The 72,089-nt window shown below is 49.1% G+C and overlaps 2 protein-coding genes across 2 annotated transcripts; both read left to right on the top strand.

Moving 5' to 3' along the window:
- The first annotated feature begins 24,701 nt into the window (after window positions 1-24,701).
- LOC122945763 lies at window positions 24,702-27,605 on the top strand. The gene is made up of 4 exons (XM_044304939.1): window positions 24,702-25,019; window positions 25,589-25,712; window positions 26,026-26,099; window positions 26,639-27,605. The coding sequence occupies exons 1-4, from the start codon at window positions 24,710-24,712 to the stop codon at window positions 27,169-27,171; spliced, it is 1,041 nt and encodes a 346-aa protein (XP_044160874.1). The 5' UTR covers window positions 24,702-24,709; the 3' UTR covers window positions 27,172-27,605.
- Window positions 27,606-48,553: 20,948 nt separating this feature from the next.
- Window positions 48,554-69,949, top strand: LOC122945832. The gene is made up of 4 exons (XM_044305059.1): window positions 48,554-48,988; window positions 54,155-54,278; window positions 55,552-55,625; window positions 68,687-69,949. The coding sequence occupies exons 1-4, from the start codon at window positions 48,667-48,669 to the stop codon at window positions 69,184-69,186; spliced, it is 1,020 nt and encodes a 339-aa protein (XP_044160994.1). The 5' UTR covers window positions 48,554-48,666; the 3' UTR covers window positions 69,187-69,949.
- The last annotated feature ends 2,140 nt before the right edge of the window (window positions 69,950-72,089 follow it).

The raw sequence follows: 72,089 nt of genomic DNA, 5'->3' as shown, positions 1-72,089 counted from the left end.
TACATACCGATCCCAACTCCTCCTCCTCCATCTCCGGTGGCATCCTGCTGGAGTGAGACAGGATTTGCCTTCCTCTCCAATCACTCGGTAGGTTCATGCCCACAATCCTCTGACATCAGCACGCACACTCTGTGTGGCTAAACCTTCTGAGGTCTCTGGGCCACCAGTCCTCGCTATCTGCTGATCCTGCCTCTGGGATTCTCAATCTACAGGCTTTTGTCAGAGACATTCTCTATGAGCTTACTGGCTTTCTCTTGGCGAAGACCCAGAGGCCATGCTGTGCACACTTTACGGATCCATTCCTTCCACCAGCTCTAATTACTACCTGATCGGCTGCCATTAGATGCATGTACCACAGGTAGGGGGCGTGGCCAACTGCCGAACAGGGAGGAAGCGTCTACACAGAGCTCCTGCTCTTGAAACTTTATCTAGAGACATCCAGTGGGAATAACTGCTGGAAAGTGCTCGATATCTACTCCGCTGGACTACAAACCTCAGCCAGATCATTTTAAGCTCTCTCCCGGGCACGCAGGACCGCTAATAGCCGGAATCCATTTGCGGCCTAGCTACTGCGTCAGAGCCTCGGATCTACTCTACAGGGCTTACTACTGGGCTATCAACACAAAGGCTAACCCGATAACAGGGCCCACGCAAGAAGCACCCTACTCCATCGGAGATCGCCTACCGGTAAGAGGAGATTCCTTTAAGCCACACCGATATAGGTGCCATGCTAACTCTGGGCCCTGGGGACAGTATCCAGCCATATAGCTGTATTTGTAAGTTGGCAACACACTAAAGCTGATCGGAGCCAACAATCGAGTGCCATACCTGCTGCGAGCAGGATAAGAATTAGGCCCCCAAGTGAGTTCTGCCACGATACGGCAGTGCCGAGAGTGCCACGCTTCTATTCACATACCCTGAACGAGCCACCGCAAAGTAAAGGGACTGATAATCTCGCTACTCCTGGTCAACCCCAATTTTAACAAGACTAAAGATCATTCCTCTTTGCCCCCCCCCCCCCCCCCCCATCCACCTTTCATCGCTACTTAATTTCTGGCAATCAAAAGTGAATATAAGAAAACCTGCTACTGCTATATTTGAAAGGTACAGTGACCCCTTTAGTGGTGAAAAGCACTATCAAAGGTGTTTCCACATAGCCATCAGACAATATTAACCGGAATTTACCCTTAATAGCAAACAGCACCACCTACGTTCTATATAACATCCCATCATCTACAAGCTCAAGTTTATTAACACCTTCAAACTTGTGACCTTCCAAGCAATCTGTTTTAAAGAACTGATGATGTACTAATTGCCAAGCCTTTCAGACACAGGTACAGGCGATTGCTTTCACAAAGTGGTTCCATCCTAAGCACACATGGTAAAGGTGGGAAGATTCAGAGGCACCAGCCAAGATTCCCTTATTCCTGCAAAACCTCCACATCTATCCCAACCAGGTCTGGACAACTTCATAATGAAGAAAACGCAGACCTCCTCCGGGGCACAAGTCTCAACTCCTAAAGGTGCTATACAGAAATCTATAATACGCCCCACAGAAGGAGATAGTGAATATGAAGACATCACAGAACCTACTACCGAACTACCTCTATCCAGATCATTCATATCTAGAGCCTTATCAGATGCCTTAAATCCGGTGCTTGAAGAACTATCCGAAATAAAAAGAGAAATGAGGCAGATTGGTAATAGAGTTGAAACACTGGAAACCACGCAAACAGCTATTACTAATTTCACTAAACAAGCTTCGGAAGCCTTCTCTAAATAATCACACATTAATCATCTCCACGACTACATTGAAGATCAAGATAACAGAGGCAGGAGGAATAATATCCGCTTCAGAGGAATTCCTGAATCAGTTGCAAATGAAGCAATTCCCAAAGCAGTTGAGGAAATATGCAAATCTCTATTAGCAGAAGACCCTCCTAACCCAGTTGTCATAGAAAGAGCTCATAGGGCCTTATGTCCCAAACCAAAGCCGGGTGACCCCCCCAGAGACGTAATCTGTAAACTCTTGAACTTTGCTCAGAAAGAAGCAATAATGAAAAAAGCCAGAGAAATGGAAAGCATTGAATATGAAGAAGCCACAACTCAACTATTCCAAGACATCGCACCAGTAACACTGAACAAGAGACGTATGCTGAAACCACTAACAGATCACTTACGATACAAGAGAATTGCCTTCAGATGGCTGTTCCCTTTTGGGATGCTGATCACTTGCAGGGAAAAAAGATACACCATAAGAACACCGAAAGATCTACCAGATGTCTTAGCTGCATTGGAAATTACAGACAGACATTCCAGATTGGTCTATCACAACAGATGTCCTCATACCACCTGAAGTTCCACCCTCATCTTCGTGGGAAACCGTCCTCTCCAGCAAAGCTCTGAAGAATAAAAGAAGACAAGGGAAGATGACCCCCAGTCGTCTTATGACAGATGAAGATTGAAGCTATGATAGATAGATATCCTGTAATTTCACCTATATAGTGGTTGCTGACTGAGCTCATTTAACTTTCCCCACTGTTACTTCAAAAAGGGAGACTTACTCCCATACTGGTCCTGATGTGCAGCACGAGGTCCCCTCCACACCTCTCTCCTTGGTCCCGAGGTGCCTGTGCTTCCAACTCGGGACCAATACCCAGAGCCACTCAGCAAATTCTCTCCACCTGTCATGGTCTTACCTTCTCACTGTTCTCCTTCGTTTGACATGTGCTGGCGGCCATCTTGGTTTCTGGGTTTCTTGTAGCCTCCCACCCTGCGGCTTCTCCTTCCCACTGGGAGGAGCTGGATGCCTAGCTCATATATATAGGAGGTCTGTGGCTTCAGTTCCTTGCTTGGTCCTCCTGTGTTCACATGCTTCTAAGACTGCTGCTGCTTCTGGTTCCTGATCCTGGCCTCGTCTGACTACCCCGTTGGTTCCTGATCCTGGCTTCGTCTGACTACCCTGCTGGTTCCTGATCCAGGCTTCGTCTGACTACCCTTCCGTTCCTGACCTCTGTCTACGCAAGACCCTGCTTCGGTTTAGCCATCCGTTTGGACTTTTGCTTACAGCTTGATTTTCAATAAAGCCTTCTTATTTCCACTTCTCTTGTTGTACGTCTGGTTCATGGTTCCATGACACCACCTCTTAATATGCTCTTATATTACTGTATAAATGTTGATATTTTATTTAACAGTAATTAGTATTTACTACATATCGCTACCTGTGTCGTACATGATATGTTTGAGAAAGATTATTCTATACATGTTACATTACTTTTTTTTAGGTCCTCTAAAGACCTATTTTCTATTTGTTCCCACTTATTCTCCATCCCGAAATGTCATTTCGGGAAGGTTTCCTAAATGTATGTTTAAATGTAATCTTTTTTTTATTGTTTATGTTCTTAGAATGGCTTTATCCCCTTACCCTTCCCCATCCTTACCTACACCTGTACCCAAAGTACCAATGAGTGTCCTTGGAAGATATGAACACCCAGTAGAAGCAGAACGGAGCATCACACCAGTGAGTAAATTATATGCACAAAACCTCACACATACTTCTCCTCATGGCGGAACTTAAGGTTGCTACTTACAATGTTAGAGGCTTCAAGTCCGTGAAAAGAAGTCAAATCATTAACCAATTAAATAGGGAAAAGGTCAATATAATATTTTTACAGGAAACACACTATAAGCATAATAAAATACCGGACCTATCCAAGACTAAATACAATCTCTGGTTCCATAACACATCCCCAACCTCCAACAAATCCGGAACTAGCATAGGAATACACAGAAATACTGATTTCCTACACAAATCTACCAAATCAGATGATGAAGGGAGAGATATAATGATCAAAGGAGAAATTAACTCCCAATTATTCACTTTGGTTAATATATATGCCCCCAACACTGCTCAAAGGAAATGGCTAGATAAATTCTGGCCTGAATTTGAAGCTTTCCGAGAAGGGTTAGCCATAGTAGCCGGAGATTTTAATGTGACAATCAACCCTCACACTGACTCCTCAACAGGTAAATCAGCTCTTCCAAACAGATCTCTAAGACTCATAAAAAGATCCTTACACAAAAACTTCCTGATTGACGTCTCTCAACCCAAAAGAAAAAGACTTCACCCATTTTTCTGCACCGCACAATTCGTACCAAAGACTTGATTATATTTTCATCCCGACCAACATCCTGCAGTTCTGTACAGAAACCAAGATAGGTTCTATTTTACACTCAGACCACGCACCAGTTTTCCTCACTTTCAAAACACCTAACTCCATGCCAAAATATTTTAGCTGGCGCCTGAATGAAACCTTACTTAGTTCCACAGATATACATGACGCCATAAACAAAAAAATTAAAAGAACACCCCCACAATATATATGGGAAGCACATAAAGCAGTAATTAGAGGAGAGTTCATTTCTCTTGCCTCATACCTAAATAAAACTAGGCAGAAAAAGACAAATGAACTGTTCTCTAAAATATCCAAACTCGAATGTTGCCACAAACGCCTTATGAAAAATGACATCCTTGATAAACTTAACAAAGCCAGAGAAGAGCTGAAAACTCATCTTAACGCACAAACAGCAAAACTATATCTAGCCTTAAAACAGAAATTCTTTGCACATGGCAACAGATCCTCTAAATTTATGATAGCTATGCTACGCCAACAAAAACGCAAATCTAGGATTTCAGGTATCAAAACGTGCGGTCATTACACAAGGATGATCCCGCCATTGCCCAAGCCTTCTATGACTTCTATTCTGAACTATACAATATTAATACAGCAGATTCTGATATAACTAAACAGGACAAAAGCAAACTTGCTTCTGACTTCCTGGGTAAGCTTAACTTACCAAAAATCAGCTACGAGCACAAGCTAAGTTTATGTGCCCCGTTTTCTGAAGTAGGAGGTCATGGAAGTTCTGAAAACAATTGCTAAAGGGAAATCCCCAGGACCAGATGGACTACCAGCCCTATATTATGCAACATTCAAAGATACTTTAGTCCCCCATATGGTCCAGGTATACAACGCAGCTCTAAAAGGTTTACCCTTCACTCCCCAAACATTAAGTGCTCATATTACGTTAATCCGTAAACCTCAAAAAGATCATACACTCTGCTCTAGCTACAGACCCATCTCCTTATTAAATCTAGATCTGAAAATGTATGCTAGAATCCTAGCAGCCAGAATAAAACCCTTACTCCAGGATTTAATAAATCCTGATCAAACAGGCTTTGTTTTAGGCAGAGAGGGTAAAGATGGTATGTACAAAATTATCAATACTATTTCCTTAGCTAAAAAGAATACAATTCCTATTGTACTGCTCGGGACAGATGCTGAGAAAACCTTTGATAGAGTGGCCTGGCCCTTTATTAATAGCACTCTGGAGAGATTTGGATTCCCTATTACATTTATCAAAGCTATTTTCTCTATGTATGCATCCCCCTGTGCTTATATAAAAGTAAATGACACTCTGTCCCAGGCAGTACATATAAATAATGGAACTAGACAGGGATGCCCTTTATCCCCCCTATTATTTATTTTGTCAATGGAACCCTTGTCACAAGCCATAAGACAAAACCCTGATATTAAAGACTTAAGCTGTGGCGCCTTGGAGATAAAACAAGCTGCATATGCAGACGACCTACTATTAGTTATTTCAAATCCTAAACAAGCTTTCCCTCTTGTGGCGAAACCAACCTCGCCACGGTGTTTTGGAGGGGGCTGTTTGCCAGCCTCCTGCCCTGGGATTATGGTCCCTTAAGTTATTGGGTCTTAAGGCACTTGGGACGGAGCCCTCTGTCCCTGGATTGCATCCTCTGCCTTACTTGCTTGGATGAAGCACATGGTGAGACTAATAGATAGCGGCCATTGTAACTCACAGACACTGTTCTGACTTTCCACACGGCGCTATCTTGCCTGTATTTGGTGCACAGAGACATCATTCAGTAGTTTGAAACTACCAAACAGGGGACACATTTATTAGTGACTATTTTCTGTATAACTTGTATATTTTCAGTGTAACTGGCATAAAACTGTATCTTCCAAACTACTGAACGGATGTGGGTGAATTTTGGATATGTGGTTCACCCAGATCCCCCGGTTCCAAGGATATATTGGTTATGGGGTTATTGCATGTTTTGGGGTTTCTGTGATATGTTTTATAAAACTGTATTTCTCTGCCTTTGATAATTATATTCGCCCTTGTGTTCAATAATCATCACCGGCAGAGGGGAGGAGTTTGTGTGGGTGTGTTTCTATTGTCCCATTGTGTGTTTAAATGGTGATGTCTGTCCTGTTTGTCTCCACATGTGTATTGGCGATCTCCCTTTGTCCTGAGAGATAATTTAATTGCCCTCGGTTGTCTCCGGGACAGAGAGGAGGAAACCATGATATGCATTGTGGGGATGTGTTGTATCTGTCCTGTATTTTCAACAACTGTCATAAAAACCAGGCTGGGTGTGCCAGCATGTCAGACCACTGCTTGACCCTCAACACGGAGCCTTGTCTCGTTATTGGGGGGATTCCCTGTATGCTGTTGGAGACTGATTGCCAGGAGTGTAAGCTGATTGTATGCTTTTCCTGTTCGTCTGCTGGCAGCTATTTGCGAGGTTCCAGTTTGGAGTGCTATTTTGTATCCAGTTCGGGAGTTTGGTGTTCTGCAGTAGCTGTGCCTGTCTCTCAGAAAGGGGCATATCGCCTAAACGGATTTTAACCCCTTGTCTGCTGAAACGGTCCTTTACACCTCTTATAATTTATATTCTAGACAGATTTGGAGAAATATCCAACTTCAAAATTAATATCACCAAGTCACAAGCGATGGGCATACTATATTCCCACAACGCTCTCAAATCTCGAGAAAAAGACTTGCCCTTCCCCTGGACCAAAAACTCTCTGAAATTCCTAGGTGTTAACATTCCCCCTGATCTGAATAGGTTATTCACCTTAAACTTCACCCCACTTATTAAATCCATACCAAATATACTGAGTTCCTGGAAACCTACATTTATTTCCTGGCTAGGACGGAAAAATATGTTCAACACCATAGTTCTGCCTAAACTTATATATCTTATACAGGTTCTCCCAATCAAACTCCCAAAGCACTTCTTCAAGAAAATATGCTCCAATTACATATGGGGTAATATAACACCGAGGATTTCGCATGATATTCTAAAATTGCCCATAACCAAGGGAGGGATTGGCGCCCCTTCTCTAAACAAGTACATTTATGCTGTTCACTTAAGCAGAATTATAGATTGGATGAGACACCCTAAACATAAAACCTGGATTTCACTAGAAAAAGAACTAACAAAGTACCCTTTAAAAGGGCTAGTGCCCTCAGATCCCCACAAACCCCCCCCCTTATAAATAAGGACAATATACTGGTTCATGCCACTCTATCAGTCTGGAAAACAAAACATATAAGAGACATATGCTCAAAATTCCCCTCTCACTTAAGTAAGCTCAATGACTTTCTCATCACAACTGGTGAAGGTTATACAACTCTACCAGCACAAATACGCAACAGTAATATTGCACCTTCTGACCTCCTAGACTCAGAAGGAGCCATATTGAACCTTCAAGCTATGAGAGAACATTTTGACACTCCCAAACTGAGCTACCTTCAGCACAATATCATATTGAAGTCTCTAAGAATAGCCCTAACGCAAGAACATCAGACCAGAGAACCTTCTTGGTTTGAAAAATTAATTTCTCAAACACAGACTCCAAGAAAACTCATTCATACGATAAGCAAGAATTTACTTCTAAGCGATTTGCCAAAATCCCTCTACTTTCTGAAAGAATGGGAGAGAGACTTAAATACCACATTTACGAATGAAGACACCAAAGAAATATTACTCTCACCCAAACTTTCCTCAAGATGTACTAACATACAAGAAAGCACATACATATCCAGATGGTATCTCACACCTGTTAGATTAAGCCAAATGTATAGCACTACCTCTGATATGTGCTGGAGATGCCTCAAAGAGAGGCACCTTTCTGCATATATGGTGGTCTTGCCCATTTGCAAAATAATTTTGGAACCGGGTTTTCACTCATATTAATTGCATCTTGGACAAAAAAGATTCAAAGAAGATCACAAGTTGTCCCAAGACCGCTTTATTAAACATGATGCCAAATTCAATATCCTTATCTGTGAAAAGTATTTTAAGACCCCTTATTGCGGCAGCCAGACTTATAGCAACAAACTGGAAAGCACATGGTCCTCTGCCGGAGACTCTCTGGATTCACAAAGTAGCCTCAATCTCCAGACTAGAAGAATTGTCTCATTGGGAACTGAGGTCACACCACAAATACAAGAAAATCTGGTCCCCTTGGCACAACTGGAGATCCTCAATACCTTAATCCCTACTATACTGCTTGGGCCCACAAGTTCATAAACACTAATACTATATAAGCAGACATCTATCCTGAACGATACTAACTTAGTTCATTTCCTCCACTTTCATATCCGACATTCACATATCTTGCTCTCAATCAGGTACCTCCACCTTCCCTTTCCTCCACCCCTCCCATTCCCTCCTCCACTTGTTTGTTTGTTTTTGTTCAGATTAAAGGTCATCGGTTTTGATACCCTAATCATTAGATCTTAGCCACCAATGCATGAGAAGAAGGCGGTAACTTACCCCAGCTACCCCCACTGACATCCCCTCCTAACAGTTTAGTAACACCTTGAGTTATATTTACCTCTGGTAATTATAAGAAGGGGATGATTGTGGAGATACCAGGGCATGGCAATTTCTCTCCAACTTTTCTCTTGCTCTTATCTTCCTTGCTACATAATATAAGCCAATGGACTGAACTCCCCGGTTCACCTACTTTCGGTGGGCGTAAAAGTCCCATGTTTCCTTTGCTTAATAACCAGGGTTTGTTATTATCCCTGACTGTCCACCACTATGCCTCTGTTACTACTTTCATGTAATTTTGAATGTGGCTTTGTAAGCTTGATTTGCAGACTGTTTGTACCCCCCCCCCTTTCTATCTTGAAATCAATAAAAAGATATTGAAAAGAAAAGAAAGATGCATGTACCACAGATCCTGCCACAAAAAACCCCAACTGGTCTGATGAGATGTGTCAAGAGTCCGGAACTGAGTAACTTGGAAAACAATGCCTATACAGTATGTGTATCGCATGATCCTTACCAGCCAGTCAGCTGATCTGAAAAAGGTCATGTGATGTTGTAGTGGCTATTACACGTGATCCTTTTAAAGACTGCTGACAGGCTGAAATGGATCATGTGACACACCATGTGACTCTACATAAGCACTATCCTTTCAGTACCCCTGTTTGGCACTTTGAAAGTAGTTAGTTGGTTGCACTTTGCACCCTCCGTAGTAGAACGAGTATCCCATCACGGCACTGTTCTCTACAGAGGCGTCTCTTCGCAATCACGTGTCTCACTTTATATTAAACAGATTCCAGAATATTATTGACGAAAATAAAAATGAGTCAATATTTTTTTGAATAAGCAATACAGTCTGTGATACAAAGTAACACATGAGTGCAGTGAGTATTACACAGTGGATTCCAATTCCATAAGGATGACTTAAAATATCATGGTATAAGTGCGTACAGAGTAATACATGCGTGTAGAGAGTATTGTACAGAGGGTTCTAATACTTTAATGATGACATAAAATATCATGGTATAAGTGAATCATGGGTTTTCCCTGCTAAAATTCCTATATTGTTCCCAGGTTTTCCAAGTAGTTTTAAATTTAGGAAAGTTGCGACTCCAGGCAGCAAATTCCTCGAATCTATAAATAGTGTCAACCTTACCCATCCACTGCTCCATAGAGGGAAGCTCCTGTGTGAGCCAATGTCTAGGAATCAAAAGTCGTGCACTGGTTAGGAGTTTTTTTTAAATAGAAAGGTAGCTCCACCCCCAGAATAATGGTCAGCAAGGCCAGTTGAGGAGATTTTTGTACCACATATATCGTTACATTTAGTAAAAATCTCATTCCACCATTTCTGTAACGGTGGGCATGACCACCATATATGATAAAATTATTCTTTTTTGACCTGGCAGCAAATGTCATTACTTGCCTAATCATATCTACAGGTGATATCGGGCATTCTGTACCACCTGGTGAGAATCTTATCCGTTTTCCTGGATCCTAACACATCTTGAAGTAGTGTGGGGTATCAAGAATATATTAGAACATTCTTCTGGTGTGAAGGATATGCCCAAATCGCATTCCCAAGCACCCAAACAAGCCAATTTGGTTTTGAAGGGGGGGGGGGGGCATTAAGTACTTTGTAAAGGTTTAAAATCGGTTTTGTGAATGGGGATGGCCTAACCATTAGGCTTTCAAACAAGGTGATTGGTCTGAGGAGAGCTTGTTTTGGGATGTGTTTGGATATGAATGCTCTAAGAAATGAAATCAGGGGCAGATGTTTCTTTAATATTGGGAAGACGGATACAAGGGTTTCTCCATACAGCACTGAGCCTTTTTCATCGAGAGAGAAAGTAATGGTATTTCCAATTGTCGAATGTCAATTGGAAGAGTTTGTCTCAATTCTAATGGGGCAGCATTAATCACGTCTCTCCATTGTATTAGCGGGGAAGGTAAGGGGAAACCCCACTCAGAAGTCTGAAACCATTTCCAAGTATCCATGGTTGCTCTAACCACAGAATTGGTTTGAGAGGGAGGTATTATAAGGTTTGCTGCACCTATTAGATTCCTGTGGGGAATCGAGAGGTTGGCTCCTTCCATATCAACCCAGGATCTATGTGGTGGTTGTCTAAACCAGTCTAATATTCTGGACATAAATATAGCTCTGCCGTATAATAACGGATTAGGAAGGCCTATGGCCCCGGAGTGTTTGGGTTTCTGCAGGAGTGCTATAGACAATCTGGAACTTTTACCACTCCAAATGAAGGAGCGGATACTTTGGGTTAAGGATTTGTAGAATGATTTCGGTATCAGAATTGGGAGGACTTGTTGAAGATAGTTGGGAAATGTAGAGTGGAGAGCTGGTCCTGAATGTTTTTCAGCAGTGGGAGATAGTCAAGTTGGAATAGGTTACGTTGTTCGGGTCCTATCTTTACTCCTAGGTAAGTAAGATATGGGGCGTTCTAATTGAAAGGAGATTTCATCTCAAGGTTTTTCTTTATATTGGGTTTAAGGCCTAGACTCAAAAAGTGTGATTTTTTTTATGTTGATCTTATAATTTGATAAGGGGCTAAATGTCTCTAATATGTCGTAAATGACAGATAGGGATGTCTCTGGATTTGAGGTTATAACTAGGAGGTAGTCTTGTGCTCCTGAGAGCCTATTTTGAAACCCTTGATCTTCCTATCCTGTCTACTGGCCTGGAGAAGTGGCTCCATGTTTAGGACAAAGATCAGAGTGGAGAGGGGACAGCGCTGTCTAGTGCCATTTCTGATAGGAAAGGTAGGGGATAGGGTGTTGTTCACTATAATGGCTGCTGAGGCATTTCTGTACATTGAGAAGACGGCTTCTACAAAGGGATCAGGCAGGCCGAATTATTAAGAGTGGTCTTCATAAATGCCCAGTTAACTCTATCAAAGGCCTTCTCAGAATCAGTGCTTAAGAAGGCTGGTGGAAGAGAGAGTTTTGTTGGCGTGGAAAAGAATATTCAGTATTCTTGCCGTGTTGTCTCGGCCCTCCCTCCCCTTTACGAAGCCCGTCTGGTCCCTATGCATCAATGAAGGTAAATAAGCGGATAAACGTATTGCTAACATTTTAGCCAATAATTTTAAGTCTAAATTTAGAAGAGATATGGGGCGATAGTTTGCACAGTAGCCTGGGTCCTTTCCTTCTTTAGGTATTATTATTATATGGGCTCTGGTCATATCTGACGTAAGAGGGGATCCCTGCAATAAGTTGTTACATATGGCCAAAAGGTGTGGAAGTAAGGTTTTACTGAAGGAGCGAAAATAGAGGGCTGGGAGGCCATCAGGTCCTGGGGCTTTTCCTTTGGGAAGACTCTTTATAGCATTTAGGAGTTCCTCTTCTGTGAAAGGGGATTGTAAGGTTTCTCTTTGGTTGTCCGTTAATTTGGGAAGTTTTAGGGAGTCCAAAAAAAGATGTCACTGGGGCTTTGATTGGAGAATGGATCTCTCTCGGATTCTTTGAAAGGAATGTTATGATGATATCTGTGATATGTGACGAGAGGGATGGACTGCATGGAATGAGAACATGAAGATGAATTATTGCAGCGACAGTATCATGGGATATTTTCTTGATAATACATGTTTGGTTCTTATTATGTATTATTACAGGTTTTTATTCTGTATGTAAATTTTTGACTTTTCTGTTCTATTGTTATGGACCTGTTCACATATACACAGCTTTGTAGCACTGGGTATTGTGACAGCACTATGAGTCATAGGTTTTAATGGGTATTACACTTTGTCACTTTAAGCTGACGTCAGTATTAGTGTTGAGCGCGAATATTCGAATTGCAAATTTTTTTCTCGAATATCGCGATTTCGAGATTTCACGAATATTTAGAATATAGTGCTACATATTCGCGAAATCGAATATTCTTTTTTTTTTTTTTTATGCTCCAGTCAGTCAGTGCCCGTTGCTTCCGTGCTCATGGAGCGTCCCCATCACCATGGGAACGTCTCCATATACTAGAATGTACTGTCGGATTTGAGAATTACGTTGAAATCGCAATTCGATTAATTCAAGTTATAATAATCGAATTGCGATTTCAACTTAAGCACTGCTATATTCCATATTCGTTAATTCTAGCCTACTATGGAATATGGCAGTGCTAAGTAGAAATCGCCATGCGATTACTTCGAGTTATATGAATCGCATCGCGATTTCAACTTGGACCTGGTTTACTATGGTTGGCTTCAATGGCTTGGTAGAATTAGCGAATATACGAATGTATTCGTCATATTCCACAAAACGAAGATATTCTCCATCTTCGCTTTAGCTACCTATTCATCAACTTCGCGAATTCTAGCAATCATATAGGAAAGTTGACTATAGAGACAGCTAAGTTTAATTCGCTATGCGATTATATTACTTAGCTTTTTTTTAAAAACAAATAGAATAATTATAATACCTGATAATTATTATAATTATTCTATTTATAAAAAAAAAAAAAGCTAAGTAATATAATCGCATAGCGAATTAAACTTAGCTGTCTCTATAGTCAACTTTCCTATATGATTGCTAGAATTCGCGAAGTTGATGAATAGGTAGCTAAAGCGAAGATGGAGAATATCTTCGTTTTGTGGAATATGACGAATACATTCGTATATTTGCTAATTCTACCAAGCCATTGAAGCCAACCATAGTAAACCAGGTCCAAGTTGAAATCGCGATGCAATTATTATAACTCGAAGTAAATCGCATGGCGATTTCAACTTAGCACTGCCATATTCCATAGTAGGCTAGAATTAACGAATATGGAATATAGCAGCAACCATTGTAAACCAGGTCCTGGTTGAAATCGCAATTCGATTAATTCAAGTTATAATAATCAAATTGCGAATTCAACTTTTTACGTATATTCTTAATATTGCTCTAACTTCGTCTTTTAGAATATTCGTAATATTCTAAAAGACGAAGTTAGAACAATATTAAGAATATTCGTAAAATACACATATAGCCAAGCCATAGTCAATTAGTCATAGGAACGTTGCCAAAGAAAAAAAATAAATAAATCACAATACGCGATTAATTAAATCGCATATTAATCGCGATAATTGGAATAATTACGAATATTCGATTTCGACGAACATAACACGAATATTCAATTGAATATTTGCGAAATATCGCAAAATCGAATATGGCACCTCCCGCTCATCACTAATCAGCATTCCTTGTGATGTCCGCACTTCCTACACTACTATGACCAATAGTTTATGATGGTTAGTGCACTGTTATCGGTATCTCTGACACTGCTGTTCTGAACTATCACTTGTATGTGTCAGTATTTCAGACACTGGTATTATGAATTCTCACTCTTATGTATTTATTATTTTTATTAGATTATTAATTTTCCTTTTTTGATTATGTATTCTGCACTTTATATATGGATTATCTTTATTATTGATTAATTAATTGGTTGGTTATAGGATAATCCATTTTTTACACTATGGTCTAATCATGCAATTTATGTAATGCAGTATGGTATAACTACCTCATTTAGGTATATTCTTTAATGTCTGGTTACCATGCTTAGTAATCTATCCCATGCTATGTAGAGATCGCCTAAAAATGTCTATCCCTCTGTCTATATCTGCATCTATATTTGTATGTATTCCTATTTTAGTCTGTATGGCTCATATCTCCCATATGCCGGACTCCTTATTGTTGGGGCTGATGCGCTGAGCACATTTCTATTTACCTAGGTATCCTGGTTACCAGATCAGCTGAGGCAGCGCTCTGCCGTGGTGCGCTGTGCGCGGGGTCACGTGGGGACGTATCCTTGGGAGGTGGGCTGGAACGTATGGCGTGCGTTCCACACCTCCTCCTGACGAGTGCGGCGTCGCCATTGCTGGCTCGGCGTGCATCACCTGGTATGAAGCGCTCGGTATTAGGCATCAGCTGTTTTGACTTTTACCTACATCATATGCACCTGGTATTTATGGGAGATTTAAATAGGGGCTTATGGCCACATGTTACTTACCTCCCGACGAAGCTGAGGCGAAACGCGTGTCGAGGTTCCTATCCTGACCTGTGCTGCTGTCTTCACCCCCCATCATGTCCTGCGGTATACATTGATTTGATTATGACTTTCTGTTGGGCTCAGTTTACCCTTTACTATAGGGTCGCGCATTGTTACTCTCTGAGGGACTAATCCTCCCGCTTGTCTCTAGACTTAGCCTCTGCTGAATCCCGGTCTCTGACTATTGTCTCCATCATCTCCATTACTGAGATTTCACTCTAGAGCCGAGTCCCCTCTGACGGTTATGTATTTAGATGATGATTTAATGTCCTATACTGAGCCATAGTAGTAGTATTATTATTATTATTGTTTTTTCAGCGACTGGATTATTTATATATATACACAATCTGTATACCCGACATGCTTTACATCTTTTGGTGGGTGACAGCGGTATAGGCCAGTGGAACTTGATTCAGTAATTGGGGTGAGATAGCGGTCTAATACTGCTGCTATTGGGGTGTCCTCATTGTTTTATACACAAGTCATTCTATAACGCCTTGATTCTCTAATTGGGGTGAAATAACGCTCTATAGTTTCATGTTTTTGGTTTTACACCTTGTTTTTTTACACAAGTAATTCTATTAGTCCTTGATTCTGTAATTGAGATGAAATTGCGTTCTGCTACTATTGATTTTGGGGGGGTTCACGTTGTTTTATAAATAAGTAATTCCACTAATAAGGCAAAATAATCAGTCACGTCCACACAAATTTACTGCTGACCCCCTCTCCTCTCTGTCGGGGGCTCTACTTGTATAAGGGGTTAACAGGTTCTGTGGACATCTATGTGGAATGAGCTGATGACGGTGTAACAGGACTGCGCTTCTTCGTGGCGCTAACATCGACCTGTAAGGCTGAGGTCACACTGGAGTTATTTGGTCAGTTTTGGCCCCGTGACTGCCCCAATAAGTGCAGTGTGCAGTGATTGTAAGAGCGACGCCCGTCATCTGCATGTCATACGGACTCACAGTATTATCTCACTACCACAGCAGACTCCCTATGTGTGTTACTGCAAGGCACAGTGTTCTACACCGCTATACAGGCACAGTGTTCTACACCACTATACAGGCACAGTGTTCTACACCGCTATACAGGCACAGTGTTCTACACCACTATACAGGCACAGTGTTCTACACCACTATACAGGCACAGTGTTCTACACCGCTATACAGGCACAGTGTTCTACACCACTATACAGGCACAGTGTTCTACACCACTATACAGGCACAGTGTTCTACACCGCTATACAGGCACAGTGCTCTACACCGCTATACAGGCACAGTGCTCTACACCGCTATACAGGCACAGTGTTCTACACCGCTATACAGGCACAGTGTTCTACACCGCTATACAGGCACAGTGTTCTACACCGCTATACAGGCACAGTGTTCTACACCACTATACAGGCACAGTGTTCTACACCGCTATACAGGCACAGTGCTCTACACCGCTATACAGGCACAGTGCTCTACACCGCTATACAGGCACAGTGCTCTACACCGCTATACAGGCACAGTGTTCTACACCGCTATACAGGCACAGTGTTCTACACCGATATACAGGCACAGTGTTCTACACCGCTATACAGGCACAGTGTTCTACACCGCTATACAGGCACAGTGTTCTACACCGCTATACAGGCACAGTGTACTACACCGCTATACAGGCACAGTGTTCTACACCACTATACAGGCACAGTGTTCTACACCGCTATACAGGCACAGTGTTCTACACCGCTATACAGGCACAGTGTTCTACACCGCTATACAGGCACAGTGTTCTACACCGCTATACAGGCACAGTGTTCTACACCGCTATACAGGCACAGTGTTCTACACCGCTATACAGGCACAGTGTTCTACACCGCTATACAGGCACAGTGTTCTACACCGCTATACAGGCACAGTGTTCTACACCGATATACAGGTACAGTGTTCTACACTGCTATACAGGCACAGTGTTCTACACCACTCTACAGGCACAGTGTTCTACACCGATATACAGGCACAGTGTTCTACACCGCTCTACAGGCACAGTGTTCTACACCACTATACAGGCACAGTGTCCTACACCACTATACAGGCACAGCGTTCTACACCACTCTACAGGCACAGCGTTCTACACCACTCTACAGGCACAGCGTTCTACACCACTCTACAGGCACAGCGTTCTACACCACTCTACAGGCACAGCGTTCTACACCACTCTACAGGCACAGCGTTCTACACCACTCTACAGGCACAGCGTTCTACACCACTCTACAGGCACAGCGTTCTACACCACTCTACAGGCACAGCGTTCTACACCACTCTACAGGCACAGCGTTCTACACCACTCTACAGGCACAGCGTTCTGCACCACTCTACAGGCACAGCGTTCTACACCACTCTACAGGCACAGCGTTCTACACCACTCTACAGGCACAGCGTTCTACACCACTCTACAGGCACAGCGTTCTACACCACTCTACAGGCACAGCGTTCTGCACCACTCTACAGGCACAGCGTTCTACACCACTCTACAGGCACAGTGTTCTACACCGCTATACAGGCACAGTGTTCTACACCACTCTACAGGCACAGTGTTCTACACCCCTCTACATGCACAGTGCTCTACACCTCTATACAGGCACAGTGTTCTACACCCCTATACAGGCACAGTGTTCTACACCACTCTACAGGCACAGCGCTCTACACCACTATACAGGCAGAGTGTTCTACACCACTCTACAGGCACAGCGTTCTACACCACTCTACAGGCACAGCGTTCTGCACCACTCTACAGGCACAGCGTTCTACACCACTCTACAGGCACAGCGTTCTACACCACTCTACAGGCACAGCGTTCTACACCACTCTACAGGCACAGCGTTCTGCACCACTCTACAGGCACAGCGTTCTACACCACTCTACAGGCACAGTGTTCTACACCGCTATACAGGCACAGTGTTCTACACCACTCTACAGGCACAGTGTTCTACACCCCTCTACAGGCACAGTGCTCTACACCTCTATACAGGCACAGTGTTCTACACCCCTATACAGGCACAGTGTTCTACACCCCTCTACAGGCACAGCGCTCTACACCACTATACAGGCAGAGTGTTCTACACCACTATACAGGCTCTATGTAGCCAGGAAGAAGCTGGATTATAACACTATTCATCTCAAATATATTTGGATTGAACAATTTTTCTTCTTAAATCTAGGTAAAGCCTCTGAAACAAATTTCTGAAAACTTTGCTCTTTGCTACTTGCAATCCTCCTTGCACGCAGCGGGATTGAGTTCAGCTCTCACCATAGCTCCAGCACAGTCCAACATGGCCGTCTTCAGCAACTGCTACTACAGGATACCTCAGGGTCAGCAATGTGACTTTGAGGACCATCTTACAGCTCCAGCACAGACAACTGACGATGTCTGGTCAAGTGCCCAGGCATCAACTCAGCCTCCTGCTGCAGAGTCCTTCTGGTCCCCAGATCACAGGGCTCCATCACACACCCAAACACCCACGCTTACAGGCTGGGACACCTGGCCAACATAAAGTCTCCAGCAGCTTCACTCAGCGTGGGCGGTCCCTATGTCTAGGCACTTCCACACTGGCATGGCTAACCACCGTCTCCAGCTATAATGGTCTGCACTTCACAGTGCCATATTGCAAAAGGCATGCACAATAGAATCAATGAGCAGAACCATTATAGGCTTTGCAATTGTATGATATGAAGGGCAAATCACAAGGCTCCTAGTGTCTTGGGCACCTGCACAGGAGACTGTGACCTAAAGGTCCTGCTGCATGGACTACAATGTAATAACAGCCCACACAGACTGGTCACTGGGTGGCAGCATAAAAAAGGAAATATTCCTAAACTGTATAGAGAGCTCAGTCTATATAAAAGCGGATAGAAGCTGCAGCAACCAGGTCTGCAGGGACAACACGTGAGGTACAGTGGGCCGATGGAGGTAGTAGTTTTTACTCACAGTTAGCAGAGCCTCCCTGGGCTGACGTGCAGTGAAGGGGAAGACAGCACTAAATCCTCCGGGGCACTCTCTAGTACAGAGATCACCAGCCAGATGGTAGTCGAGGTGCCCTTGATGGTCTAGGTGTTTACGGTGCTTTGTGGCTGGGACCTCGGTTATTCGTGACGCCAGCCCCGTAGGTGCAAAGATTGGTGGTGGAAAAGACGAGGAGTCAGTTGTAGTAAAACAATTGAACCAATCACTTGTCTCCAGGTAGTCAGTACAGTTAATTTATGTGGCAGAGATGATAACCCAAATAATACCCACTGTAATCCTGGTAATAGGCTTGGCAAGTTGGCAATTGAAATTTGAGGAGTTTCCTTCTTTCTATATCTGGCTATTCTATGTCCACTCTCTAGCACTGAGGTACTGGATATAAAACTCTTACTGGTCAGTACAATCCACAGGGCGGTCTCAGGCATCAGTCTTCTGCTCCACTCTTTGGAAAAGGATGCTCAATGAAGAATTACGGTCCACTATGTCCATAGAGGCATGTGGTAAAGGACAACTCACGCGTATAGTCCTCTGGTTGTCTCCAGGCGCCTTTAGGCTTCTCCTGGTCACTGGTGCTTGTAGTCCCTTGGCTAATTTAGCTCTAACCTCCGCTAGACTTTCTCTATATTCAGACGTAGACTTCCTGGTCTGCGCTGCTGGAATACTGTTCTACATGCTCCCTTAGCTTGATCAGGGCCAAGAGGCTAAAGCAGCAGCTTTATGGTGGACTAGTCCTATTCTGCTCCTCCATTAAAGAGGACCTTTCATCTGGCAAAACATTGTGAACTAAGTGCCATGATCTGTACAGCGGCGCCCAGGGTTCTCTCTGCTTACTATTCTACCTGGGCGCCGCTACGTTCTCCCGCTATGTTCGGTCACTTGGTTATAGTAGGAGGAGACTTGGTTATAGTAGGAGGAGACTTAGGGGACTTGGTATAGTAGGAGTCTGCCCTTGTTCTCCTGGGCGTCTTTTCTCCCGATGCGATTGGCCAGCACTACAGCCTGGGAGAAGGAGACGCTAAGCAGAACAAGGGCAGACTCCTCCGACTATAACCAAGTCCCCAAACATACCGGAGGACATAGCGGCAGAACGGAGCAACGCCCATGGATAATAGTAAGTGCAGTGAGATCCCCGGGCGCTGCTGTATAGGTCAGGATACTTAGTTCACAATGTTTTGCCAGATGGAAGGTCCTCTTTATCTTCCTCCTCTTTTCTCTGAACATCTACTTCCTCTCTGTTATATCTAAGTGATGCCAGCACCCCCTAGGGGTGAATGGTTGGAATGACACCCAAACAGCCTGTTATTGGAATATACAGGGTACATAGCAATATATCACATTAGCATATTCATAAGTTATCAAGAAGTGGGACACTGCATCCGCACCTATGAATAAACCGGCCATAGTGTCCTGAACCTGTGAAGGAAGGGACAACACACACAGTGCAGTTCACACATACAGCAGGAGGATGTTCGTGAGGCCGTCCATGCGCTATAACATTGTGGCGAAACCAACCTCGCCACTGGGTTTTGGAGAGGACTGTTTAAAAGCCTCTTGCCTCAGGATTATGGCCCATAGTAACTGTAAAGGAGAAGACAGACCGGCCGCACAGCTTAAATCTGTCTGTAGAATTGTGTTTTATGTTATTATGCGTTCGGTTAAATTGTATGTTATGTGAGGGCACCCAGATAGCTAATATCATTGTATTCGTGTATTCTGAGTGCCAGTCACCTAATGATATGCACTCAGACTTGAGCTATCTGGGGATATGTTACATGTCTGTGTTTGCTGTGGGGGTGTGCCATTGTGTGTTTGGGTGGTGATTCCTGTCCTGTTGTCTCCACATGTGTATTGGTGTCTCCCCTTTGTCCTGAGAGATAATTGGATTGTGTTCGGTCGTCTCCGGGACAGAGGGGAGGAAACCATGATGCATTGTGGGGATATGTTGTATCTGTCCTGTATCTGCAAAAACTGTAATAAAAACCAGGCTGGGTGTGCCAGCACTTCAGAGCACTGCTTGACCCTCAACACGGAGCCTTGTCTCGTTATTGGGGGATTCCCTGTATGCTGTTGGAGACCGATTGCCAGGAGTGTAAGCTGACGGATACGCTTTTCCTGTTCGTCTGACTGACAGCTACTTGTGAGGTTCCAGTTTGGAGTGCTATTTTGTATCCAGTTCGGGAGGTTGGTGTTCTGCAGTAGCTGTGCCTGTCTCTCGGAAAGGGGCATATCGCCTAAACGGATCTTAGCCCCTTGTCTGCCGAAACGGTGCCGTTACATTGGTGGCAAGCAGCGGGATCGTTCCTACAGCCAGAAGGACAGCTACAGGAGACACCATTTCTGTGGATTCTACAATTTAAGGGCAACGCATGTCTCAGTACAGTGACCCTAAAAGCACCAGGATGGAACCAGCAGTGGAGTACAGATACTCTGTGGAGGAATTTGACCGTATGATGTGGTTGCGGCTGAACTTCTTCGGACCCAATCCAGGTGAGAAATACGTGAAGTTCGTGAGGAATCTAGTGTCTACGACCCTACTATACCGGGCAGAAGGTGACGGTCAGCTGCCACGTTGGGTGGACCTCCATCGGAAGTTACGGTTGCGGGACAGTGGGAGCCCAGTCTCCATTCCCCAGCGGCAGTGTGAAGTGCAGGGAGGGGAGAGCAGCGGCCTCCCTCCCCAGCGGCAGGCTGAGTTACAGGGGGCAGAGGTAGTTGTTCCTGCCCCCCAGCAGCAGAGTGATATGCCGGGAAGGCAGTGTGAAATGCAGGGAGAGGAGAGCAGCGGCCTCCCTCCCCAGCGGCAGGCTGAGTTACAGGGGGCAGAGGTAGTTGTTCCTGCCCCCCAGCAGCAGAGTGATATGCCGGGAAGGCAGTGTGAAGTGCAGGGAGGGGAGAGCAGCGGCCTCCCTCCCCAGCGGCAGGCTGAGTTACAGGGGGCAGAGGTAGTTGTTCCTGCCCCCCAGCAGCAGAGTGATGTGCCGGGAAGGCAGTGTGAAATGCAGGGAGAGGAGAGCAGCGGCCTCCCTCCCCAGCGGCAGGCTGAGTTACAGGGGGCAGAGGTAGTTGTTCCTGCCCCCCAGCAGCAGCATGATTTTTTGGGAATTGGGAGCCGAGTCTCCATTCCCCAGCGGCAGACGGAGTTACAGGGGGCAGAGACAGTCGGTCCTGTCCCCCAGCGGCAGAGTGTCCTACAGGGAATAGAGAGCCCAGTCTCCTTTCCCCAGCAGCAGGACACTGTATTGGGAGCGGAGGCGGTCGGTCACTCTCCCCAGCGGCTGGAAGTATGTATGGGAGAGGAGCTCGCTACCCCCTCTCCCCAGCGGCAGCTTAACGCACCAGGGGGAGACAGTAAGCCCCACAACAGTGCAGATGGGACCGTGGTCTCTGCACTTACAGCACAGGGGGTAGAGACAGTCGGTCTCCCCCTCCAACAACCAGGCTCCAACCAGGCTTCTTCCGTGGTAACGCTGGCACCAGGGCTGAGTACCGCTGATCCCTGCCCACAAAGCAACCTCCACTCCAAACCAGGGAGCAACACAGAGACCGGGAGTACCAGCTTCCAACATAACTTTGGTGGATTCACTGGACAGAGACATGCTACGAAATTCAGCAGGTCCAGTATTTTGTTGTGGGTGGCCTGCCAGACTAACTCAGGTACCGACCGGCGTGAGGTCAGGTATCTGGTTAGTCTTCCCTGGGGGGGGGGGAGATGTGTGGCGAAACCAACCTCGCCACTGGGTTTTGGAGAGGACTGTTTAAAAGCCTCTTGCCTCAGGATTATGGCCCATAGTAACTGTAAAGGAGAAGACAGACCGGCCGCACAGCTTAAATCTGTCTGTAGAATTGTATTTTATGTTATTATGCGTTCGGGTAAATTGTATGTTATGTGAGGGCACCCAGATAGCTAATATTATTGTATTCGTGTATTCTGAGTGCCATTCACCTAATGATATGCACTCAGACTTGAGCTATCTGGGGATATGTTAAATGTCTGTGTTTGCTGTGGGGGTGTGCCATTGTGTGTTTGGGTGGTGATTCCTGTCCTGTTGTCTCCACATGTGTATTGGTGATCTCCCCTTTGTCCTGAGAGATAATTGGATTGTGTTCGGTCGTCTCCGGGACAGAGGGGAGGAAACCATGATGCATTGTGGGGATATGTTGTATCTGTCCTGTATCTGCAAAAACTGTAATAAAAACCAGGCTGGGTGTGCCAGCACTTCAGATCACTGCTTGACCCTCAACACGGAGCCTTGTCTCGTTATTGGGGGATTCCCTGTATGCTGTTGGAGACTGATTGCCAGGAGTGTAAGCTGACGGATACGCTTTTCCTGTTCGTCTGACTGACAGCTACTTGTGAGGTTCCAGTTTGGAGTGCTATTTTGTATCCAGTTCGGGAGGTTGGTGTTCTGCAGTAGCTGTGCCTGTCTCTCGGAAAGGGGCATATCGCCTAAACGGATCTTAGCCCCTTGTCTGCCGAAACGGTCCGTTACAAACATTGTTTAATAAAATACAATAATGCCTCATTCACACGTCAGTGTTCTGTCAGTGATTTTCTTCCATGATTGTGAGCCAACCCAGGAGCGGTTCCAATCACAGAACAGGAGCAGATTCTACCCTGATACCTTATGTCTGTGGAGGCTCCAGTCTTGGTTGTGGCTCACAATCACTGATGAAAATCACTGACCAAACACTGATGTGTGAATGAGGCATTGCAGTACAGTCTGGAGGAACAAGGTCTCCTCCATGCCTCATCATACCACTATACCAAAGGTGAGGGACAGTGGAGCCTTTATATTGATGAAGGTGTTCCTGTCACCGCCAGATCTCTGAGAAGCTCTGACAGACGCTCTTCAGTACCTCTTGCTTGAGGTTCTTTTGTTTTGGTTTTGTTTTGTCATCTTGTTTCCCTCTCTCAGCTGTCATCTAGTTGCACCGATTGCATCCCTTTAAATTCCCTCCCATACTGCATCACTTTGCGGTTTATACAACTTCCTGGATTGTGCTCAATGCTAGATGCTGCAACTGCTGCTTCTACAGATAAGTCTTTTCCTTTATTTGTGTTTTCCTGTTGGCTTGATTCTAGGTGACCCTGACTCCCTCCGTATTAAGTGCAGGGAGCCGGTGGTCGTGCCCCCTCACTATTGTAGGGTTTTCAGGTGTCACACAGTCTAGGTACGAGGACATGCAATTTTCTATCATAAAGATCTTTGCATGGGCTGAGCAGTCAGGGAGAGCTCTAGGGCTTTTATAGGGCTCTCCCATTTGTTCCTTAGTTTGGGATCAAGTCAGTCGGATCTATATTTGTGACTTCTAGTTTTCTGCAACACCATCCGTGACAGTTCCATACTCCTGTGTAAATAAAATGTTGGAGTAAGGTGCACCATCTTTATGAAGAGGCTCTGGTCAGGCTCCATTTATAATTTACTCAAGTTTCCTGATGTAAATTATTGTGAATACTGTATGTTGGGCCATGGTGGTCCTGCCACCTCCCTCTAGGATCTGCCTGCTTTCTTAAAAGGGGTGAGAGCAGCAGAGAATTGCCGCACATTTTTTGTACAAAATTATATTTGTGTAGGGATGAGTGAACCCTAACTGCAAACTTCAGGTTCGTACCAAACTTTGTGAGTTCAGGTACCCGGACCCGAGCCCGAACTTTGACCTGAAGTCCGCCCAAACCTGGCGAACCCCAATTTCCACAGGTTCGCTCATCCCTATGTTTGTGCAAACATTTAAAGCTTTTGTTGACCAGGAAATTGCCGCATGACTTCTGTAAATGTCATCAAGTTCATGTGAGGTCTGGGTGACCCAGTGAGTGGTCACTTCTAAGATGGTAAATATACACCTGAAGACAAAAGGAAGCTTGAAATTAAAAATGCCACCTGCCAGGGACTTCCCCTCCACCACACGTGGCTACTAATCAGTAACTTTTCTAATAGAGCACAGTAAACCAGGACTTTGAGTCCGTGTGTCTACAGTATGTAGTGAGGAATGCAGCTCCGGAGGCAACAGACATGGACAAGCTGAGGACTAAAATTAAACACTTCACCTTTCACAATGGTAGGAATGGCAGCCAGGGCTTTAACCGAGTCCTCATTCAGCTGTTTGGCCTCATGGGACATGGTAAGTCCTCCTTCATCAACAGCTGCTTGTACGTCTGGGAAGATGGTGACTACCAGAACTGGGCACAGTCTGCTGTGAAAGATGGAGGGTGTACGATGGACAGACTCACCTACCCGCTCACCAGTAACATCACCCTGGTCGACAACCGAGGTTACGCCAAACTGGGGAGCTACGAAACTGGAGAAATCTTTGCCCAGCTGGGTAAGTGTGGGGAGCAGAGGACACATCTCTGGTGGCCATATTAGTCAGCCAGTAGACAATGTGCCATGATATAGATCACACAGTGCGGGACCCCAGGCTGCGGTCAGGATACCGCGTGTGTACATGTGTGGAGAATCACATCACTGATTTACACAACTTGGCGCAAACTGAAAATGGCGCGGACACAGAATTCTGGTGCAAAAACCCCCATGTTACTGTATGTGCCGCAATGCGGAGTGCTCAAGATGGTCGAAGGAGTAACAACAGTAATCCGGGTCATCCTGATTGACGGCGTATTTGTAATAAGCAATAATAAGTACCGATACCACCGCAGGGTGACTAGTATTACTACATTTATTGCTGCAGCTCTGCTACCATAGTTACTATTATTTATCATTGTCACCTGTAAATTATATTTTTTATTAATATTATTATTTCATGGTTTACATAATCTGTTTCCTCGATGATGATGATGATGATTATTACTATTTCATGGTTTGCAGGTAACCCGCTTACTTTATGATGATGGTGATGACTATAGGGGGTCATTATTATTTTATGGCTTGCAGGTAATTTGCTTCCTTTGGGGAACACAGTGGAATGGAGCAAAGGATTTGGACTTATAGAGAGAATTGTCCGAGCAGAAACTAAAATCAAACCTTCTGACTTCATCGTGCCGGTCTTTGTCTACAGGTGCGTACCCATGACTGGCGTGCAGTTCGCGGGGTGGGGGCGCGGGATACGGACCAGTCTATTGCACTGTAAGTCTTTGACATTAAGCATATCCTCCTCCTGATGATCATGAGTCAGTCAGAATGGATCTCCTAGTCAGTGGCTTATGATGCCTCATTGGTCATTTTTGTCCCCCTGGGTGAGGCTTAGTTGAGTTCTGTGCAGCAGCCGCCATCTTCATACATCCAACATCATCACATGAGGGTCACGTCTTACCAACAAATATCAAGTATATTCCACAGACGACTCTGATATCTGGTTTCCTCTTTGGCAGTGTGAAGACAGGCCTCCACCCTCCAGAAGATGAGGAGATAAAACATTTACTACTTAATGCTGCCAAACTGACTGGTAAGAGGACACCTCCCATCTATGTGATGTTCATGTGTCGTACAGGTGACAGTAACACGTGACATGGACCCACAGAAGGAATGACAGGTGCTTCACTGGTGGCTGGGCTGCCTTCTCTCCAACATTAGTGTAAAGCTGAGGTGCACAACCAGTGGTCGGGGGCCACCCAAGGCCTGCAATGCCGTTCTGTGCAACCAATACCATCTGGACTTGTGTGTGTCTATCCACATGTAGTGTCCATATCAGAGAGGAGGAAGGTATAGATAGTACCCCCAAATCCTGACAGGCCTCTCACCCAGTTATGCCAGTCCTCTTTACTCTGTACTGATGAGGGGCACCCGACACAGCATCTGCAGATGAGATGCTGGCTTATTTAATATCCAAGTCATGTCTCAAGGCCTAGTTAATGGGTCAAACATTGACTTAAAGGATAGCGGCCTTACATCTGGTGGCATTAGAGGCACAGCTTGTTAAGGTCTCATTTGCATCCCTTTCTTCAGAGTCCATCAGGGAATAATTTCCTTCTACTTCCTTCACAGGCATCAACCCAATTGTTGTTCTCACCTATAAGACAAGTGGAAGCCTGGCCAAAACCATGGGTGCATTCAGAAACATTGGAGCTGAGAAGATATTTGCTTTTGAAAATTACACCCAGGAAGACAGTATGAAGACAAGGGGAAGACATGAGGAAGTCCTGAATTTTTTATCTCAAGTTATTGAAGAGGTATTATTCCGAATTGACCATTCTCGAGATCCGAAGCAAGAAATGAAGGAACGGAAGCAATTTGTGCTAAACTATGTCCATGACCAAGAGAAGAAGCTTCAGCAGGACCATCTAGACAGGCAGAGGGTGTTGGACAAAGCCGTACTCATGGCTCGGTTAAAGAGACAACAAGAGATGCTGGACAGGCAGAAAGAGAAGGAAAAGAAGGAGATGGAGGACGAACTACAAAGGAAACAGGAAGAGCTTGAAAGGAAGAAGCTGGCCCACCAGGCCATACGTGATGCCGAACTCAGGGCTCAGATTGCAAGCAATGAAAGGGGGAAGAGGTGGAATCGTATATTTCGCTAGTGACATTCTACTCAATCTACTGCATCAAACAAGTCTCCTCCACCTTTCATTCAATTTCTTCCTTTTTGTTTAGACTAGACATGCTCAACCTGCGGTCCTCTAGCTATTGGAAAACTACAACTCCCATCATTCCCGGACAGCCTACAACTATCAGCCTACAGAAGGGCATGGTGGAAGTTGTAGTTTTACAACAGCTGGAGGGCTGTAGGTTGAGCATCTCTGGTTTAGACTCATCGAACCATGATGAAGCCAATGCCGCTTGTGACTGTCAGAAGACACTGTAATATTGACTCTTGGTGCCCACAGGCCTCACAAAACATAGCCCTCTTCGCATCCTCATCTCCATTGAAATTTGAACTTTATCTGTATTTAATAAAAATAAAATATATATATATAAAAAACAACATAATATAAAATGGGGAGACCGAGCGATGCATCAACGATCTGCTCCAAGTGTAGATCTTAGTAAACGCTTCAATAAAACACTTGTGATCATTTCATAGCTGTTGGTATCATATTTTAGGTCAGACGTTCCTTGTCACTGAATGGTGGGCACGTCTACACGTAAATGCTCGCCCACCATTGGCCCTTGCAATGACACATTTATGGTCCCAGGCTGTATGTGACACTGGGGCGCTCTATGTAATGACACCCCAGTATATGGTGATATCAACTTGTACATGAATGTCGTGAAGGGCGTCCAGGCGGAGCCCAGGATATTTGCCAGATATTTGGGAAGTCTTGGAGGTCTTCTCTTTTTCTGAGAGCCTCTTGGACATTGCAGGGAGGTCTGCAAGTAAGTGTGTAAGTGTATTAGCTTTTGTGTGGACCACTTGTGCATAATCACCGGGACCTATCTGAAGAGCATCGGTGCATACATGGATGCAACAACATTAAAGGTCCATTCACATGTCCGTAGAATGTGTCCGCATCCGTTCCGCAATTATCTGGAACGGGTGCGGACCCATTCACTCTCTATGGGGCAGTAATGGATGCGACAGCACACAGTGTGCTGTCTGCGTCTGAATTTCCGGAGCGCGGTCCTGAACTTCCAGTCCGCGGCTCCAGAAAAAAATAGAACATGTCATATTCTTGACCACAATTGCGGACAAGAAGAGGCAGTTCTATGGGGGCGCTGGCCGGGTGTATTGCGGATCCGCAATGTGTGAATGGACCCTAAGATGTAGATGGTCGTGTCAGTAACATCTCCAGTAGAAGGGCAGGGCGATGTGATATACATAGATGTCTCTTCCCCTAAAATGGGAAGAACTTACACGCACCGCCAGTGGCGTACATAGAGAAGTAAGGACCCCGCCTGCAGAGGGGTTTCCGCCTACACCTATTTCAGTGACCCACTGCCTCATTTCCTAAAAGTTGTCTCTTTAGAGGGCAGAGTCCTGACCAAGTTTTCACCCCCAGTAAATGAGGGATGATCCCAACTGGGCCCCATAGCAGTCACATAGTCTGCCTCTATGGTAGTTACACCGCTGTGCACCGCCATGAAGGATCAGCCCTACCTTTCGGAATCTGATAGACAGTAATGACCCCATGCTCCTAAGTAGAGATGAGTGAAGTTTAGAAAAATTCATTCAGCCAGTTTGCCGAACTTTATCACGAATCGCGATAAATAAGGTACACCCAGGACCCTCTGCCTAATCATAGTCACCCAACTTGGTGGCCCAATCTCAGTGCGAAGGCTTGGAACGTAAACAGCAGGGAGAGTGTATTGCTGTGTGCATTACGACCTAGTGCACCTGCATCCATAGCTAATCCCTTCTGTAGGTACTGTGCCGTCAGTATTACAGTGTAATGTACCGCCATCTACATCACTGTGCAGGCAGATCCATAGCTAATCCCTTCTGTAGGTACTGTGCCGTCAGTATTACAGTGTAATGTACCGCCATCTACATCACCGTGCAGGCAGATCCATAGCTAATCCCTTCTGTAGGTACTGTGCCGTCAGTATTACAGTGTAATGTACCGCCATCTACATCACCGTGCAGGGCAGATCCATAGCTAATCCCTTCTGTAGGTACTGTGCCGTCAGTATTACAGTGTAATGTACCGCCATCTACATCACCGTGCAGGCAGACCCATAGCTAATCCCTTCTGTAGGTACTGTGCCGTCAGTATTACAGTGTAATGTACCGCCATCTACATCACCGTGCAGGCAGATCCATAGCTAATCCCTTCTGTAGGTACTGTGCCGTCAGTATTACAGTGTAATGTACCGCCATCTACATCACCGTGCAGGGCAGATCCATAGCTAATCCCTTCTGTAGGTACTGTGCCGTCAGTATAACAGTGTAATGTACCGCCATCTACATCACCGTGCAGGCAGATCCATAGCTAATCCCTTCTGTAGGTACTGTGCCGTCAGTATTACAGTGTAATGTACCGCCATCTACATCACCGTGCAGGCAGACCCATAGCTAATCCCTTCTGTAGGTACTGTGCCATCAGTATTACAGTGTAATGTACCGCCATCTACATCACCGTGCAGGCAGATCCATAGCTAATCCCTTCTGTAGGTACTGTGCCGTCAGTTTTACAGTGTAATGTACCGCCATCTACATCACCGTGCAGGCAGATCCATAGCTAATCCCTTCTGTAGGTACTGTGCCGTCAGTATTACAGTGTAATGTACCGCCATCTACATCACCGTGCAGGCAGATCCATAGCTAATCCCTTCTGTAGGTACTGTGCCGTCAGTATTACAGTGTAATGTACCGCCATCTACATCACCGTGCTGGCAGATCCATAGCTAATCCCTTCTGTAGGTACTGTGCCGTCAGTATTACAGTGTAATGTACCGCCATCTACATCATTGTGCAGGCAGATCCATAGCTAATCCCTTCTGTAGGTACTGTGCCGTCAGTATTACAGTGTAATGTACCGCCATCTACATCACCGTGCTGGCAGATCCATAGCTAATCCCTTCTGTAGGTACTGTGCCGTCAGTATTACAGTGTAATGTACCGCCATCTACATCACCGTGCTGGCAGATCCATAGCTAATCCCTTCTGTAGGTACTGTGCGGTCAGTATTACAGTGTAATGTACCGCCATCTACATCACCGTGCAGGCAGATCCATAGCTAATCCCTTCTGTAGGTACTGTGCCGTCAGTATTACAGTGTAATGTACCGCCATCTACATCACCGTGCAGGCAGATCCATAGCTAATCCCTTCTGTAGGTACTGTGCCCTCAGTATTACAGTGTAATGTACCGCCATCTACATCACTGTGCAGGCAGATTCATAGCTAATCCCTTCTGTAGGTACTGTGCCGTCAGTATTACAGTGTAATGTACCGCCATCTACATCACCGTGCAGGCAGATCCATAGCTAATCCCTTCTGTAGGTACTGTGCCGTCAGTATTACAGTGTAATGTACCGCCATCTACATCACCGTGCAGGCAGATCCATAGCTAATCCCTTCTGTAGGTACTGTGCCGTCAGTATTACAGTGTAATGTACCGCCATCTACATCACCGTGCAGGCAGATCCATAGCTAATCCCTTCTGTAGGTACTGTGCCGTCAGTATTACAGTGTAATGTACCGCCATCTACATCACCGTGCTGGCAGATCCATAGCTAATCCCTTCTGTAGGTACTGTGCCGTCAGTATTACAGTGTAATGTACCGCCATCTACATCACTGTGCAGGCAGATCCATAGCTAATCCCTTCTGTAGGTACTGTGCCGTCAGTATTACAGTGTAATGTACCGCCATCTACATCACCGTGCAGGCAGATCCATAGCTAATCCCTTCTGTAGGTACTGTGCCGTCAGTATTACAGTGTAATGTACCGCCATCTACATCACCGTGCAGGCAGATCCATAGCTAATCCCTCCTGTAGGTACTGTGCCGTCAGTATTACAGTGTAATGTACCGCCATCTACATCACCGTGCAGGCAGATCCATAGCTAATCCCTTCTGTAGGTACTGTGCCGTCAGTATTACAGTGTAATGTACCGCCATCTACAGCACTGTGCAGGCAGATCCATAGCTAATCCCTTCTGTAGGTACTGTGCCGTCAGTATTACAGTGTAATGTACCGCCATCTACATCACCGTGCAGGCAGATCCATAGCTAATCCCTTCTGTAGGTACTGTGCCGTCAGTATAACAGTGTAATGTACCGCCATCTACATCATTGTGCAGGCAGATTCATAGCTAATCCCTTCTGTAGGTACTGTGCCGTCAGTATTACAGTGTAATGTACCGCCATCTACATCATTGTGCAGGCAGATTCATAGCTAATCCCTTCTGTAGGTACTGTGCCGTCAATATTACAGTGTAATGTACCGCCATCTACATCATTGTGCAGGCAGATTCATAGCTAATCCCTTCTATAGGTACTGTGCCGTCAGTATTACAGTGTAATGTACCGCCATCTACATCACCGTGCAGGCAGATCCATAGCTAATCGCTTCTGTAGGTACTGTGCCGTCAGTATTACAGTGTAATGTACCGCCATCTACATCACCGTGCAGGCAGATCCATAGCTAATCCCTTCTGTAGGTACTGTGCCGTCAGTATTACAGTGTAATGTACCGCCATCTACATCACCGTGCAGGCAGATCCATAGCTAATCCCTTCTGTAGGTACTGTGCAGTCAGTATTACAGTGTAATGTACCGCCATCTACATCACTGTGCAGGCAGATCCATAGCTAATCCCTTCTGTAGGTACTGTGCAGTCAGTATTACACTGTAATGTACCGCCATCTACATCACCGTGCAGGCAGATCCATACCTAATCCCTTCTGTAGGTACTGTGCCGTCAGTATTACACTGTAATGTACCGCCATCTACATCACTGTGCAGGCAGATCCATAGCTAATCCCTTCTGTAGGTACTGTGCAGTCAGTATTACAGTGTAATGTACCGCCATCTACATCACCGTGCGGGCAGATCCATAGCTAATCCCTCCTGTAGGTACTGTGCCGTCAGTATTACAGTGTAATGTACCGCCATCTACATCACCGTGCAGGCAGATCCATAGCTAATCCCTCCTGTAGGTACTGTGCCGTCAGTATTACAGTGTAATGTACCGCCATCTACATCACCGTGCAGGCAGATCCATAGCTAATCCCTTCTGTAGGTACTGTGCCGTCAGTGTTACAGTGTAATGTACCGCCATCTACAGCACTGTGCAGGCAGATCCATAGCTAATCCCTTCTGTAGGTACTGTGCCGTCAGTATTACAGTGTAATGTACCGCCATCTACATCACCGTGCAGGCAGATCCATAGCTAATCCCTTCTGTAGGTACTGTGCCGTCAGTATAACAGTGTAATGTACCGCCATCTACATCATTGTGCAGGCAGATTCATAGCTAATCCCTTCTGTAGGTACTGTGCCGTCAGTATTACAGTGTAATGTACCGCCATCTACATCATTGTGCAGGCAGATTCATAGCTAATCCCTTCTGTAGGTACTGTGCCGTCAATATTACAGTGTAATGTACCGCCATCTACATCATTGTGCAGGCAGATTCATAGCTAATCCCTTCTATAGGTACTGTGCCGTCAGTATTACAGTGTAATGTACCGCCATCTACATCACCGTGCAGGCAGATCCATAGCTAATCGCTTCTGTAGGTACTGTGCCGTCAGTATTACAGTGTAATGTACCGCCATCTACATCACCGTGCAGGCAGATCCATAGCTAATCCCTTCTGTAGGTACTGTGCCGTCAGTATTACAGTGTAATGTACCGCCATCTACATCACCGTGCAGGCAGATCCATAGCTAATCCCTTCTGTAGGTACTGTGCAGTCAGTATTACAGTGTAATGTACCGCCATCTACATCACTGTGCAGGCAGATCCATAGCTAATCCCTTCTGTAGGTACTGTGCAGTCAGTATTACACTGTAATGTACCGCCATCTACATCACCGTGCAGGCAGATCCATACCTAATCCCTTCTGTAGGTACTGTGCCGACAGTATTACACTGTAATGTACCGCCATCTACATCACTGTGCAGGCAGATCCATAGCTAATCCCTTCTGTAGGTACTGTGCAGTCAGTATTACAGTGTAATGTACCGCCATCTACATCACCGTGCGGGCAGATCCATAGCTAATCCCTCCTGTAGGTACTGTGCCGCCAGTATTACAGTGTAATGTACCGCCATCTACATCACTGTGCAGGGCAGATCCATAGCTAATCCCTTCTGTAGGTACTGTGCCGCCAGTATTACAGTGTAATGTACCGCCATCTACATCACCGTGCGGGCAGATCCATAGCTAATCCCTCCTGTAGGTACTGTGCCGTCAGTATTACAGTGTAATGTACCGCCATCTACATCACCGTGCAGGCAGATCCATAGCTAATCCCTTCTGTAGGTACTGTGCCCTCAGTATTACAGTGTAATGTACCGCCATCTACATCACTGTGCAGGGCAGATCCATAGCTAATCCCTTCTGTAGGTACTGTGCCGTCAGTATTACAGTGTAATGTACCGCCATCTACATCACTGTGCAGGGCAGATCCATAGCTAATCCCTTCTGTAGGTACTGTGCCGTCAGTATTACAGTGTAATGTACCGCCATCTACATCACCGTGCAGACAGATCCATAGCTAATCCCTTCTGTAGGTACTGTGCCGTCAGTATTACAGTGTAATGTACCGCCATCTACATCACCGTGCAGGCAGATCCATAGCTAATCCCTTCTGTAGGTACTGTGCCGTCAGTATTACAGTGTAATGTACCGCCATCTACATCACTGTGCAGGCAGATCCATAGCTAATCCCTTCTGTAGGTACTGTGCCGTCAGTATTACAGTGTAATGTACCGCCATCTACATCACTGTGCAGGCAGACCCATAGCTAATCCCTTCTGTAGGTACTGTGCCGTCAGTATTACAGTGTAATGTACCGCCATCTACATCACCGTGCAGGCAGATCCATAGCTAATCCCTTCTGTAGGTTCTGTGCCGTCAGTATTACAGTGTAATGTACCGCCATCTACATCACTGTGCAGGCAGATCCATAGCTAATCCCCTCTGTAGGTACTGTGCCGTCAGTATTACAGTGTAATGTACCGCCATCTACATCACTGTGCAGGCAGATCCATAGCTAATCCCTTCTGTAGGTACTGTGCCGTCAGTATTACAGTGTAATGTACCGCCATCTACATCACCGTGCAGGCAGACCCATAGCTAATCCCTTCTGTAGGTACTGTGCCGTCAGTATTACAGTGTAATGTACCGCCATCTACATCACCGTGCAGGCAGATCCATAGCTAATCCCTTCTGTAGGTACTGTGCCGTCAGTATTACAGTGTAATGTACCGCCATCTACATCACCGTGCAGGCAGATCCATAGCTAATCCCTTCTGTAGGTACTGTGCCGTCAGTATTACAGTGTAATGTACCGCCATCTACATCACTGTGCAGGCAGACCCATAGCTAATCCCTTCTGTAGGTACTGTGCCGTCAGTATTACAGTGTAATGTACCGCCATCTACATCACTGTGCAGGCAGATCCATAGCTAATCCCCTCTGTAGGTACTGTGCCGTCAGTATTACAGTGTAATGTACCGCCATCTACATCACTGTGCAGGCAGATCCATAGCTAATCCCTTCTGTAGGTACTGTGCCGTCAGTATTACAGTGTAATGTACCGCCATCTACATCACTGTGCAGGCAGACCCATAGCTAATCCCTTCTGTAGGTACTGTGCCGTCAGTATTACAGTGTAATGTACCGCCATCTACATCACCGTGCAGGCAGATCCATAGCTAATCCCTTCTGTAGGTACTGTGCCGTCAGTATTACAGTGTAATGTACCGCCATCTACATCACCGTGCAGGCAGATCCATAGCTAATCCCTTCTGTAGGTACTGTGCCGTCAGTATTACAGTGTAATGTACCGCCATCTACATCACCGTGCAGGCAGATCCATAGCTAATCCCTTCTGTAGGTACTGTGCCGTCAGTATTACAGTGTAATGTACCGCCATCTACATCATTGTGCAGGCAGATCCATAGCTAATCCCTTCTGTAGGTACTGTGCCGTCAGTATTACAGTGTAATGTATGGGGCGCCACAGTATGTTTTCCAAGTGAATGGAATAAAACAGCGCTAGTGATGAGCGAGCATGCTCCGCAGAATACCAGTTCGGCTCGAGCATCGCTACGCTCGGCACATGGCGGTATTCAGCCGAGTACCAGATGTACTTGTGCGCCATGCTCGAGTCTCCTCCCTGCACATTTCGTGGCTGTTAAGCAGCCAAAAGGCGCTCAGGTAAGTCCTGCCCTCACTGTAATGCCGTAGCCATGTTGGGTACTGGCATTACAGTGATTGCCCGGCCGGAACGCGTCATCGGGTGTTATACCGCTCCCGATGACGCATGTTCGGCTCTAAGTCAGGAGGAGCTGAGCCGAGGCAGGGACAGACAGTGCAGGGAGTGGGATTGAATTTCATTTTTCTACAAAAACGTTTCATAGACCCAAAAGTCCTTGTATGTGTGACAGCAGCAATATGTGTGTATAGAGCGCCTCCTGCGCAGAATACCGTGTAATAGGCCGCTGCGGACGGTTAAATTATCCGCTCCACATCTCCTGTTTAAAGTGTGTGCATCCCTAAAATATCAGTGACATCCAGTGCACTTTTTCCGTATTTTTCGCCCTATAATACGCACTGGCCCATAAGACACACCTAAGTATTTGAGAAGGAAAATAATAAGAAAAAAAAAGGTGTGCTTTTGGTGGGTTATGAACTAATGGCAGTCTGTGCATGACACTATTATGGGGGATCTGTGCATGACACTATTATGGGGGATCTGTGCATGACACTATTATGGGGGATCTGTGCATGACACTATTATGGGGGATCTGTGCATGACACTATTATGGGGGATCTGTGCATGACACTATTATGGGGGATCTGTGCATGACACTATTATGGGGGATCTGTGCATGACACTATTATGGGGGATCTGTGCATGACACTATTATGGGGGATCTGTGCATGACACTATTATGGGGGATCTGTGGACGATGCACTGTTATGGGGTATCTGTGCATGACACTATTATGTGGGATCTGTGGTTGATGCACTGTTATGGGGGATCTGTGCATGACACTATTATGGGGATCTGTGGATGATGCATTGTTATGGGGGATCTGTGCATGACACTATTATGGGGGATCTGTGGATGATGCACTTTTATGGTGGATCTGTGCATGACACTATTATGGGGGATCTGTGCATGACACTATTATGGGGGATCTGTGCATGACACTATTATGGGGGATCTGTGCATGACACTATTATGGGGGATCTGTGGACGATGCACTGTTATGGGGGTTCTGTGCATGACACTATTATGGGGGATCTGTGGATGATGCACTGTTATGGGGGATCTGTGCATGACACTATTATGGGGGATCTGTAGATGATGCACTGTTATGGGGGATCTGTGCATGACACTATTATGGGAGATCTGTGGATGATGCACTGTTATGGGGGATCTGTGCATGACACTATTATGGGAGATTTGTGGATGATGCACTGTTATGGGGGGGGATCTGTGGATGGCATTATTATGGGGGAGATCTGTGGATGGCATTATTATGGGAGATCTGTGGATGATGCACTGTTATGGGGGGGGATCTGTGGATGGCATTATTATGGGGGAGATCTGTGGATGGCATTATTATGGGAGATCTGTGGATGGCACTGTTATGGGGGGGGGGATCTGTGGATGGCACTATTATGGGGTGCAGGATCTGTGGATGACACTGTTATGGGGGAGATCTGTGGATGACACTATTATGGGGGATCTGTGCATGACACTATTATGTGGGATCTGTGGATGACACTATTATGGGGGATCTGTGGATGACACTATTATGGGGGATCTGTGCATGACACTATTATGGGGGTTCTGTGCATGACACTATTATGGGGGATCTGTGCATGACACTATTATGGGGGATCTGTGGACGATGCACTGTTATGGGGGATCTGTGCATGACACCATTATGGGGGATCTGTGGATGATGCATTGTTATGGGGGATCTGTGCATGACACTATTATGGGGGATCTGTGGATGATGCACTTTTGTGGGGGATCTGTGCATGACACTATTATGTGGGATCTGTGGTTGATGCACTGTTATGGGGGATCTGTGCATGACACTATTATGGGGGATCTGTGGATGATGCACTGTTATGGGGGATCTGTGCATGACACTATTATGGGGGATCTGTGCATGACACTATTATGGGGGATCTGTGCATGACACTATTATGGGGGATCTGTGCATGACACTATTATGGGGGATCTGTGCATGACACTATTATGGGGGATCTGTGCATGACACTATTATGGGGGATCTGTGGATGATGCACTTTTGTGGGGGATCTGTGCATGACACTATTATGGGGGATCTGTGCATGACACTATTATGGGGGATCTGTGCATGACACTATTATGGGGGATCTGTGCATGACACTATTATGGGGGATCTGTGCATGACACTATTATGGGGGATCTGTGCATGACACTATTATGGGGGATCTGTGGACGATGCACTATTATGGGGGATCTGTGCATGACACTATTATGGGGGATCTGTGCATGACACTATTATGGGGGATCTGTGCATGACACTATTATGGGGGATCTGTGGACGATGCACTGTTATGGGGTATCTGTGCATGACACTATTATGTGGGATCTGTGGTTGATGCACTGTTATGGGGGATCTGTGCATGACACTATTATGGGGGATCTGTGCATGACACTATTATGGGGGACCTGTGCATGACACTATTATGGGGGATCTGTGCATGACACTATTATGGGGGATCTGTGGACGATGCACTGTTATGGGGTATCTGTGCATGACACTATTATGTGGGATCTGTGGTTGATGCACTGTTATGGGGGATCTGTGCATGACACTATTATGGACTGTGCATGACACTATTATGGGGGATCTGTGCATGACACTATTATGGGGGATCTGTTACCTATTATGGGGGATCTGTGCATGACACTATTATGGGGGATCTGTGCATGACACTATTATGGGGGATCTGTGCATGACACTATTATGGGGGATCTGTGGACGATGCACTGTTATGGGGTATCTGTGCATGACACTATTATGTGGGATCTGTGGTTGATGCACTGTTATGGGGGATCTGTGCATGACACTATTATGGGGGATCTGTGCATGACACTATTATGGGGGATCTGTGCATGACACTATTATGGGGGATCTGTGCATGACACTATTATGGGGGATCTGTGCATGACACTATTATGGGGGATCTGTGGACGATGCACTGTTATGGGGGATCTGTGCATGACACTATTATGGGGGATCTGTAGATGATGCACTGTTATGGGGGATCTGTGCATGACACTATTATGGGAGATCTGTGGATGATGCACTGTTATGGGGGATCTGTGCATGACACTATTATGGGAGATCTGTGGATGATGCACTGTTATGGGGGGGGGATCTGTGGATGGCATTATTATGGGGGAGATCTGTGGATGGCATTATTATGGGAGATCTGTGGATGACACTATTATGGGGGATCTGTGCATGACACTATTATGGGGGATCTGTGCATGACACTATTATGGGGGATCTGTGCATGACACTATTATGGGGGATCTGTGCATGACACTATTATGGGGGATCTGTGGATGATGCACTATTATGGGGGATCTGTGCATGACACTATTATGGGGGATCTGTGCATGATACTATTATGGGGGATCTGTGCATGACACTATTATGGGGGATCTGTGGACGATGCACTGTTATGGGGGATCTGTGGATGATGCACTGTTATGGGGGATCTGTGCATGACACTATTATGGGGGATCTGTGCATGACACTATTATGGGGGATCTGTGCATGACACTATTATGGGAGATCTGTGGATGGCACTGTTATGGGGGATCTGTGCATGACACTATTATGGGAGATCTGTGGATGATGCACTGTTATGGGGGGGGGATCTGTGGATGGCATTATTATGGGGGAGATCTGTGGATGGCATTATTATGGGAGATCTGTGGATGGCACTGTTATGGGGGGGATCTGTGGATGGCACTATTATGGGGTGGAGGATCTGTCGATGGCACTGTTATGGGGTGCAGGATCTGTGGATGACACTGTTATGGGGTGCAGGATCTGTGGATGACACTATTATGGGGGGGGGATCTCTGGATGGCATTATTATGGGGCGGAGGATCTGTCGATGGCACTGTTATGGGGGGGGGATCTGTGGATGGCATTATTATGGGGGAGATCTGTGGATGGCATTATTATGGGGGAGATCTGTGGATGGCATTATTATGGGGTGGAGGATCTGTCGATGGCACTGTTATGGGGTGCGGGATCTGTGGATGACACTATTATGGGGTGGAGGATCTGTCGATGGCACTGTTATGGGGTGCAGGATCTGTGGATGACACTGTTATGGGGGAGATCTGTGGATGACACTATTATGGGGGATCTGTGCATGACACTATTATGGGGGATCCGTGCATGACACTATTATGGGGGATCTGTGCATGACACTATTATGGGGGATCTGTGCATGACACTATTATGGGGTATCTGTGCATGACACTATTATGTGGGATCTGTGGTTGATGCACTGTTATGGGGGATCTGTGCATGACACTATTATGGGGGATCTGTGCATGACACTATTATGGGGGATCTGTGCATGACACTATCATGGGGGATTTGTGCATGACACTATTATGGGGGATCTGTGCATGACACTATTATGGGGGATCTGTGGACGATGCACTGTTATGGGGGATCTGTGCATGACACTATTATGTGGGATCTGTGGTTGATGCACTGTTATGGGGGATCTGTGCATGACACTATTATGGGGGATCTGTGCATGACACTATTATGGGGGATCTGTGCATGACACTATTATGGGGGATCTGTGCATGACACTATTATGGGGGATCTGTGCATGACACTATTATGGGGGATCTGTGCATGACACTATTATGGGGGATCTGTGCATGACACTATTATGGGGGATCTGTGGACGATGCACTGTTATGGGGGATCTCTGCATGACACTATTATGGGGGATCTGTAGATGATGCACTGTTATGGGGGATCTGTGCATGACACTATTATGGGAGATCTGTGGATGATGCACTGTTATGGGGGATCTGTGCATGACACTATTATGGGAGATCTGTGGATGATACACTGTTATGGGGGGGGGATCTGTGGATGGCATTATTATGGGGGAGATCTGTGGATGGCATTATTATGGGAGATCTGTGGATGATGCACTGTTATGGGGGGGATCTGTGGATGGCATTATTATGGGGGAGATCTGTGGATGGCATTATTATGGGAGATCTGTGGATGGCACTGTTATGGGGGGGGGATCTGTGGATGGCACTATTATGGGGTGGAGGATCTGTCGATGGCACTGTTATGGGGTGCAGGATCTGTGGATGACACTGTTATGGGGGAGATCTGTGGATGACACTATTATGGGGGATCTGTGCATGACACTATTATGGGGGATCTGTGCATGACACTATTATGGGGGATCTGTGCATGACACTATTATGGGGGATCTGTGGATGATGCACTATTATGGGGGATCTGTGCATGACACTATTATGGGGGATCTGTGCATGACACTATTATGGGGGATCTGTGCATGACACTATTATGTGGGATCTGTGCATGACACTATTATGGGGGATCTGTGGACGATGCACTGTTATGGGGGATCTGTGGATGATGCATTGTTATGGGGGATCTGTGCATGACACTTATGGGGGATCTGTGCATGACACTATTATGGGGGATCTGTGCATGACACTATTATGGGGGATCTGTGCATGACACTATTATGGGGGATCTGTGCATGACACTATTATGGGGGATCTGTGGACGATGCACTGTTATGGGGGATCTGTGCATGACACTATTATGGGGGATCTGTGGATGATGCACTGTTATGGGGGATCTGTGCATGACACTATTATGGGGGATCTGTGGATGATGCACTGTTATGGGGGATCTGTGCATGACACTATTATGGGGGATCTGTGGATGATGCACTGTTATGGGGGATCTGTGCATGACACTATTATGGGGGATCTGTGGATGATGCATTGTTATGGGGGATCTGTGCATGACACTATTATGGGAGATCTGTGGATGGCACTGTTATGGGGGATCTGTGCATGACACTATTATGGGAGATCTGTGGATGATGCACTGTTATGGGGGGGGATCTGTGGATGGCATTATTATGGGGGAGATCTGTGGATGGCATTATTATGGGAGATCTGTGGATGACACTATTATGGGGGGGGATCTGTGGATGGCATTATTATGGGGCGGAGGATCTGTCGATGGCACTGTTATGGGGTGCGGGATCTGTGGATGACACTATTATGGGGTGGAGGATCTGTCGATGGCACTGTTATGGGGGGGGGATCTGTGGATGGCATTATTATGGGGGAGATCTGTGGATGGCATTATTATGGGGTGGAGGATCTGTCGATGGCACTGTTATGGGGTGCAGGATCTGTGGATGACACTGTTATGGGGGAGATCTGTGGATGACACTATTATGGGGGGGATCTGTGGATGGCATTATTATGGGGTGCGGGATCTGTGGATGACACTATTATGGGGTGGAGGATCTGTCGATGGCACTGTTATGGGGTGGGGATCTGTGGATGGCATTATTATGGGGGAGATCTGTGGATGACACTGTTATGGGGGAGATCTGTGGATGACACTGTTATGGGGGGGATCTGTGGATGGCATTATTATGGGGGAGATCTGTGGATGACACTGTTATGGGGGAGATCTGTGGATGACACTGCTACATATGTGTCATCCACAGATTGTCCCCCAATACACCGGGCCCCGCCGCTCACAACACTACTTCTAAACCGTAATCCTTAAAGGGGTTGTCCGGGTTCAGAGCTGAACCCGGACATACCCTTATTTTCACCCCGGCAGCCCTCCTGAGCCTAGCATCGGAGCATCTCATGCTCCGATGCGCTCCCGTGCCCTGCGCTAGATCGCGCAGGGCACAGGCTCTTGTGTTTTCAATAACACACTGCCGGGCGGTAACTTCCGCCCAGCAGTGTGTTCGGTGACGTCACCGTTTTACTGGCTAGGGCAGAGCCAAATCCCGCCCATCAGTGCCGGTGACGTCACCGGGGTTCCTGTCAGCCCCATAGAGAGCCCGGTACGTCACCGGAACTCAGAAAAATGCCTTTGCCCTGCGCGATTTAGCGCAGGGCAAAGGAGAGCATCGGAGCATGAACTGCTCCGATGCTCATGTCAGGGGGGCTGCCGGGGTGAAAATGGAGGGATGTCCAGGTTCAGCTCTGAACCTGGACAACCCCTTTAACCTCTTAATAACTTTAAAGCTGCGCTCTCCCCTGTATCAGCACTTACTAACAAGCATCCAGAGCAGGCAGAGCGGCTGGCAGCGTAACGTCACTGACTGACGTCGCGCGCCTGCTTCATTCATAAGGTGGGAGGAGCAGGCGCGCGACGTCAGTGAGTGACGTTACGCTGCCAGCCGCTCTGCCTGCTCTGGATGCTTGCTAGCGAGTGCTGATACAGGGGAGAGCGCAGCTTTAATTAAAGTTTTTAATTGGTTAAGGACTAAGGTTTAGAAATACTGTTGTGAGCGGCGGGGCCCGGTGTAAGAGTACAGTGACTGCATCGGGCCCCGCCGCAAGTCCCCGGACTCCAGCCCCTCCTCCCTCTCCACAGACTGCAATGTAAAATGGCAGCATTCGCCCCATAAGACGCAGGGGCATTTTCCCCCCACTTTTGGGGGAGGAAAGTGCATCTTATGGGGGCGGAAAATACGGTAAATTATCCGCGCCACATATCCTGTTTAAAGTGTGCGCATTCCTAAAATATCTGTGAAATCCAGTGGGCTTTTTCCGTAGACACTGCGAACAGTGACAATACCTGTGGTACCTGTCCTGTATAACGTTTCCTCATCGAATACCTTTGTACATTTTTTTGCGCACACACTTACAAATCCTGCGCTGCTGCACATGTGACAGACTTTCAGTCATATATAACATTTAATATGCAGAAGACGAGCAGTAAGGGACGGGGAAGTGGCCGTGATGCTGATGGTTCACGCAGAGGCCGTGGCCCTGGGCGCGGTGACACTGTGCCTGCTACCAGAGCACAAGAAAAACACTCATCCAAGATACCGAGCTTCATGTCCCAGTTTGCAGGGCGGCGCAGGACAACGCTCTTTAAGTCAGACCAGTGCGACCAGGTGGTCGGTTGGATTGCAGTAGATAATGCTTCCAGTCGGTTAAGCACCACCCTGTCTTCCACAAAGTCCAGTCTCAGTAGCCAAGAGTCTGGTCAACACAATCCTCACCCTGATCCTCCTTCCTCCCACCATTTACAGTCTGGCCAAACAAGTGATCCCGCACTCGGATATTCTGAGGACCTCTTTTAATCACCATTACTTGATTTGGCCCTCTCGCCAAGCACACTTGAAGAGGGACATGAGATCCTGTGCCCTGATTCCCAACATCCACAGTCACAAGAACATGAAGGTGGGGAACAACAGGTGGATGTTGATGAGACACAGTTGCCAATGTGTCAACAGCAATTACTGTCTCAATAGGTTGAGGAAGAGGATGAGACAGTTGTCAATCACTGAGGTTGTGGTTAGGTCAACAAATCAGGAGGATGATCAAAGTGAGGAAGTGGAAGAGGAGGTGGTGGACGATGAGGTCACTGCCCCAACCTGGGAAGGTGGAAAGCCAAGCGAGGACAGCAGTACAGAGGGGGAGGGATCTGCAGCACCGCAACAAGCTGGAAGAGGTACTGGGGTGGCAAAAAAAATAAAAAGGTAGAAGGCGGGCACCACAACCACAACTGTTCCACGGAGCAACCCCTTGCGTAAATCTCTTGCCAAGCGATAGATGTTCCGCAGTCTGACGCTTTTTTTAGGAAAGTGCAGAATACAAAAGAATAGTAGTTTGCAACCTGTGCCACACGTAAATGAGCCGGGGCGTGAACACTAGCCACCTTACCACCACCAGCATGATCCGCCACATGGCATCTAAGCACTGTAATAGGTGGGCCGAACACCTGTGTCTGCGGGTCACACCACTGCCTCCTCTTCCCCTGTGTTACGTGCTGGACAATGCCCTGTCGAAGGCGCAGGCCAGGATGCCTCCCGCCCTGCACCTGGACCTTCGCAAGCACCGTCAGCGACCACATCCACTTCAGTTTTCCAGCGCAGCGTACAGATGTCCTTACTCCAGGCATTTGAAGGCAAGTGCAAATTCCCAGCCACCCACCCACAGGCCATAGCACTAAATGCAAAACTTTCTAAATTACTGCCCCTGGAAATGTTGCCATTTAGTCTTGTGGACACTGAGGCCTTCTGCAGCCTAATGTCGGCGGCCGTCCCTTGTTACTCAGTCCCCAGACGCCACTATTTTTCACGGTGTGTGGTGCCCGCCTTACACCAACATGTGTGCCCTGACCAACACATGGATAGGGATTGGAAGGAGGATAAGAAGGAGGTTGAGGATAAGCGGTGGTACCGTTTGATCCCTCAGACTCTTTCTAATTGGTTGCAGGCCTTTGTGATTTTCACCAGCATCATTAGGGAAAAGGCATCAGGGGATTGTTACATGTCTTTGGGAGGCGTACGGGTTATATGGGGGGCAGGTGTGGCTGAGGTATGACGAAAGGATATAGCACTGTGGTTACGTGTGACGGCTCTGGTAAGGGTGGGGCAGTCCATTCCATAGGGAGTCAGGGGTTCTGAGCAGTCGGAGCGCTTAGAGGTGGTACAAAAGGGATTGTGCTTCCTCTTTAATGAAGGCAAGTACGGGGACAAGTGCAAGTTCGAGCGTGAGTGTTTAGCTTGTTAGGGAAATCACAGAGCCGATCGTGCTTCAGAAGTCGGAAAGGAAAGGGCGGGGGAAATGTGGCTTGAAAAGGGTCGGGCGCCAATTCAGCTAGCTGGAATGAAGCCCTTTTTAGCTAGGTATGTAGATAGGGGTGCGGCAGAGGTATTTTTGGCAGCCTTCAGTGAGGGTTTTTTTATATTCCATTTGTTGAGGGGGAATGTTCTAGGGAAAGGGGAGAAGTTATGTTCAGCTAGCGACTTTACGGTCATGGTTGCCGAAACATTGTACAGGAAGGAGGAATGGGGGAGCATGGCAAACCCCTTTTTGGGCCCACCGATGCCAGAGTTGAGGGTGTCTCACTTGGCGGTGGTTCCTAAGAAGGAACCCAGTAAATTCCGTCATCATCTGTCGTTTCCCAAAGGGGGTTCGGTTAACGATGGTATTACGCCAGAATTGTCTTGCGTGGTTTACACGTTGTTCGATGAGGCAGTTCTTTGGGTCTGGGAGTATGGTCAGAGGGCATTGTTGGCAAAGGTCCATATAGAGTCACCTTTTAGTGATATAGTGGTACCCAGGTGTAGAAATGCCAGAGTGGTGTAAGGGTGACCTATAATGTCCCTTGAAATGTGGAAGGTGCATGTGTCACGGTGCTCATACCTGGATATACGGTAACCCCAGGAAAGGTCGTCTGTTGCAGCAAAAGGGGTAGTTTAATGGTGGGATGAAGAAATAAATTGAGTCCAGACCTTGTGATGAACTTGATAACAGCTTTACTTGAATAAACTTTCATCAGCGAACAATCTTCCAACTTTATCTTGGTCAACAGCAAGCTTTGGCATAAATTCTGGCAGGCAAACACACTCAGCCCTGCTACATCCGTTTCTCTCTAGCCCTGCTGTGCTGTCAGGATTATATAGGAAATTTTCCTTTGCTGTATGCTGTAACTTAACTTTGTCATCTGGTCCGTCTCTGTCTTGCTTTATCCAGGGGAGCTTTCCCTCCCTGGCTCCTGAGGCTTGTAGCTTGGGCCTCCAGGTCCAACAGAGCTGATGGTGCTCTGCTGACTAAGGCTACTTTCACACTAGCGTTCGGGTTTCCGTTCGTGAGCTCCGTTTGAAGGAGCTCACGAGCGGACCCGAACGCAGCCGTCCAGCCCTGATGCAGTCTGAATGGAGGCGGATCCGCTCAGACTGCATCAGTCTGGCGGCGTTCAGCCTCCGCTCCGCTCGCCTCCGCACGGACAGGCGGACAGCTGAACGCTGCTTGCAGCGTTCGGGTGTCCGCCTGGCCGTGCGGAGGCGTGCGGATCCGTGCGGATCCGTCCAGACTTTCAATGTAAGTCAATGGGGACGGATCCGTTTGAAGATGCCACAATGTGGCTCAATCTTCAAGCGGATCCGTCCCCCATTGACTTTACATTGAAAGTCTGGACGGATCCGTACGAGGCTATTTTCACACTTAGCTTTTATATGCCAATATAATACAGACGGATCCGTTCTGAACGGAGCCTCCGTCTGCATTATTATGATCGGATCCGTTCAGAACGGATCCGATCGAACGCTAGTGTGAAAGTAGCCTTAGGCAGGGCTCGCCCAACTGGGATGAGCTCCCTGCAGCACAACCTCCCTTGGAGAGGGGGTAGACCCCCACCATCTGCTGGTAAACCAGGCACATTACATATAACATAACAGTTGTATAGAAATAAACGTACACATTTTGCAACATCTGGAAATAAGTGCACAGATGATGTTATTTTAACCATATCAGATAGTGGGGTGGGGGAGGGGTGCAAAAGGTGGTAATGCCACTCTGGGGCATTACACATGGGCCCGATTTTTTTCGGTGTTTAGCTCAGACATCAGTGGGAGTTCGGGCTCCGCATCACTTTCTGCAGGTTTGCAGGGAGCTATGCAAGGATTTGCGGGTCTGGGTATCATTTCTGAAGCAATTAAATGGTGGGTCTTTTTGGATGTCGGATGTGGTGGCGGTGATAGATTTTGAACGGTTTACGGCTGGGGGGATTGGTTTTGGAGCCTATTTTCAAGGGCATTGGAGTGCCGAGCGGTGGCTTGCGCGGTGGAGGGCTGCGGGTCCAACAAAGTGTTTTTCTTATGTGTCAAATATTCCAGCCAGATGTGTTTTAAATATCTGCGCTTCCCGAATACTGAGTGCGACCCGCATCCGAACGGCACAGCGTGTACACAAATATCTGTGAACGGGCCTTGGAGGCGCCGCACTAAGTGAGGAGAAGACGTGGAGAGCCTGGAGGAGGGAGACGCCGCATCTTTGTATCCATTGACCAACAGCCGGTCATAAAAGGGACCTTTATTTACTTCAAAGCGGTCTTCTGTATGGGAGGTGGTAAGAGATAATCTATCACTTCATCAACTGGAAACCGCGCTGATTCATCGGTTCACCCGGCATTGACTACCCAGGAGACAGTGTTGGACTCAATCTCTCATATTATATATAATTATGAATTGTTTTATGTATTTTTATTAATTATTGGCAAGGGCCCTGCGGATGTCTTATATTGCATATATTTTTATTAATAAACTATTTAGCTTTTCCCTACCCTGCATTATCCCAGGTTACTTCAGGCTATTATCTTGGATTTGGATTTATTTTCCGCGTATATCAGACATTGGGTTGGTCTGTTAGCAGTGCACCCCCATTTTTCCACTGAATGTTTTGGAGATACATTAGACATTAGACCGCCCTTTAATACTGAGTCTGACATACAGTAAGTCCATATATATGACAACAGATTAACTGTGAATGTGCCAGCAGTGGAACAGGATGCACACCGCGATTACACTCAACCTGCACTGTCCCTGCAGTCTCCCTATGCTCTCTCTACAGTAAAAGAATCACTACTTTCATCCATGATGCAGACCAAGCATACCCATTGAAGTCTACGGGTCCGTGTAATTTTCAGCTGAGCATTGTCAGGGAATTACGGATGACGCATATAAGGTAAAAACGGACACAAAGACCGTTCACGGATGAAACGTGTACGCTTTTGTCACTGACACGGAAAGCAGAAATTAGTTATTGGGACTATTGCAGATTCTAAGGGCATGTTCACACGTAGCAGGTACGGGGCAGATGTTCCATTGCCGAATCGCATGCAGAAAATCTGCAGCATTGCGCAGTACCAGAGAGATGCAGGCGTGTTTAGTAATTCCTACCACATGCTGCAGAAAATCTCAGCAGATGCTTAATCTGCAGCATTCACATACAACCATGGCCCAGAGATGACCATCCCGATAACCATAGTAAGAACTACTCCAACCCTCATCTGAGGACACCTCAGGTGCAGTATGGACCTCTGTCCAGTCCTGGACGTCAGCCGCTAGAGGCACCAGTATGTATCGTTCCACTGTTCATGGCCCCTGCGTCCTTCTGGCTACAGACATGTTTACGTTGCATTTATTACCTGATGTCCATATATTCTGTAAGACACAAGAACGCGACACTCTGATAAGTAATATGCAAATGGCCCATAAAGTCAGGTCTAGGAGGAGTCGGTGGAGAACCTTGCACCCCTGTCTGTGCAGTCGTGAAGGAAGGCAGAGGAGAGGTGCTCATGGCCGGGGATCCAGATAGAATTAGACACAATATTGGTCGTTTTAGCTTTGATCATTGTACACATGGCAGCCAGGGCTTCTCCCGTATTCTCATCCAGATGTTTGGCTTCGCCGGTCATGGTAAATCTGCATTCATTAACAGTTGCATGTATGTTTGGGAAGATGGGAGCTACAAGAACTCTACCAGTTCTGCTGATAACTATGGAGGCCAAACACTGGAGAGGAGATCATACCCCTTGACGGAGACCATTACTCTGGTGGACAACCGTGGCTTTGGCATAATCGGAGGCTATGAGAGCGGAGAGATCTTTGCTCAGCTCGGTAAGTGAAGAACAGTGTGTAATATAGTAATGCTGATGTGAGAAGGAACAGCAGGCAAGTTTCGGAGAAATTGTGGCATCTCTGATAATTTCCCCAGTAAAAAATTTAGGGGGTTATTTATGATGAGAAGTGCGCCACTTTTTGCCAAACCTTTGTTGCCTATTTGGTCACTAAAGTGATTTGCAGCCAAATCTGTGACTTTTCCCTGCTGACACCACTTTTCTGAGGTGGTGGAAAAAGATGGGGGGGGAGGGGCGGCAGGGAAGGGGGCGAGCCGGCCCCCCATCTTATTTATCATGTTTTTGGCATAGAAAATTACTTAAATCTCCCCCAGCGAAGAAGCTGGTATAGATTTAAGCAAGATACATGTCCATCACCTCCACATAACTTAGGCGCATCCAGCGCCAGCGCAGGGTTAGTAAGACCAGCATCGAAAACGCTGATCCGAATAATAGACTTCAGCTCTGTTGGTGATTAAAGGGAGTCCGTCACCGAATCTGAGCCTTTTAGACCAATCAGATCAGGTTGTAGACTCCTGTGCCCTCATTCCAATGATACCTTTATTTGTGCTGTCCCTCGCCGCCCCTGGGCCCTCGCCGCACCGACGCCGCCATGGGGCCCTCGCCGCACAGACACCGCCCCTGGGCCCTCGCCGCACAGACGCCGCCCCTGGGCCCTCGCCGCACAGACGCCGCCCCTGGGCCCTCGCCGCACAGACGCCGCCCCTGGGCCCTCGCCGCACAGACACCGCCCCTGGGCCCTCGCCGCACAGACACCGCCCCTGGGCCCTCGCCGCACAGACACCGCCCCTGGGCCCTCGCCGCACAGACACCGCCCCTGGGCCCTCGCCGCACAGACACCGCCCCTGGGCCCTCGCCGCACAGACACCGCCCCTGGGCCCTCGCCGCACAGACACCGCCCCTGGGCCCTCGCCGCACAGACACCGCCCCTGGGCCCTCGCCGCACAGACACCGCCCCTGGGCCCTCACTGCACAGACACCGCCCCTGGGCACTCGCCGCACAGACACCGCCCCATGGCACTCGCCCCTGGGCCCTCGCCGCACAGACACCGCCCCTGGGCCCTCGCCGCACAGACACCGCCCCTGGGCCCTCGCCGCACAGACACCGCCCCTGGGCCCTCGCCGCACAGACACCGCCCCTGGGCCCTCGCCGCACAGACACCGCCCCTGGGCCCTCGCCGCACAGACACCGCCCCTGGGCCCTCGCCGCACAGACACCGCCCCTGGGCCCTCGCCGCACAGACACCGCCCATGGGCCCTCGCCGCACAGACACCGCCCCTGGGCACTCGCCGCACAGACACCGCCCCATGGCACTCGCCCCTGGGCCCTCGCCGCACAGACACCGCCCCTGGGCCCTCGCCGCACAGACACCGCCCCTGGGCACTCGCCGCACAGACACCGCCCCTGGGCCCTCGCCGCACAGACACCGCCCCTGGGCACTCGCCGCACAGACACCGCCCACGGCACTCGCCCCTGGGCCCTCGCCGCACAGACACCGCCCCTGGGCCCTCGCCGCACAGACACCGCCCCTGGGCCCTCGCCGCACAGACACCGCCCCTGGGCACTCGCCGCACAGACACCGCCCCTGGGCACTCGCCGCACAGACACCGCCCCTGGGCACTCGCCGCACAGACACCGCCCCTGGGCACTCGCCGCACAGACACCGCCCCTGGGCACTCGCCGCACAGACACAGCCCCTGGGCCCTCGCCGCACAGACACAGCCCCTGGGCCCTCGCCGCACAGACACAGCCCCTGGGCCCTCGCCGCACAGACACAGCCCCTGGGCCCTCGCCGCACAGACACAGCCCCTGGGCCCTCGCCGCACAGACACCGCCCCTGGGCCCTCGCCGCACAGACACCGCCCCTGGGCCCTCGCCGCACAGACACCGCCCCTGGGCCCTCGCCGCACAGACACCGCCCCTGGGCCCTCGCCGCACAGACACCGCCCCTGGGCCCTCGCCGCACAGACACCGCCCCTGGGCCCTCGCCGCACAGACACCGCCCCTGGGCACTCGCCGCACAGACACCGCCCCTGGGCCCTCGCCGCACAGACACCGCCCCTGGGCCCTCGCCGCACAGACACCGCCCCTGGGCCCTCGCCGCACAGACACCGCCCCTGGGCCCTCGCCGCACAGACACCGCCCCTGGGCCCTCGCCGCACAGACACCGCCCCTGGGCCCTCGCCGCACAGACACCGCCCCTGGGCCCTCGCCGCACAGACACCGCCCCTGGGCCCTCGCCGCACAGACACCGCCCCTGGGCCCTCACTGCACAGACACCGCCCCTGGGCACTCGCCGCACAGACACCGCCCCATGGCACTCGCCCCTGGGCCCTCGCCGCACAGACACCGCCCCTGGGCCCTCGCCGCACAGACACCGCCCCTGGGCCCTCGCCGCACAGACACCGCCCCTGGGCCCTCGCCGCACTGACACCGCCCCTGGGCCCTCGCCGCACAGACACCGCCCCTGGGCCCTCGCCGCACAGACACCGCCCCTGGGCCCTCGCCGCACAGACACCGCCCCATGGCACTCGCCCCTGGGCCCGCGCCGCACAGACACCGCCCCTGGGCCCGCGCCGCACAGACACCGCCCCTGGGCCCTCGCCGCACAGACACCGCCCCTGGGCCCTCGCCGCACAGACACCGCCCCTGGGCACTCGCCGCACAGACACCGCCCCATGGCACTCGCCCCTGGGCCCTCGCCGCACAGACACCGCCCCTGGGCCCTCGCCGCACAGACACCGCCCCTGGGCACTCGCCGCACAGACACCGCCCCTGGGCCCTCGCCGCACAGACACCGCCCCTGGGCACTCGCCGCACAGACACCGCCCCACGGCACTCGCCCCTGGGCCCTCGCCGCACAGGCACCGCCCCTGGGCCCTCGCCGCACAGACACCGCCCCTGGGCCCTCGCCGCACAGACACCGCCCCTGGGCACTCGCCGCACAGACACCGCCCCTGGGCACTCGCCGCACAGACACCGCCCCTGGGCACTCGCCGCACAGACACCGCCCCTGGGCACTCGCCGCACAGACACCGCCCCTGGGCACTCGCCGCACAGACACAGCCCCTGGGCCCTCGCCGCACAGACACAGCCCCTGGGCCCTCGCCGCACAGACACAGCCCCTGGGCCCTCGCCGCACAGACACAGCCCCTGGGCCCTCGCCGCACAGACACAGCCCCTGGGCCCTCGCCGCACAGACACCGCCCCTGGGCCCTCGCCGCACAGACACCGCCCCTGGGCCCTCGCCGCACAGACACCGCCCCTGGGCCCTCGCCGCACAGACACCGCCCTGGGCCCTCGCCGCACAGACACCGCCCCTGGGCCCTCGCCGCACAGACACCGCCCCTGGGCCCTCGCCGCACAGACACTGCCCCTGGGCCCTCGCCGCACAGACACCGCCCCTGGGCCCTCGCCGCACAGACACCGCCCCATGGCACTCGCCCCTGGGCCCTCGCCGCACAGACACCGCCCCTGGGCCCTCGCCGCACAGACACCGCACCTGGGCCCTCGCCGCACAGACACCGCCCCTGGGCCCTCGCCGCACAGACACCGCCCCTGGGCCCTCGCCGCACAGACACCGCCCCTGGGCCCTCGCCGCACAGACACCGCCCCTGGGCCCTCGCCGCACAGACACTGCCCCTGGGCCCTCGCCGCACAGACACCGCCCCTGGGCCCTCGCCGCACAGACACCGCCCCTGGGCCCTCGCCGCACAGACACCGCCCCTGGGCACTCGCCGCACAGACACCGCCCCTGGGCCCTCGCCGCACAGACACCGCCCCTGGGCACTCGCCGCACAGACACCGCCCCACGGCACTCGCCCCTGGGCCCTCGCCGCACAGACACCGCCCCTGGGCCCTCGCCGCACAGACACCGCCCCTGGGCCCTCGCCGCACAGACACCGCCCCTGGGCACTCGCCGCACAGACACCGCCCCTGGGCACTCGCCGCACAGACACCGCCCCTGGGCACTCGCCGCACAGACACCGCCCCTGGGCACTCGCCGTACAGACACCGCCCCTGGGCACTCGCCGCACAGACACCGCCCCTGGGCACTCGCCGCACAGACACAGCCCCTGGGCCCTCGCCGCACAGACACCGCCCCTGGGCCCTCGCCGCACAGACACCGCCCCTGGGCCCTCGCCGCACAGACACCGCCCCATGGCACTCGCCCCTGGGCCCTCGCCGCACAGACACCGCCCCTGGGCCCTCGCCGCACAGACACCGCCCCTGGGCCCTCGCCGCACAGACACCGCCCCTGGGCACTCGCCGCACAGACACCGCCCCTGGGCCCTCGCCGCACAGACACCGCCCCTGGGCACTCGCCGCACAGACACCGCCCCACGGCACTCGCCCCTGGGCCCTCGCCGCACAGACACCGCCCCTGGGCCCTCGCCGCACAGACACCGCCCCTGGGCCCTCGCCGCACAGACACCGCCCCTGGGCACTCGCCGCACAGACACCGCCCCTGGGCCCTCGCCGCACAGACACCGCCCCTGGGCCCTCGCCGCACAGACACCGCCCCTGGGCACTCGCCGCACAGACACCGCCCCTGGGCACTCGCCGCACAGACACCGCCCCTGGGCACTCGCCGCACAGACACCGCCCCTGGGCACTCGCCGCACAGACACCGCCCCTGGGCACTCGCCGCACAGACACAGCCCCTGGGCACTCGCCGCACAGACACAGCCCCTGGGCACTCGCCGCACAGACACCGCCCCTGGGCACTCGCCGCACAGACACCGCCCCTGGGCACTCGCCGCACAGACACCGCCCCAGGGCCCTTGCCGCACAGACACCGCCCCTGGGCACTCGCTGCACAGACACCGCCCCTGGGCACTCGCTGCACAGACACCGCCCCTGGGCACTCGCCGGAGGGACAGCACAATCAAAGGTATCATTGTAATGTGGGCACAGGAGTCTACAACCTTATCTGAGCGGTCTAAAAGGCTCAGATTAGGTGACAGACTCCCTTTATTGTCATGGCCTGAACCAGAAAATCTCCTCTTGGTCATTGTCCATTGTAATCTGGTCCTGTAACTCTTCATGTAGGTTTTCTTTAAGAAATTCAAGCAATTTAGCTTTCAAGGACAAAGTCAACGAAATTTTCAGGACTGACCCCTGTTGTGCTTTGTCATGCAAAAGGTAATTTGTTGCCCCTGGATGAACCAGTCAAATGGACCAAGAAGTATGAACTCATCAACAAGATTAATGAAGCCAAGGATAGCGTCAGGGTCTCAGACTTTGTGGTCCCGGTGCTTGTGTACAGGTGAGAGGACGCTCCCGGCAGTCATACCATCGGAGGCACAGGTGACATATAGCGGGTTCTATACCCAGGATGCTTCTGAGTACACTGTACATAGTAGGACCAGGTAGAGGTGGCCTCATCGAGCTCCTCGCAAATGTTCATCATCCTTCTTCAGGCCACTGCCCTATCGGAGTTTAATGATCATGTTACAGGGAGACATCATAGAAGGTGGTGGAAGGCTTAGCTGAATGGTCTCAAACTGAAAGGTGGTTTTCTAAACTTTATTGATGCTCTTTCTTCTGTTTCTCTCTTTCGGTAATGCACTCACATGTTAGGGTTCATATAATGTCTACAATATCAAAACACTCGTCATTTTACTGGATACAGCCCAGACCACTATAATCTCCATGAAAATAGATCACTAGAACCCTATTAAACTTGGCTCACTGAAGAATCTCATGGAACCCAGATCACTAGAACTTTGTGGAACCAAGATCGCTTTAGAAGCCCATGCAACTGAGATCATGAGAAAGCCATGAGACTTAGATCACTATGGCGGCCTTTGAAATGTAGATCATTATTGAACCCTTGGAACATGAAAGCTAGATCGTTACAGTAGCCCTTGGGACTTAGATCTCCCTAGCATGCCATGCATCTCACTAGAGCACCATGGATCACTAGGACATCATGAGCCTTAGATCTCTCTAGAATTCCAAGTAGCCTTTGATCCAGATTTGTTTCTGTAGAACTATGTGGGGTCTGGATGTTGTTATAAGGATAGTTAATGGGGTTAGACAAAGGTATCCCCTATCCAAAGTGTAGGGGATGACTATTAGATCTGTGGGGTTCCTATCACTAGGACCTTCACTGATCACGAGAACGTGGGCCCCATACCCCATGAAGCCCCTCTGAAATTGATGTTCCGGCTGGACGGAAATAAATGGAGCGGCTGTGTGCGTTTCCGATCAGCCTCTCCGTCCATTTCAGTGTGCTCCACGGGGTACAGGGCTCCCGTTCTCCCAGCAGTAGAGCCCCACCAATCTAGTAGCTATCCCCTATCCTGTACACAGGGATTATTTTCTCTAATCAGAATACCCCTTTAACTACGGTTGCAGTACACCCCGTCTCAGATTTCTTTCTTGCTTCTCCCATCTCTCAGATATGGTTACAGAATGCATCACTCACTTCTTCCTATTCCCTTAACTGTTTGTTCCCCTCGTCTTTGGGAACTCGTTGGTAGATAATAAAGTAGTAGAAGGAACGTTCATGGTTCAGTCTTCTCTTATTCTTTCAGTATAACAAAATCAGTAACGCCAGAAGAAGAAGGAGAACTGAAGGCGGTCCTACAGATCTCCCAAACCCTAACAGGTAATACCGCTTCCCATCAACTCTCCTAGGCTCTGGGACTGAGCGGGGCTTCTTCACGTGCATGCTCGGCTCAGCTGAGTATGTGCTGGATGTGTTCTCAGTGAGGATAGACGCGTATGCCATTGCCAGATGCCTCAGGTAAAAATGGCAAACATGTCTCCGACTTCATCTGCTGGGGACAGTCAGGAAGTCCCCATATGCGTACATCACCTGGTCCCACCATAATCAGCAGGTTTGGCCAGGGGCACACATAGAAATCACTGGGCCCCATGGCAAGAACCTGAATTGGGCCCCCTTGTGAGTGACCCATCGCACCCCTCGGGGTACGTGCACATCTGCCGCAGAGGTTCCAGCAGAAGCCTCCCTTGCAGATTCTGGCAAAAACAAAGGGCAAAACACCGCTGCATGTGGGATCTCGTATGACCCCATGATTGTGAATGGGATCCGGCAGGTGTCAGCAGTGTTTGGCGTACGCTGGATCCGGCATTCTGGAATTCTGCTGGTGGCTGGACCAGAATACCGAAATCTGATTACCTGGCCTTACCCGATGAACTGTGCCCGCTGCTGCTGCTACTTATACAGTGTGCCATCCTTCCCCCATGGACTGTGCCCGCTGCTGCTGCTACTTATACAGTGTGCCATCCTTCCCCCATGGACTGTGCCCGCTGCTGCTGCTACTTATACAGTGTGCCATCCTTCCCCCATGGACTGTGCCAGCTGCTGCTACTTCTTATACAGTGTGCCATCCTTCCCCCATGGACTGTGCCTGCTGCTGCTACTTCTTAAACAGTGTGCCATCCTTCCCCCATGGACTGTGCCCGCTGCTGCTGCTACTTAAACAGTGTGCCATCCTTCCCCCATGGACTGTGCCAGCTGCTGCTACTTCTTATACAGTGTGCCATCCTTCCCCCATGGACTGTGCCTGCTGCTGTTAATTCTTATACAGTGTGCCATCTTTCTCCATGGACTGTGCCCGCTGCTGCTGCTACTTATACAGTGTGCCATCCTTCCCCCATGGACTGTGCCTGCTGCTGCTAATTCTTATACAGTGTGCCATCCTTCCCCCATGGACTGTGCCCACTGCTGCTAATTCTTATACAGTGTGCCATCCTTCCCCCATGGACTGTGCCTGCTGCTGCTAATTCTTATACAGTGTGCCATCCTTCCCCCATGGACTGTGCCTGCTGCTGCTACTTCTTATACAGTGTGCCATCCTTCCCCCATGGACTGTGCCCGCTTCTGCTACTTCTTATACAGTGTGCCATCCTTCTCCATGGACTGTGCCCGCTTCTGCTACTTCTTATACAGTGTGCCATCCTTCCCCCTGTGGACTGTGCCCGCTGCTGCTTCACCTCCTCCCCGATGCTGACTTACTGTTTGTGCTGCTGGCAGAGCGCGGTCAGGGCCTGGGGCGGATCCTCACAGAGCTGGACTGGAGTCTGAACTGGTGACCCGTGCTGGCAGAGGAACAGGACAGGGACATTTTACAGAGCAGGACAGGAGGCTTCTGTTAGAGGCCGCTCTATAGAACACGTCCTATTACAGACCAGGACAGGAGGCTTCTGTTAGAGGCCGCTCTATAGAACACGTCCTATTACAGAGCAGGACAGGAGGCTTCTGTTAGAGGCCGCTCTATAGAACACGTCCTATTACAGAGCAGGACAGGACGCTTCTGTTAGAGGCCGCTCTATAGAACACGTCCTATTACAGAGCAGGACAGGAGGCTTCTGTTAGAGGCCGCTCTATAGAACACGTCCTATTACAGAGCAGGAGAGGAGGCTTCTGTTAGAGGCCGCTCTATAGAACACGTCCTATTACAGAGCGGGACAGGAGGCTTCTGTTAGAGGCCGCTCTATAGAACACGTCCTATTACAGAGCAGGAGAGGAGGCTTCTGTTAGAGGCCGCTCTATAGAACACGTCCTATTACAGGCCAGGACAGGAGGCTTCTGTTAGAGGCCGCACTATAGAACACGTCCTATTACAGAGCAGGACAGGAGGCTTCTGTTAGAGGCCGCTCTATAGAACACATCCTATTACAGAGCAGGACCGGAGGCTTCTGTTAGAGGCTGCTCTATAGAACACGTCCTATTACAGGCCAGGACAGGAGGCTTCTGTTAGAGGCCGCTCTATAGAACACGTCCTATTACAGAGCAGGACAGGAGGCTTCTGTTAGAGGCCGCTCTATAGAACACGTCCTATTACAGACCAGGACAGGAGGCTTCTGTTAGAGACCGGTCTATAGAACACGTCCTATTACAGAGCAGGAGAGGAGGCTTCTGTTAGAGGCCGCTCTATAGAACACGTCCTATTACAGAGCAGGACAGGAGGCTTCTGTTAGAGGCCGCTCTATAGAACACGTCCTATTACAGGCCAGGACAGGAGGCTTCTGTTAGAGGCCGCTCTATAGAACACGTCCTATTACAGAGCAGGACAGGAAGCTTCTGTTAGAGGCCGCTCTATAGAACACGTCCTATTACAGAGCAGGACAGGAGGCTTCTGTTAGAGGCCGCTCTATAGAACACGTCCTATTACAGACCGGGACAGGAGGCTTCTGTTAGAGGCCGTTCTATAGAACACGTCCTATTACAGAGCAGGACAGGAGGCTTCTGTTAGAGGCCGCTCTATAGAACATGTCCTATTACAGACCAGGACAGGAGGCTTCTGTTAGAGGCCGCTCTATAGAACACGTCCTATTACAGACCAGGACAGGAGGCTTCTGTTAGAGGCCGCTCTATAGAACAAGTCCTATTACAGACCAGGACAGGAGGCTTCTGTTAGAGGCCGCTCTATAGAACACGTCCTATTACAGACCAGGACAGGAGGCTTCTGTTAGAGGCCGCTCTATAGAACACGTCCTATTACAGACCAGGAGAGGAGGCTTCCTTTAGAGGCCGCACTATAGAACACGTCCTATTACAGACCAGGACAGGAGGCTTCTGTTAGAGGCCGCTCTATAGAACACGTCCTATTACAGAGCAGGACAGGAGGCTTCTGTTAGAGGCCGCTCTATAGAACACGTCCTATTACAGAGCAGGAGAGGAGGCTTCTGTTAGAGGCCGCTCTATAGAACACGTCCTATTACAGAGCAGGAGAGGAGGCTTCTGTTAGAGGCCGCTCTATAGAACACGTCCTATTACAGAGCAGGACAGGAGGCTTCTGTTAGAGGCCGCTCTATAGAACACGTCCTATTACAGACCAGGACAGGAGGCTTCTGTTAGAGGCCGCTCTATAGAACACGTCCTATTACAGACCAGGAGGCTTCTGTTAGAGGCCGCTCTATAGAACACGTCCTATTACAGACCAGGACAGGAGGCTTCTGTTAGAGGCCGCTCTATAGAACACGTCCTATTACAGAGCAGGACAGGAGGCTTCTGTTAGAGGCCGCTCTATAGAACACGTCCTATTACAGAGCAGGACAGGAGGCTTCTGTTAGAGGCCGCTCTATAGAACACGTCCTATTACAGAGCAGGACAGGAGGCTTCTGTTAGAGGCCGCTCTATAGAACCCGTCCTATTACAGACCAGGACAGGAGGCTTCTGTTAGAGGCCGCAGTATAGAACACGTCCTATTACAGACCAGGACAGGAGGCTTCTGTTAGAGGCCGCTCTATAGAACACGTCCTATTACAGAGCAGGACAGGAGGCTTCTGTTAGAGGCCGCTCTATAGAACACGTCCTATTACAGACCAGGACAGGAGGCTTCTGTTAGAGGCCGCTCTATAGAACACGTCCTATTACAGAGCAGGACAGGAGGCTTCTGTTAGAGGCCGCTCTATAGAACACGTCCTATTACAGAGCAGGACAGGAGGCTTCTGTTAGAGGCCGCTCTATAGAACACGTCCTATTACAGAGCAGGACAGGAGGCTTCTGTTAGAGGCCGCTCTATAGAACACGTCCTATTACAGACCAGGACAGGAGGCTTCTGTTAGAGGCCGCTCTATAGAACACGTCCTATTACAGACCAGGACAGGAGGCTTCTGTTAGAGGCCGCTCTATAGAACACGTCCTATTACAGAGCAGGAGAGGAGGCTTCTGTTAGAGGCCGCTCTATAGAACACGTCCTATTACAGAGCAGGACAGGAGGCTTCTGTTAGAGGCCGCTCTATAGAACACGTCCTATTACAGACCGGGACAGGAGGCTTCTGTTAGAGGCCGCTCTATAGAACACGTCCTATTACAGACCGGGACAGGAGGCTTCTGTTAGAGGCCGCTCTATAGAACACGTCCTATTACAGACCAGGACAGGAGGCTTCTGTTAGAGGCCGCTCTATAGAACACGTCCTATTACAGACCAGGACAGGAGGCTTCTGTTAGAGGCCGCTCTATAGAACACGTCCTATTACAGAGCGGGACAGGAGGCTTCTGTTAGAGACCGGTCTATAGAACACGTCCTATTACAGAGCGGGACAGGAGGCTTCTGTTAGAGGCCGCTCTATAGAACACGTCCTATTACAGACCAGGACCGGAGGCTTCTGTTAGAGGCCGCTCTATAGAACACGTCCTATTACAGAGCAGGACAGGAGGCTTCTGTTAGAGGCCGCTCTATAGAACACGTCCTATTACAGAGCAGGACAGGAGGCTTCTGTTAGAGGCCGCTCTATAGAACACGTCCTATTACAGAGCAGGACAGGAGGCTTCTGTTAGAGGCCGCTCTATAGAACACGTCCTATTACAGACCAGGACCGGAGGCTTCTGTTAGAGGCCGCTCTATAGAACCCGTCCTATTACAGACCAGGACAGGAGGCTTCTGTTAGAGGCCGCTCTATAGAACACGTCCTATTACAGAGCAGGAGGGGAGGCTTCTGTTAGAGGCCGCTCTATAGAACACGTCCTATTACAGAGCAGGACAGGAGGCTTCTGTTAGAGGCCGCTCTATAGAACACGTCCTATTACAGAGCAGGACAGGAGGCTTCTGTTAGAGGCCGCTCTATAGAACACGTCCTATTACAGAGCAGGACAGGAGGCTTCTGTTAGAGGCCGCTCTATAGAACACGTCCTATTACAGAGCAGGACAGGAGGCTTCTGTTAGAGGCCGCTCTATAGAACCCGTCCTATTACAGACCAGGACAGGAGGCTTCTGTTAGAGGCCGCATCTATAGAACACGTCCTATTACAGACCAGGACAGGAGGCTTCTGTTAGAGGCCGCTCTATAGAACACGTCCTATTACAGAGCAGGACAGGAGGCTTCTGTTAGAGGCCGCTCTATAGAACACGTCCTATTACAGACCAGGACAGGAGGCTTCTGTTAGAGGCCGCTCTATAGAACACGTCCTATTACAGAGCAGGACAGGAGGCTTCTGTTAGAGGCCGCTCTATAGAACACGTCCTATTACAGAGCAGGACAGGAGGCTTCTGTTAGAGGCCGCTCTATAGAACACGTCCTATTACAGAGCAGGACAGGAGGCTTCTGTTAGAGGCCGCTCTATAGAACACGTCCTATTACAGACCAGGACAGGAGGCTTCTGTTAGAGGCCGCTCTATAGAACACGTCCTATTACAGAGCGGGACAGGAGGCTTCTGTTAGAGGCCGCTCTATAGAACACGTCCTATTACAGACCAGGAGGGGAGGCTTCTGTTAGAGGCCGCTCTATAGAACACGTCCTATTACAGACCAGGACAGGAGGCTTCTGTTAGAGGCCGCTCTATAGAACACGTCCTATTACAGAGCAGGACAGGACGCTTCTGTTAGAGGCCGCTCTATAGAACACGTCCTATTACAGACCAGGAGGGGAGGCTTCTGTTAGAGGCCGCTCTATAGAACACGTCCTATTACAGACCAGGACAGGAGGCTTCTGTTAGAGGCCGCACTATAGAACACGTCCTATTACAGACCAGGACAGGAGGCTTCTGTTAGAGGCCGCACTATAGAACACGTCCTATTACAGACCAGGACAGGAGGCTTCTGTTAGAGGCCGCTCTATAGAACACGTCCTATTACAGAGCAGGAGAGGAGGCTTCTGTTAGAGGCCGCTCTATAGAACACGTCCTATTACAGAGCAGGACAGGAGGCTTCTGTTAGAGGCCGCTCTATAGAACACGTCCTATTACAGACCGGGACAGGAGGCTTCTGTTAGAGGCCGCTCTATAGAACACGTCCTATTACAGAGCAGGACAGGAGGCTTCTGTTAGAGGCCGCTCTATAGAACACGTCCTATTACAGACCAGGACAGGAGGCTTCTGTTAGAGGCCGCTCTATAGAACACGTCCTATTACAGACCAGGACAGGAGGCTTCTGTTAGAGGCCGCTCTATAGAACACGTCCTATTACAGAGCGGGACAGGAGGCTTCTGTTAGAGGCCGCTCTATAGAACACGTCCTATTACAGAGCAGGACAGGAGGCTTCTGTTAGAGGCCGCTCTATAGAACACATCCTATTACAGACCAGGACAGGAGGCTTCTGTTAGAGGCCGCTCTATAGAACACGTCCTATTACAGAGCAGGACAGGAGGCTTCTGTTAGAGGCCGCTCTATAGAACACGTCCTATTACAGAGCAGGAGGCTTCTGTTAGAGGCCGGTCTATAGAACACGTCCTATTACAGAGCGGGACAGGAGGCTTCTGTTAGAGGCCGCTCTATAGAACACGTCCTATTACAGACCAGGACCAGAGGCTTCTGTTAGAGGCCGCTCTATAGAACACGTCCTATTACAGAGCAGGACAGGAGGCTTCTGTTAGAGGCCGCTCTATAGAACACGTCCTATTACAGAGCAGGACAGGAGGCTTCTGTTAGAGGCCGCTCTATAGAACACGTCCTATTACAGAGCAGGACAGGAGGCTTCTGTTAGAGGCCGCTCTATAGAACACGTCCTATTACAGAGCGGGACAGGAGGCTTCTGTTAGAGGCCGCTCTATAGAACACGTCCTATTACAGAGCAGGACAGGAGGCTTCTGTTAGAGGCCGCTCTATAGAACACGTCCTATTACAGAGCAGGACAGGAGGCTTCTGTTAGAGGCCGCTCTATAGAACACGTCCTATTACAGAGCAGGACAGGAGGCTTCTGTTAGAGGCCGCTCTATAGAACACGTCCTATTACAGAGCAGGACAGGAGGCTTCTGTTAGAGGCCGCTCTATAGAACACGTCCTATTACAGAGCAGGACAGGAGGCTTCTGTTAGAGGCCGCTCTATAGAACACGTCCTATTACAGACCAGGACCGGAGGCTTCTGTTAGAGGCCGCTCTATAGAACCCGTCCTATTACAGACCAGGACAGGAGGCTTCTGTTAGAGGCCGCTCTATAGAACACGTCCTATTACAGAGCAGGAGGGGAGGCTTCTGTTAGAGGCCGCTCTATAGAACACGTCCTATTACAGAGCAGGACAGGAGGCTTCTGTTAGAGGCCGCTCTATAGAACACATCCTATTACAGAGCAGGACAGGAGGCTTCTGTTAGAGGCCGCTCTATAGAACACATCCTATTACAGAGCAGGACAGGAGGCTTCTGTTAGAGGCCGCTCTATAGAACACGTCCTATTACAGACCAGGACCGGAGGCTTCTGTTAGAGGCCGCTCTATAGAACCCGTCCTATTACAGACCAGGACAGGAGGCTTCTGTTAGAGGCCGCTCTATAGAACACGTCCTATTACAGAGCAGGAGGGGAGGCTTCTGTTAGAGGCCGCTCTATAGAACACGTCCTATTACAGAGCAGGACAGGAGGCTTCTGTTAGAGGTCGCTCTATAGAACACGTCCTATTACAGAGCAGGACAGGAGGCTTCTGTTAGAGGCCGCTCTATAGAACACGTCCTATTACAGACCAGGACCGGAGGCTTCTGTTAGAGGCCGCTCTATAGAACCCGTCCTATTACAGACCAGGACAGGAGGCTTCTGTTAGAGGCCGCTCTATAGAACACATCCTATTACAGACCAGGACAGGAGGCTTCTGTTAGAGGCCGCTCTATAGAACACGTCCTATTACAGAGCAGGACAGGAGGCTTCTGTTAGAGGCCGCTCTATAGAACACGTCCTATTACAGACCAGGAGGGCAGGCTTCTGTTAGAGGCCGCTCTGTTCCCATAATGTGGGATGCACACACCCGGCTTCCATGTTTTGTGGATCCACAATTTGCAGACTGCGAAACATCTGGCGCTCGTGTTCAGGAGCCGTTACCGTTATAATAGGAATATTACAGATGGCGTGTGATGGCCGACACAGCAGCGTGCACAAACATACGTGCGCCAGGATTTACACATATGTGGATATCCTGCACGGAAGCCGGTCAGAAACAAGACACAGCAGCGCTCACCAACCACTCACTGGACACGTGGCACATATGTCACATGCTGCACATAGACCACTGATACATAGAACATATAGAGCACACACCAATCACACATAGGAAACACGCCAAGACATGTATGCCTAACCCTATTCAGTGTAGCAGACCTAAAGGGGTTAAAGGGGTCCTCTCACTTCAGCAAGTGGCATTTATCATGTAGAGGAAGTTACTACTAATGTATTGTGATTGTCCATATTGCCGCCAGTCGCAGGGGAACACGTGAGGTGCACGGTCGGCCGATGAGGGGCCAAATAATATAACACCCAGTTCATCAGTTACTCACGGTTAGCAGAAGCCTCCCTGGGCCGGCAGCACAGTGATGAGGTGGACGGCACGAGATCCTCCGGGGCGCGCTCTGTGGTAGGAAGCATCAGCCAAGATGGAGGTTGAGGTGCCCTTGGTGTCAGGGGTGCTTAGGATGCTTGTGGCAGCTGAGTCCCTTGATGGTTTTTGTCGTGACGCCAGTACCGGTAATGGTGGTACAACCAGTAGTGGTAATGATGAGGTAGACAGTGGTAAGATGCAGATCACAGCTGTTACTGGTGATGTCTCTTGGTTGCAGCAGCACAGAATACAGTCTCTGGATGGTACAGAGGTAATTCTGCAGATCCACTGTTGTAGGCTGTTCAGGTGTCGTGGTTTTGGAGCAGTGGGTTACTTCAATGTCAGTGGATCTTCTGGTGAGGTGGCCGGAGGCTGTGGTATCCTTCACCTGACTATCCCAAAGGTCCTTTCTGCCTGGTTTACGGCTTTTATCCTTTGGATGAAGTTGAATCTGTCCTTTTCTCTTGTCCTTTCCTGGTAAGTTTTATCCTGCAATCCATAGACCAGTTTAGTAGCTCTTCTCTGAACTCTCTCTAGAGTATCAGTATCCTTCTGGAGATATGGCCTCCAGTACTGCGCACAATACTCCAGATGAGGTCTCACTAGTGATCTGTACAGCGGCATAAGCACTTCACTCTTTCTACTGCTTATACCTCTCCCTATACATCCAAGCATTCTGCTGGCATTTCGTGCTGCTTTATTACATTGTCTTCCCACCTTTAAGTCTTCTGAAATAATTACTCCTAAATCCCTTTCCTCAGATACTGAGGTTAGGACTGTATCACTGATTGTATATTCTGCTCTTGGGTTTTTGCGCCCCAGGTGCATTATCTTGCACTTATCCACATTAAATTTCAGTTGCCAGAGTTCTGACCGTTCTTCTAGTTTTCCTAAATCCTTTTCCATTTGGCGTTTCCCTCCAGGAACATCAACCCTGTTACATATCTTTGTGTCATCAGCAAAAAGACAAACCTTACCATCGAGGCCTTCTGCAATGTCGCTGATAAAGATATTAAACAAAATTGGTCCCAGTACAGATCCCTGTGGAATCCCACTGGTAACATGACCTTGTTTTGAATGTTCTCCATTGACTACAACCCTCTGTTGTCTGTCCCTCAGCCACTGCCTAATCCACTCAACAATATGGGAGTCCATGCTCAATGACTGCAGTTTATTGATAAGTCTTCTATGTGGGACAGTATCAAAAGCCTTACTAAAATCTAGATATGCGATGTCTACTGCACCTCCACCGTCTATTATTTTAGTCACCCGTCTATTATTTTAGTCACAAGGCTATTGTTAGGATCAAAAAGTACTTTTAAGCAGCGCCCACACACGTAGTAGGACGCTGCAATATTGCCTCCTTTCCATCACATTATACACAGCACGTATCCGTGGTTACGACCACCGTGTAATCCAGCAGCGGTGGCCGTGTTCGCACACTATAGGTAAAGGCGTTGGCCTATGAGCACTTCCAGCCTTTCCCTATAGTGTGTAAGCACGGCCACCGCTGCTGGATTACACGGTGGTCGTAACCACGGATACGTGCTGTGTATAATGTGATGGAAAGGAGGCAATATGGAGAATCACAATACATTAGTAAGTGCCTGGTAGTAACTGCAGGATAAATGCCATTTACTGAAGTGACACAAACCCTTTAACCTGTTTAACCCTTTAAGCAGAAATGTCCAGCAGGAAACTCACCAAATCTTCCCCTCCTCAGATTGTCCATAATCTACAGGATAATAAAAGGGTTCTCCGACCATAATGACCTCTCACCTACAGGACCGGTGATAAGTATCAGATTGCGGGGGTCTGACTGCGAACAAAGGGGTCCGGAGAGGTTCAGTTACATGACCGCCAATCTATGTAAGACCACGTTCCCGTGATCGCGGGGGTCCCACCAATCAGACACTTCTCACCCGTCGTGTCAGAGCTGTTGGACCTGTTCACACTCCCTGCCCTTAAGGCCCCTTGCACACGAACGATCCGGATTAGGTCCGGATGCGTTCAGAAAAACTCGCCCCATTTCGCAAGTACTTGCAGTCAGTTTTGTCTGCGATTGCGTTCAGTTGTTCAGTTTTTATTGCGCGGGTGAAATGCTCATTGATGCGTTTTTCACGCGCGTGATAAAAAACGGAATGTTTACAAACAACATCTCTTAGCAACCATCAGTGAAAAACACATCGCACACGCACTTGTTTGAATATAGAACATGCTGCGATTTTCACGCAACGCACAAGTGATGCGTGAAAACCAACGCTCATGTACACAGACCCATTGAAATGAATTGGTCCGGATTCCGTGCGGGCGCAATGCTTTCACATCACGCATTGCACCCGCGCGGAAAACTCGCTTGTGTGAAAGAGGCCTAAAGGTTTTCTTTGGGTGTAAATAAAAATAAAATAAAAATAAAAAATATGGCCCAAAATATGTGTCAAAGTAAAACAGAAATGCTCGCCTGTTAAAGGGCCGGTGTCCACTCTTCTAGTTCTGCTCTATCCACAGGATCGGGGATAACTACGTGATCGGTGGGGGTCTGAACGCTGGAGCCCCCACTGATCCCCCATATGCCCTGCCTCTCCATCCGTTCTCTATGGGGTCGCCGGAGATGGCGCAGTACAGCGCTGGCTATTTCCAGTGGAGCAGCAGGGCGTATGTGTGGCCGGTCACACCTTAAAGAAGGGGAACAGAATCGGACCCCACTATTCATATAGTTATGCCCTATGGTGTGGAGAGGATGACTTAAAAACCTGGACAACCCCTTTAAATCCTCCACCACCAGTATCTCTTTACCTGGCAGCAGTGATGCCTGTAAATACGGAATATCATCACTGCCGCCATGTAAACTGTATGTGTCAATACCGAAGAACGGGACGCACTGGGCAGAAGTTTTCAGCATAAGTCCAACCCCCTTTGCAGGTCAAAACCTTTAACAAAGCCCAAGCAAAGGTGCTAGAGGAGCAACGTGAGCAAAGGGCACAAACGGAGGGTGATAACTGAAGCAGAGGCATTAGGGTCACCGGAGGCAGGGTAATAGTGCGGATCCTGGAGCAGGGGTATTAGGGTCACCGGAGGTAGGGTAATGATGCGGATCCTGGAGCAGGGGTATTAGGGTCACCGGAGGCAGGGTAATAGTGGGGATCCTGGAGCAGGGGTATTAGGGTCACCGGAGGCAGGGTAATAGTGGGGATCCTGGAGCAGGGGTATTAGGGTCACCGGAGGCAGGGTAATAGTGGGGATCCTGGAGCAGGGGTATTAGGGTCACCGGAGGTAGGGTAATGATGCGGATCCTGGAGCAGGGGTATTAGGGTCACCGGAGGCAGGGTAATAGTGCGGATCCTGGAGCAGGGGTATTAGGGTCACCGGAGGCAGGGTAATAGTGCGGATCCTGGAGCAGGGGTATTAGGGTCACCGGAGGTAGGGTAATAGTGCGGATCCTGGAGCAGGGGTATTAGGGTCACCGGAGGCAGGGTAATAGTGCGGATCCTGGAGCAGGGGTATTAGGGTCACCAGAGGCAGGGTAATAGTGCGGATCCTGGAGCAGGGGTATTAGGGTCACCGGAGGTAGGGTAATGATGCGGATCCTGGAGCAGGGGTATTAGGGTCACCGGAGGCAGGGTAATAGTGGGGATCCTGGAGCAGGGGTATTAGGGTCACCGGAGGTAGGGTAATAGTGCGGATCCTGGAGCAGGGGTATTAGGGTCACCGGAGGCAGGGTAATAGTGGGGATCCTGGAGCAGGGGTATTAGGGTCACCGGAGGCAGGGTAATAGTGGGGATCCTGGAGCAGGGGTATTAGGGTCACTGGAGGCAGGGTAATAGTGCGGATCCTGGAGCAGGGGCACCTGGAGAAGAGACAATATTAGCGGTGCATTTAGAGTGGGGGCATCTGGAGCTGTGGAACTAATGGGGGTGCACCTAAAGCAGAGGCATTGGGAGGACCTAGGGCAGAGTCCCCCCAATGCCACTCTGAACTCTGCAGAGAGCAGCACACATACACAGATCTGAGTCTGCTATTAACAAATCCCCTATTTCCCCTTACAGTCTCCTACAGCTCACTACTGTCACACACCTGAGAAATCAGCCCAGCACCGCAGAGGAGTCCTTCTCTCCAGCAGCCAGTTTTCTGACAGCAGGGAGGGCAGGAGGATGGCCAGACATGTTGTCTCCTCCTTCACTGCCAGCAGCAGCCAGTAAGTCTAGAAGATACTGTGGGGCCTCCTGTACAATGTACACCAGTAGGAGGCTGCATCACTGTGCGATCCTGCCACCTAGTGGCTACAATAATTATCTCTCTTGAGAAACAAGAGAAATAATTACTCCTCCGTATTATCTCCGGGTGCAGAAAACTGGTGGCCCCCATCGTGGAATCCCCCGCCTCCCCGGTGGGCCAGCCCGAGCCTGTATGGGGACCATAATGTATGACATGCAACTAAAAAAAAATTATCATTCATCTTTCAGGGATATTCCCCTTCGTAGTTCTGACCAACAAAACACACGGTGAATTGACAAAGAGAGAAGCTACCTTCAGGAGTATGGGAGTCAACAAAATTTTTTCTATTGAGAACTATACTCCAGAAGATCACTCTAAGTTAAGAGGCAAACATGAAGTGGTCCTAAAGTTTTTACATGAAGTCGTAAAAGAAGTTCAGATTCAAGCGGAGAAACCTCGAAACCCAGAGAGAGAGATGAGAAGGAGAAGGAGATATGTGAAAATGTATGTGAAGGAGAGGGAGAAGATCTACAGGGAGGAAGCCTCCATTAAGAGGAAACTCCAGGAGCAGTACAAAAAACCAAACATGAAGAATGACCCTCAAATGGATCTAGATCACGAGAGACAAAGGGAAAAACTACTTGAAGAAGATATCAGAAGAATGCAAGAGATGATGTCCTGTGTGGATGTGGAGGAGGAGCCAATATATCTGCGTCCAATCGATGTAATGGGGGGAATTCTGCCATGAATGGTGGATGGTGATCCTTTATGTGGACAATCCTCTATGGACGCCAATGGTGAATTCCTCCACAATTTTGGCCCAGACACGGACTGCACTTTCTATAGGATTTGTTCAGATAAGCTCCTTCCATCTTGGCAGCATTTTCCATTTCTTCAGTTTCTAGTCAGTTTTATTTTGTGATGTTCTCCTCGCTCTTAGAAGCCGCCAGAAGACAATCGATTAGTCATATATAATATCTAGTGTTCAGCGAATCGAAGGGAAACAAATCTACTTCGATCTGAATTTCAGGAAAAATTTGATTCTCCACAAAGGCGAATTTCCTCGTCCTTTGAGGTAACAAATCCGTTTATCCTAAAATGGCAGTAAAAATATATATACTCACCTCATCCATTTGCTCGTGGAAAGGCCGTGGTGACAGTCATCAGTAATGATGTCACTGTGTCTGACCAGTGTGATTGCATGGTTTCTTCAATCAAAATGGCTGCAACGGCCCCTGATTAACCCCTGAAAGGCCTCAATGTCAGATGCAGCAATCAGTGATGAACGTGGCGTCCAAGGGGTTCAATGACGGTAGGCGGCACAATTGCCAATCCCAAGCATTGCGCCCGCTACATAGAATGGAATGCGATTCGTGACAAACTACTGTAATTCGTATTGAATCTAATTTCTTTGTGAAATTTGGTGAAGCAGCCGAATCTAATTTTTGATAACTTGGCTGATCACCAATAATATTTGTTGTGGGGGTGAGGGCCATTCAATAAATGTGTTATCTTATATACCTTCTACATGAATTACATCTTTCTTTAATGGAACATTCTGGGGCACAATCTGATACATGTTCTTCATGGTACTCCGTGTCAGTAGAGGGCCCTGTACCTTTAAGCAGATCATTGTATGCCTTATATTTACAGTGCCTTGCAAAAGTATCCACCCCCATGACTTTTTTTTGTGTTTTGGCGCCTCACAGCCTGGAATTAATGAACAGGACACAGGGCAGGGATTCTCTCTTGCTGATATGAAGGAACTTGTTTATCCTTTAAGTGTCAAAAATAGTCACGATCCTTCCAGGAAGTATAAAAACACTGGGTGGAAAGTCATCGAAGTAGAAGAGACCGAGGCCATTCAGGTGCATAGATGCTGAGCCGCCGGCACGTCCTCCACAGGGTGTACAGGAAAACCTAGGAACAAATGCCCGACCGCACTGACTGTAATAAATGCTTCATGAAATCTATATATATAAAGAAGGACGTATATGTGTATGTATGTTCCGCGATCACTGAAAAACGCAACCATCGATTTCAACGACACTTGGTGTTCACATCCCTTACTACCTGGAAAGATGTCTTGTGGGGTCTCAGCTCTCTAGGACGCACCGTTCCTGAGATATTCCCCAAAAATTACCTCTATTAGCCAATACAAGCCTGCAGGTCTTTTTCTTCACATCCCAACTGCCATACACACGGTCACATGACCCTTATCAGCCAATAGAAGCTCCCAGGTCCTTAGTCTCCACATACACACAGTGGAGTTTTCCATAACAACTCAGCCATTTTTCTTCACTGCTGTAGGTCAGCTTTAGGCTACGGCTACACGACAACAATAAGTCGCACAACACATACTGCACAACCACACTGCTACATGTGTCGCGCGACAATTTGTATAATGATAGTCTATGGTGTTGCACTGCGACATGTGACATGCCGTGACTGCGATGCGACAGTCGCAGAAAAATCCATCTTGGATGGATCTTTTGCAACTGCTGTGTCGCAGTCGCAGCATGTCATAAGTCACAGTACGACACCATAGACTATCATTATACAAATTGTTGAGACAAGAGTCATACTACTTGCCCCAAGAGGCCAGTTCTTTAAACAATGTGCTGACGACAAGACCCGAGTGGTTTGCACGCTGCGCCATCAGAGCCTGAAGCGAGGCATTAACGTTCTGAACCTGAGCACAACCTGCATGACCAGGCACCTGCATGCAAAGCATGAACTGCAGTGGAGTAAACACACCTTAAAAACAAGGAAGTCACTCAGGCTCCCCCTGCTCCCTCTTCTGCTGCTGCCGCCTCTTCTGCTGCTGCCGCCTCGGCCTCTTCTGCTGCTGCCGCCTCGGCCTCTTCTGCTGCTGCCGCCTCGGCCTCTTCTGCTGCTGCCGCCTCGGCCTCTTCTGCTGCTGCCGCCTCGGCCTCTTCTGCTGCTGCCGCCTCGGCCTCTTCTGCTGCTGCCGCCTCGGCCTCTTCTGCTGCTGCCGCCTCGGCCTCTTCTGCTGCTGCCGCCTCGGCCTCTTCCTCCGCCTCTGGAGGAACGTTGGCACCTGCCGCCCAGCAAACAGGGGATGTACCACCAACACCACCACCTCCGTCACCAAGCGTCTCAACCATGTCACACGCCAGCGTTCAGCTCTACATCTCACAAACATTTGATAGAAAGCGTAAATTCCCACCTAGCCACCCTCGATCCCTGGCCCTGAATGCCAGCATTTCTAAACTACTGGCCTATGAAATGCTGTCATTTAGGCTGGTGGACACAGACAGCTTCAAACAGCTCATGTCGCTTGCTGTCCCACAGTATGTTGTTCCCAGCCGCCACTACTTCTCCAAGAGAGCCGTGCCTTCCCTGCACAACCAAGTATCCGATAAAATCAAGTGTGCACTGCGCAACGCCATCTGTAGCAAGGTCCACCTAACCACAGATACGTGGACCAGTAAGCACGGCCAGGGACGCTATATCTCCCTAACTGCACACTGGGTAAATGTAGTGGCAGCTGGGCCCCAGGCGGAGAGCTGTTTGGCGCACGTCCTTCCGCCGCCAAGGATCGCAGGGCAACATTCTTTACCTCCTGTTGCCACCTCCTCCTACTCGGCTTCCTCCTCCTCTTCTTCCACCTGCTCATCCAGTCAGCCA

This window comes from Bufo gargarizans, chromosome 8 (genome assembly GCF_014858855.1).
Source record: "Bufo gargarizans isolate SCDJY-AF-19 chromosome 8, ASM1485885v1, whole genome shotgun sequence".
Taxonomy (NCBI): Eukaryota; Metazoa; Chordata; class Amphibia; order Anura; family Bufonidae; genus Bufo; species Bufo gargarizans.
The sequence above is the reverse complement of the archived record's forward strand: the minus strand, read 5'-3'. Positions and strand labels throughout refer to the sequence as shown.

Coding starts and splice junctions, on each gene's coding strand:
- LOC122945763 (XM_044304939.1), top strand. CDS start 24,710: ATGGACAAGCTGAGGACTAAAATTAAACACTTCACCTTTCACAATGGT. Junction 25,713..26,025: donor GTGCCGGTCTTTGTCTACAG/GTGCGTACCCAT, acceptor CCTCTTTGGCAG/TGTGAAGACAGGCCTCCACC. Junction 26,100..26,638: donor TAATGCTGCCAAACTGACTG/GTAAGAGGACAC, acceptor CTTCCTTCACAG/GCATCAACCCAATTGTTGTT.
- LOC122945832 (XM_044305059.1), top strand. CDS start 48,667: ATGGCCGGGGATCCAGATAGAATTAGACACAATATTGGTCGTTTTAGC. Junction 54,279..55,551: donor GTCCCGGTGCTTGTGTACAG/GTGAGAGGACGC, acceptor TTATTCTTTCAG/TATAACAAAATCAGTAACGC. Junction 55,626..68,686: donor GATCTCCCAAACCCTAACAG/GTAATACCGCTT, acceptor TTCATCTTTCAG/GGATATTCCCCTTCGTAGTT.